This window comes from Rutidosis leptorrhynchoides, chromosome 1 (genome assembly GCF_046630445.1).
Source record: "Rutidosis leptorrhynchoides isolate AG116_Rl617_1_P2 chromosome 1, CSIRO_AGI_Rlap_v1, whole genome shotgun sequence".
Lineage (NCBI taxonomy): Eukaryota > Viridiplantae > Streptophyta > Magnoliopsida > Asterales > Asteraceae > Rutidosis > Rutidosis leptorrhynchoides.
The window spans coordinates 706,212,553-706,284,641 of record NC_092333.1 but is presented as its reverse complement, the minus strand read 5'-3'; the positions used below and the strand labels follow the sequence as shown (position 1 = coordinate 706,284,641).

At 34.4% G+C, this 72,089-nt stretch overlaps 1 protein-coding gene across 1 annotated transcript; it reads right to left on the bottom strand.

Annotated features, from left to right (window-relative positions):
• Positions 1-37,912: 37,912 nt before the first annotated feature.
• On the bottom strand, positions 37,913-40,384 carry LOC139886174 (wax ester synthase/diacylglycerol acyltransferase 4-like). Its single transcript, XM_071869922.1, has 7 exons — positions 40,127-40,384; positions 39,437-39,985; positions 39,112-39,178; positions 38,912-39,003; positions 38,624-38,824; positions 38,328-38,465; positions 37,913-38,235 (listed from the first exon to the last, which is right to left on the bottom strand). Exons 1-7 carry the CDS (start codon positions 40,382-40,384, stop codon positions 38,089-38,091), a joined length of 1,452 nt encoding a protein of 483 aa, XP_071726023.1. The 3' UTR covers positions 37,913-38,088.
• Between the last annotated feature and the right edge of the window lie 31,705 nt (positions 40,385-72,089).

Here is a 72,089-nt window from a genome sequence, read left to right as displayed (position 1 = left end):
ATCTAAATTTGTGAAAATTTTTAGGGGGACTCAGTTCAATTCTCCTCCTGGGGGCAATGAACTTTTTCGGACAATTAATTGCCACACGAACGAGTAGTTTCTACATTATCATCCCTATAGTAAGAATTAAACCCAGGGTTGTATGCAGGTGGGGATCGAGGTCTTTGATGTCTGGGTAGAGACCTACTATGCACAGGTGATCCCTCAGGAGTTCTAACCGGAGACCTTTTAGGTGGTGGAATAGATTTAGGTGCTAAGTTACAAGCTGGTTTCAAGAAATCCTTCTTATCAAAATTAGGACCTTTAACAAATTTAATCAGGGAACGGTTCCTAATTCTGATCGGTCTCTGATTAGCTGGGTTTTTCAAAATTTTGACTGGTTTGGGGTTCAGTTTTTCTACATTTTCAGTCTCATCTACCCCTTCCTTAGGATTCTCAGTTTTTTCTACCCCTTTACCCTTATCCTGTTCAGCTACTATAGGTTGAATCAGAACAAAATCCTCACCAAATTGTTTCTCTGGTGGTGAGAAGCTATAGTCATGCTCAAACAGTGGAGAACACTGTTTATAGTCACTACTAGTTTCTTTGCCTCCTACGTTTTAACAATACTCTAAAACAAAAGCAGACCTCTTATAGATATATGCAGTATCTTTTTCAGTTTCATAACTAATCCTAAAGGATTCTTTAGCTCACTTAAGGTCATCTATCTCAACAATCTACCTCATAATTGTCTGAGTGTTCAGTAGCACATTAGACTTTAAATCAGTCACCTGGTCCTTTTGAGATTTAATGATCTCCCCAAACTCTTTCTCTCTACTCCTATAGAACATATTATCCTCATACTATCTCTTCAGGGTCTTATTTCCTTTCTTAAGCAACTCAATTTCCTGTTCTAAGGCAATACAGTTATTACAGTTTAGGCAAATCTCAGTCAACTTCTTAACCTGTTCTTCTAAAGTAACACATCTAGTTTAGGTCTTTACTGATTCCCTAAGTTCTTTTAGTTTCAAATCTAAGCTAACACAATTTTCACAAATAGTATTAGTTTCATATTGTACCTTAGCTTTGTTATAAGAATCTGTCATAAAAGCATAGAGACGTATGACCTTTTCATCATTACGACCAGATTCTGATTCTGACTCCAATTCGAATTCTGAACTCGAACTATCCTAACTAATGTTCAAACCTCCCATCATTTCCTCATTAACCTCATTAGCTTTAACAGTTGCTGAGTTGCACACGGATGACTGACCCACGTATACACAAGTTTTATTTGAGTCGTCGTCTGAGGATGAAGACTCATTGTTTGTCCATACGTCCCCATCACTGTGAATGGCCCACTTAAACTTCTCTTGCACCCTTTTGTTCACTATCCCTCGACGCAAGTAATTTACCCAGTACCAAGCCCTATCAATTCTTTCTTCCATCTTGCATCCAAGGAATTTACATAACTTGTCGCATCCAACACATCCCATCTTCTCTCTCTCAGCTTTCTCTTTCTCAACCTCTTCTTTAGTCATTTGAACTCTCACAACATTCGCATGATGATCATAAGAGTCACTCACCTCAATAGACCAGTCATATACCTCATCGTCATACGTGGCAGCCAAGGCCTTTGAAGACTCTTCTACAATCAGAATGTTGATCTTAGCTGTAGGTTCCTACTTCTGATTGTGAAATAGATTATGAAAACCTGGTTGCTGAGGCTTACTACAGTTTCTCTTGAAATGACCCAACTCATTACAATTGTGACATCTCACCTTATTCATATTAAAACCAAACTTGGTGTTCTTGTTGACACCCAAATTCTTCTCACCGGTCTTCTGAAGATACCTATTTGCTTTACGAATAACACTACCCATAGCCCAGAGGATGTCCATTTTATCCATCTCATTCTCATCGATCTGATCATAATCCTCTTGTTCCAGATGACTGTTCCTGATGTGTCCATTCAACAGATCATTGTATGAGTTCACAACCATAGCAACCAATGCCATATCCTCCTCCACCCCTTGAATGGTACGCAAGTGAATATTATCTGTTTTCAGGATTTCAGTATTCTCATCCTTGCAGGAAGTGGTCTGATGAGGAACACTCTTTGGAGCTGGAGTAACATAACTAGACGTTAGCTTCTGAGTGTTTAAAGTGAAAGCTGTATGAGGAGGTGCGTGTTTCTTGTTCATAGAACCAATTGCTGGAGCTTTGTATACCACGGGGTTCTACTTCCAATCTTTTCAACCTCTCCTGTAGTTCAAGTTCCTTTGCTTGTAGCTTAGTAACAAAGCTACTAAAAGAATTATCCAATATCACACAAGATTTTTCAATTTCTTGCACAATAGGATCCCACTTGATCGGTAAACCCACACGAAAACACTGCACAATCTTCTTATTCGTGAAAACAATATCAAATCTCTTAAGCTCTGATAACTCCTAAATTATACAGTTTTTTATTAACATTTTGAGGAGTTATCTTAGTATTTTAGAGTCATTTTAACCCCAAAACACACTAAAATGGGTAAAAATGGGAAAAAAGTATTTCTAATGATTTTATCAAAGTTATGTATCAAATAGGATCATAAACATAGGAAATTGTAGAACGGCTGCATGAAGCCGCCGACGTGAGTATAATAAAGCCGCCGGCTTGGAGTCACATATGTTAGAATGTTCCAGAATCTCCGTAAAATTGAAAGAACTTGTTGATCAAGCAAAAGGCAAAGGAAGCCGCAGGCTTCATCCTGAAGCCGCCGGCCTAGTTAACACGGTTTCTCAACTTGTCGACCAAGTTCAAACAAAAATGGAAACAAAATCAAAAAGATTTGGCGGATCTTCGAAGCCGCTGGCTTAGTGATGACGGTTTAAAAGATTATGTTTGCGGATTAAGTCTAACTTGCAAAAGGAGTCACCGACTCAAGGCAAGCCGCCCGCTTCCCACTGAAGCGGCTTGGCCACCATCCCAGAATGTTATAAATACAGGCCTCTGGTCTCAGTTTTAATATGTATTAGTTTTCAGAATTCAATAATTCTAGTTAGGTCATTTTTTTAGGGTTTTCTCTAATCCCTTAGGTTAGATTTATTCATTGTAATCAAGATTCAAGTTTTTAATTTAAGTTATTTTACATCTACCTTCTTTTTAAGATATGATCCTAGCCTTATTTTATTATTTTACTTATTTTATTTACTGTATTCGTTTCTGTTCGTCTTCAGATATGAACTAAACGTTCATAGTGGTTACTTGGACAAAAACTGAACTTCATCAGGGAATCAGATGAAGCCGCCAGCCTCACTCCCAAGCCGCCGGCTTGGTGGGAAGGAAGCCGCCAGCTTCGTGCTCCAGTCTGTACAGTTTCTGGATCTTTTCCAGATCTGTATGTTCATGTTTCTGTGATGATTATTTAAACTGATTATATCTGTCATGATTTAATAACTTGTTTTCCATGCTTAATGATTAAATATTATGAATCTAGGATTAACTAGTAATTGATTCTATGATCTTATATTCGATTCATATCACTTGTTTAGATCTAGTCCATCAAATATAGTGTTTGGCTTGCATGCAAATTAGGTAAACATCTTTGGTAGTTATACAATTAGTTGAACTTGAATCACACTAATATAATAGAATTCATTATTGTTAGGCCTAATCGAAGAACCTTCATTTATGTGTGTTTAATTGTCAATTGTATGAGAACCTGATTAAGATTAACTTTCAGCTAGTAACTTGAGTTGATCTGATTAAGTTTATTAGCTTATATAATTTGTTAGTCTAATTAGATGTTGCCTTGGATCCGCATCAGGTTTAGGTAATATTTATCAGGTGATTATTTGAATGCTATGAATGAAGACATTAGCTATGAACATCACTTTGTTAATTTATGCTTTAGGTCCTACCTTATGAATGATATGCAACATTTAGCTTAACCTTTTAGGGATGATGATTGGTCTATGATTGTTATCTTGCTATTTGTTAATATAGGTTATGAAATAATTAATACAATTCCCTCATGATTCACTTGTCCTCGTAATCACTTTTCCTTTATAATTGTTTATTTTAAATCCTTATTTCTTGCTTTATATTTTGTTATTTTATTGTTATTAAATCATCTCTTTCCTAAGAGATAAGAATCTATTCCATAAAAGACATAAAAATATATCTTTGATTCTTTAATAAGAATTTAATAATAAGGCAACTCTTATCCGCATCTACGCTCTCTTGGGACGATAACCTAAAATACTACCTCTGATCGGGTTTTTTTGCTCGTTAGGGTGCTAAAAGTGTATTAATAAAGGTTTTATAAGTTTAAAAGTTTGAAAGGCAAATTAAGCACTGCACACTTTTGCACATCAACTTTTTGGCGCCGCTACCGGGGAGCGCGGTAAATATGAAAATTGGATATACGTTGGTTATTGATATTTCTTGAAAAAGGGTGATGACTGTCTTCCTTTAGGGGAGGGTTGTTGGGGTTACGATTTAAAGGCTCTTGCTCGAACCTAGACGCTGACGGGTCACTTAAGTATTGAAAGATTCAATAGGCCATGTATGTTTGATTATTCGTTGTTATGCGATAAAAGTTGTTATTTAATATTTATGTTATTAATTATGTCATTAATATTTATTATATTTATTAATTTAAAATTTACTAATATACTAATATATTTCTTAAATATTAAAATAGGAATTAGAATAAACCCAAAACTTATATATATATATATATATATATATATATATATATATATATATATATATATATATATATATATATATATATATATATATGCTTTAAGGTCTAAAAGATTTTTTTCCTAAAACGTTATATATATATATATATATATATATATATATATATATATATATATATATATATATATATGCTTTAAGGTCTAAAAGATTTTTTTCCTAAAACGTTTCTTTTTATGATTTTAGATCACATGAATACTCTGTCCAAGAAACCAGTCTTACAAGATATGTTACCAAATCTTGATATATTATTTAAACCTTCTAAGTATTCGAATATTGTTAAGAAATTAAATTTCAATGAAGGAACTACTTCTAATGATGATTCATTATCTAGTCCACCGTCTAGTCCTGATTCTAATTTAGGATCTATTTTTGGTTCAGAAGTTAATATGACTGATTCAATGGAAGCATTAATGAAAGATGGTAGAGAAGGATTAGGTCATGCTATTACTCAGCCTAAAATAAAAGAAAATTTTGATATTAAAGGTCCTATTTTTCATTTGCTTAAGGATAACCAAATTAGGGGTACGGAAAAGGAAGATGCTAATGCTCACATCCGGAATTTTAAAGATATTTGTAATCTGTTTAACATTAATAATGTGGAAAGTAATGTCATTTATTTTCTTCTCTTCCCATGGTCACTAAAAGATGAAGCTAGGGAATGGTTAAACTCGTTACCAGAAGGAGATATTACTAGTTGGGATACGATGGTTGAAAAATTTCTCACTCGATTCTTTCCTGCGTCTAAAACTGTCACCCTTCAGACTGAAATTGCTAATTTTTGTCAGAAAACTAACGAGTCTATTTATTCTGCTTGGGTACGATTTGGTCAAATGCTTAGAGGTTGTCCACAACATGGTTTGGATAAGTTTAAAAAGGTAACTACTTTCTATAAAGGTTGTGATATTGCTACAAGAAGAGAGATTGATACATCTGCTGGAGGAAACATAATGAGTAAAACTACCGAAGAAGCTGAAACATTGATTAATAAGTTGGCTGCCCATTCCCATGAATGGCACCAAGACTTAAATATTTCTCGTTCGGTAAAATCTGTTAGTTATGATTCTGAAGATGTGGTTAAGGCTATGAATGTGCAATTGGGTAATCTATGAAGACAGATTGAAAAGCTTACTAAAGAAATGCATATGATTAAGGTAGGTTGTGAAAGATGCCAAGGTCCTCATGCTACTAAAGATTGTGTTGCTAGTCTTACTATGGAGCAAGTCGAGAATGTTTCATATGTGACTCAATTCTAAGGAAACCTGAACTACCAAAATAATTATAATACACCTTATCCTGCTAATAATAAAAACCCAACTGGTTTCTTTCCTGTTAGAGTACCCTTCATTCCAAATTCTTCTAATGCTCAAACAGATAAGAAGTATAATCTTGAAGAAAGTATCATAACTTTCATCAAAATTCAAAATAAAGCTAATGATAACATAGAGGCTCAACTTTCCCAAGTACAAAATAATCATCAAGCGTCCATTCAAAACTTAGAGCGCTATGTTACTAAGTTATTCAAACTTGTCGAGGGTGAAGTTTCTGCTGAATTTGAAGTTTCTAAAGAAGTTCATTTTGAAAAGGTGAATGTTATTCGAGAAGTAAATAGGGTTGATGTTCATGAACCTGGTTTGAGGTACTTATGGTAGTTCGAAATGGGAGAAGAAGAGTATGATCAAGAAATAAAGAAGTTGACTGCTAATGAGGAAGATAAATAAAAAGATGCTAAAGTTCAAGGTCTTGATCGTGATGAAGTAATTTTCATGCATGAGTTGTTTGATGAGAAAGAAGAAGTGGTTGATAAAAAGGTTGATGAAAATGATGAAGTTACTAGTGAAGAAACTAGAAAATCAGAGTGTGATGATTGGTTAGCTAATACTATGAAACAGTTGGAAGAAAGGAGAAAAGAAGGTTTTCGTCCACTTTATTCATTCACAATTAATCCTGTAGATCCATATGCGTCACCTGAAATTCCCGTTGTTATGCGTTCTGATCCAGGGGAATTCCAAATCCCTTGCTTAATTCGTGGTCCAATTCCCGTTATTGGATTAGCTGATACTGGTTCTAGCATTAATGTTATGCCATTCTCCGTTTATAATCGTTTAGGATTGCCATCGTTGGAACCAATCAAAGGAAATGTGTGCTTTGCTGATAGTCGTTTACATGAACCGTTGGGGATTGTTAAACAAGTTGAAGTTATTGTTGGTGTAACAACCCAACATCGAATACCGAAACACGACACATTTTTTTTTTATAAAAACGGGCAAGTAAAATGGCCAGGCGCGCACAGACATGCGCGGTGCGCGCAGACATGCGCGGCGCGCAGTTGTACATGGAACCATGTCAGAAATACAACATGTCAGGTTCCCAAATTCTTATTCATTTACGCGGTGCACACATCATTGCGCGGCACGCATTAGTACACAAAAGGGCTGTTCGCCATTTTTCACATAGAAGGCCCAAACGTCAAAACCCAAAATGCACCTATCATCAACTCGATTACGACCAAAAGATAGTTTACATAATTTCAAGATTAGAGTATACAAAAGGGTACGATGACCCGTACAACACCAAAGTATTTTTGGCCCGTAAGTTTAAGTACCAAACAAAAGACGAGCATGGTGTTTGGGATTAAACTACCCAAAACCTAGTTCGAATCACAAAAGCCTCCTCTAACAAAATCCCAAGAGGTGAAATCTCTAATCCAAGCATATACCCTTGCCCCTGTCCACGCCGGAGCCTAAAAAAGGTAAACAACGATAGGGTAAGCAAAACGCTTAGTGAATGCAATAGTTATACGCATACATATATAATATACCTACTTGCAAACACTTACACACATACCACATACATGCTAGCAACACAATTAGCTTATCATCGCAAATACAAAGCTATTAACCACAAGCTAGCATAACAATAGCATATATATATATATATATATATATATATATATATATATATATATATATATATATATATATATATATATATATATATATATATATATATATATATATATATATATATATATATATAACTCGAACAATATAATATGCTTACGCTACAACACAATAACCATGGTTAACCAATCGTACAAGGAATGGTACTCGAATTTCCCATCGGTGTTCATAACAACCATTAGAGTACTTAACACGTCGTACCCTAATCCCACGGGTGGCATCTTAACACGTCGATGCTTCACCCCGAGTGGCTCTTGGAGTGGCATCTTAACACGTCAATACTTCACTCCGAGTGGTGTCTTAACATGTCGACACTTCACTCGTCATCATACTTGGGGTGGCATCTTAACACATCGATACTTCACCCCGAGTGGTGTCTTAACACATCGACACTTCACTCGTCATGTGAACGCGGTGTCTTAACACATCGACACTTCACATCTCACGCTACACAAATAACTTCATTATATACCTACGCATATAATTATTCCACTCACCTTAAAGCCTTTTGTAACACCCTAGGCAAATCCCACATCGCCCACAGACATGAGTGATCATGGGATTATAAGGTAATACTCACGCTTAAATGACACAACGCGTTTTGGGATCACAGGCAGAGCAGATGTGCGAGTACGTTGCAGTTAAGCGTGCTCGGGCGAGAGCACTACCGGGATGGGTGACCTCCTGGGAAAGTGCTTCTCGTGTGTGGTCGCCAAGAAAAAGTCGTGCGCCTGCGGGCAAAGCGGACAATATTGTGGTCATGTTAAGCTGGGGTGTTACAGAATGGTATCAGAGCCACGCATGTGCCGTTGGGGGTGGTGGGGCAAACCTCATCGAGGACGATGAGTCTCTGAGGGGGGGTGAATGTAACACCCTAGGCAAATCCCACATCGCCCACAGACATGAGTGATCATGGGATTATAAGGTAATACTCACGCTTAAATGACACAACGCGTTTTGGGATCACAGGCAGAGCAGATGTGCGAGTACGTTGCAGTTAAGCGTGCTCGGGCGAGAGCACTACCGGGATGGGTGACCTCCTGGGAAAGTGCTTCTCGTGTGTGGTCGCCAAGAAAAAGTCGTGCGCCTGCGGGCAAAGCGGACAATATTGTGGTCATGTTAAGCTGGGGTGTTACACCTTTCGTGAATGATAACCGAGCTTGCACCCTTCAATGTAACGTACCTATTACATTATGCATATAATCAATCACACAATCAAGTTGGTCAACCAACTCACTCACCATCCTAATGTCATTTTAACCCATGGTGCAATTTCGACCCATTTGCACCCTTAACCCTAATATTAGGTCAATTCCGCCAAAACCCTAACACGAGCCAAATATGGTCTTAATACTCTTTTCAACACAAGGTTATTGCATTTCTCACACTCATTAAACAACTTAGGTCATCAAAGACCCATTTGACCCATTTCAAGGTTAACACACTCATTTGGGTCATCAACATACCCAAATAACACTCACTTACTAAATATCAAAGTGTGCTAGTGATTAACTAACTATATAGGACTCATAACACCAATTATCACTTTAAAATCCTTGGTTAGTTCTTCTTGAGTCCCCATGACTCAATCTTAACCAAAAGCCTCCAAAATCACCAACAATGGGTTTTATGATCATCACTAACCCAAAGCCCTATCCCTTAAACAAATTAAAATAAGAAAATCAAGATTAGGCCTTACCACCACACTTCAAACGTAGCTAGGGGCTAGATGAACAACTTTAAAACTAGAGCTTAGGCAAGATTCCTTCTTCTTCTTCCTTAAAGTGAGCTTTCTCTCACTAAGACCTTACTCTCTCTCTCTCTAAATTGAATGTGGAAGTGATAAGGTAGATGAAAATGAAGTTATGGCACCCACCAAACTGATCTTGGGGCCTTAAACTCGTCCAACATATGAAACTACCAAAATGCCCCTTTAAAATATCTAAAAGAAACGAGTGAGCTGTCAGCTCGATACTCGCGCCGCGCTTTAAGGTGAGCACCGCGCACTTCCTGTTTCGCAGATTCCAGCTTCTTTTATTTATATACAAAAGGTACAATTTAGATTCGGGTCTTACAGTTGGTTATGCTTTCTATCGAATTAATTTTGTTGTTATGGACATGAAAGAAGATCTGATAACTCCTTTAATTCTAGGATCTTCGTTTCTAGCTACTGCTCATGCTACCATTAACTATGCTGATAATTCATTAACTATTTGTTATAGTGCCATATTTGAGTCTATTCCATTAGTTCCAAGATCCAAAGTTCCTCGCTCTAATGTGAAGATGGTCAAAGTTGATAAAGAGGATGATGATGACTTTACCGTGGATAGAATAGTAACTGAATTTATAAAAGAGCAATATAAGCTTAGCACCAAAGTGAGAAAACATATCCATGAGTTAACAGTCTCATTTGAAATGTCTTTTCGTAGGGGTCTTGACACCACATTGAATTTCTTGCAACATATTAAGGCATTAAATGAGTATGAAAAGAATAAGTGTGAGGAAAATAAGCCTAAGGAGTAATTCCGTTAGAAGAAAAGACTCGCACAACCGACTCTATAATCAAAACTATCTATCCCTTTATGTTTATTAAGTTTATGTTTTTTTTAAATGTTTTGTTATTTGTTTAATTATTTGATTACCAATGTAAGAGCAATATAGCTCCTAAGTGTTTAAATGTTTAAGTGATGAAAAGTTATGAATAAAATTTTATGTTTGTGTTATACTTTGCATTATTTAATATTCGGTTAAGTTATTTATATTCAATTCAAAAGAAGTCCGCAAAAGTGCTCCGCAATCTTTCTATGATCCTACAATCAAGTATCATCACTCTTTCCGTTATTTTTAATTATGTCTTTCATTTATTACGATTATATTATTATAAATGCAATGAGGACATTGCATAATCTAAGTGTGGGGAGGGAAGTGATTAATCACTTGAAAGATTAAAGATACTATCAATTTTCCCAAAAAAATTTGAAAAAAATGGGTATAATTTTAAATTCTTCAAAAGTATAAATTCTTAGTCAAATTTATGTCTTTTTACTAACTTAAATCTTAATCTTAATAATAGAACTACTCTCAATTTCGAGATCGGATTACTTGTTTAAGATAAGAAGTTAAAAGCCAAAAATTGTAAAACGATTGCAAACTTATAGTCACTACCATATGGCATAATAAGCATGGATCACTGAGGCAGCAAAAGAGTTCCAAATAAGGGCCAATTTAGAAAAAAATGTCAAGTGTAAAGCAAAAGCTAAGCATGAAAGAAAAAGAAATAAAAAGGAAAAAGAGCCCAAGGAAGGCCAATAAAAGAAAAGAGTTCCAATGAGAAACATATACTTATAAAATATACTCTAGAACACAAAAGAGTCCAATGATGACCAATTTGCATAAATCTAGATTAATAAACATTAGGACTACTTGTAATCCTTGGTTTGGTTCAGACTAGTTCTTGCGGATAATAAATACTAACTTCTTATTAAGACATATTTTTTACTTTGTAATTTTACTTTAATTTTAAACCCATGATATAATTTATAAGGTTTACTTGAGGACATGTAAAGGTTTAAGTGTGGGGAATTTGATAACTCCTAAATTATACAGTTTTTAGTAAAATTTTGAGGAGTTATCTTAGTATTTTAGAGTCATTTTAACCTCAAAACACACTAAAATGGGTAAAAATGGGAAAAAAGTATTTCTAATGATTTTATCAAAGTTATGTATCAAACAGGATCAAAAACACAAGAAATTGTAGAACGGCTACATGAAGCCGCCGGCATGGGTATAATGAAGCCGCCGGCTTGGAGTTACATATGTCAGAATGTTCCTGAATTTCCGTAAAATTGAAAGAACTTGTTGATCAAGCAAAAGGCAAAGGAAGCCGCCGACTTCATCCTGAAGCCGCCGGAATAGTTAACACGGTTTCTCAACTTGTCGACCAAGTTCAAACAAAAATGGAAACAAAATCAAAAAGATTTGGTGGATCTTCGAAGCCACCGGCCTTCTCTGAAGCCGCCGGCTTAGTGATGACGGTTTAAAAGATTATGCTTCCGAATTAAGTCTAACTTGCAAAAGGAGTCACTGACTCAAGGCAAGCCGCCGGCTTCCCACTGAAGCCGCCGGCTTGGCCACCGTCCCAGAATGTTATAAATACAAGCCTCTGGTCTCAGTTTTAATATGTATTAGTTTTCAGAATTCAATAATTCTGGTTAGGTCTTTTTTTTAGGGTTTTCTCTAAACCCTTAGGTTAGATTTATTCATTGTAATCAAGATTCAAGTTTTTAATTCAAGTTATTTTACATCTGCCTTCTTTTTAAGGTATGATCCTATCCTTATTTTTATTATTTTACTTATTTTATTTACTGTATTCGTTTCTGTTCATCTTCAGCTATGAACTAAACTTTCATAGTGGTTACTTGAACGAAAACTGAACTTCATCTGGGAATGAGATGAAGCCGCCGGCCTCACTCTCAAGCCGCTGGCTTGGTGGGAAGGAAGCCGCCGGCTTCGTGCTTCAGTCCGTACAGTTTCTGGTTCTTTTCTAGATCTGTATGTTCATGTTTGTGTGATGATTATTTAAATTGTTTATATCTGCCATGATTTAATAACTTGTTTTCCATGCTTAATGATTAAATATTATGAATCTAGGATTAACTAGCAATTGATTATATGATCGTATATTCAATTCATATCACTTGTTTAGATCTAGTCCATCAAATATAGTGTTTGGATTGCATGCAAATTAGGTAAACATCTTTGGTAGTTATACAATTAGTTGAACTTGAATCACACTTATATAATAGAATTCATTATTGTTAGGCTTAATCAAAGAACCTTCGTTTATGTGTGTTTAATTATCAATTGCATGAGAACCTGATTAAGAATAACTTTCAGCTAGTAACTTGAGTTAATCTGATTAAGTTTATTAACTTATATAATTTGTCAGTCTAATTAGATGTTGCCTTGGATCCACATCAGGTTTAGGTAATATTTATCATGTGATTATTTGAATGCTATGAATGAAGACATTAGCTATGAACATCACTTAGTTAATGTATGCTTTATGTCCTACCTCATGAATGATATGCGATATTTAGCTTAACCTTTTAGGGATGATGATTGGTCTATGATTGTTATCTTGCTATTTGTTAATATAGGTTATGAAATAATTAATACAATTCCCTCATGATTCACATGTCCTCGTAATCACTTTTCTTTAATAATTGTTTATTTTAAATCCTTATTTCTTGCTTTATATTTTGTTATTTTATTGATATTAAATCATCTCTTTCCTAAGAGATAAGAATCTATCCCATAAAAGACATAAAAATATATCTTTGATTCTTTAATAAGAATTAAATAATAAGGCAACTCTTATCCGCATCTACACTCTCTTGGGACGATAACCTAAAATATAACCTCTGATCGGGTTTTGTTGCTCGTTAGGGTGTTAAAAGTGTATTAATAAAGGTTTTATAAATTTAAAAGTTTGAAAGGCAAATTAAGCACTGCACACTTTTGCACATCAAGCTCTGTCAACAAGTGACGATACCTAGCAACAGCAGCTTCTAAAGACTCATCAGGATGAACCGCAAAAATTTTCCATTCCTTCTTAAGAACCTTACCATTCGTTTTTCGATATTCAGCACTCCCCTCAACGCCACCCTCAATTGCATTCCACATAGAATATGTGGTCAAATGTGTCTCACACTGATGAAATATCTCCCTAGAAAGAGCCTGAGTAAGATGACTGTATGCTTTGCATTCTAAGTTGTAATCCTCTCTTTCTTGAGCTGAAAGTTCCATAGGAGTCTTTGCTTCATCATGATCCTTTATAGGGAACTTGTATTTGATCTTCAAGCTGTTATACAAGAGAGAATCAATTCTGTTAAGCGAAATTAAGAATCTAGGTTTCCATTCTGCAAAGTCATCGAGAGATTCAAGCCTAGGAACACGATATGGACTTTTTATCTCATTTTCTGTGTTAAGCAATTGATGCAGACCCGAAGAAGAAGCACCAACTAAAGCGGACTGAGATTCTGAAGTTTCAAACTGATCTGACATTGTAACCGTACGGTTGCAATACACGGGAGCAGAAACTAACACGGTTGCACTACACGGGAGCACAATTTAACATGGGTGAAGGTTTCACATGGGTGAAAAAAACACGGTTTCAAATAACACGGTTGCAAAGTGTAACCAGGTAAAGAATACGGTTGCAAATGTAACCGGACGGGCACAGGGTGTATCCGTACGGTTGCAGTGGCACACGGTTGGAGTTTAAACGGTTTGGTTATACACGGATGCAAGTGTGTATCCGATCGGTTGTAGTAACCGGGTGATGTATCCGTACGGTTGCAGGGTGTAACCGTACGGTTGCATTCTTGATCGATTCTGGGCAGAAAACTGCACTAAAATTAGGGTTTTGGGTTTGATTAGTTCTAGCACTCGATCTGTATCAAAAAAATGATTTCTATTACGCCCATCAGTTTATCTTAACAAAAACACAATTAAACACGTGAAAATTCTCAGATTTAGTGATTTTTCAACAAAAACACCAAACCACAAATTTATAATCGATTTTGACATAAAAAAGATCGTGTAATCCCTCACACAAGCTCTGATACAACTTGTGGGATCATGTAAACAGGATTATACGATCTAATCTTCAATATCGAGTGCGGAAAAACTCGCTATTGGGTTTTACTATCAAAACTAACAATTAACCTTTGATCTAAGCAATTAATATGACTTTAGGATGAAATAGATCGACAAAACCGAATGCTAGATGACTAGGGAATCGGATTAGACACTTAGGGATGTTTAGGATTCATAACACTAACAATGAACCCGAAATTCCCACTATATACTTACAGCTCGTGCAACCGTGCGGTTGCATCTTGCAACCGTGCGGTTGCCAGTGTACCCGTACGGATGCATACCTTCATCCGTGCGGTTGCATTCCAATAGTGAAAATTAAACGTTAAAGCATATCAACTTGGTCGTAATGAACTCGGGGACTATAATGCACCAACAATATCTAGAAACAAAAAGACATTAACATGGCAACATTACAAAGTAAAAACATAAATAAGAACATACCATCACCAACCGAAAATGCATCCATACACCAACATATATGCTACATGTGAAATTCAAAATCGACAACACTACAAACATAAGCATCTAATTCAAACAACCAAATTTAAAAGACAACATAAATAAAATAAAAATGTTACTTGAAAATAAAGAAGATAACCAATTATGTTGACGTTCGCAAATGTAGCAGCAAATGCCCGAAGCAAAGTGAAAATCTAACATCAGTTCGAAATTAAGAACAATAATAAACATGATATGCATAAATACAAAGGAAAGATTGAAGGAAAGATAGAATCAAACCCTAGATGAATACTCTCTTTGAAACCTCATAGGCAAAGAACAATCACAGTAAAAAATAAGGTAAAAATATGTTTTCCTGCATTTAAAATATAAAATACATGCATCTCATTCTATTAAGAGTGAATTAGACCATTAAATTTTCTGAAAAGTAAAGTTCAATACTTTAATCAACGGGAACATCAACTAAAAAATATGCAATATATACAAAGAAACGATGTTAGCAGAAAGGAAAACAATTACGTTCATTCAGGCATTTACTAAAACATATGGTGTGCTACATACAATATATATTCATTAAAGAAACTCAACAAATGATGTATGTATTTCCTGGGAGGATAATTACCTGAAAACAGCACAAATGATCTTCCAAAGCAGAATCTGAAATTTTTTTGCAAAAACAATCGTAAACTAAAAGAACAACAATAAAGAAGGGGATGATAAATCGAACGAAATTGAAAAAAAAAGGTAGCACGATCGGTCCTGGCTATTTGATGTGTACTCCACCTCCAGCACCACTTCATACCTACCATTTATTAGCGGTGGAGGTGATGGGTTTAATGGAAGATGATAGCAACCGGATAGAAGGTAGGGTAAAATGTGTCAGATGTAGGGTTTGAAGGTGAATTTAGTTTAGGAGTTAGGGTTAGCAGTTGAGAAATCGCTGGGGAGAATGAAATAGATATTGGCTGAGATTAGAATAGATAACAGTCTGAATATTTAAGAGAGGGGTTGAGAATTATGGCAAGAATGAACTCTGATGGAGATTTAAAAGTTTAAAGTAATTTAGAGGAAACAAGCCCGCCTAAAAAATTTAATAACACGTCTAAATAATTACATAATTAGACGTATTACTATCAATTAGATGTGTTCCTGGTAAACTTATTAGACATATTTTCAATTAGACGTGTTCCATGTACACCTTATTAGACGTGTCATCAATTAGACGTGTTTCTGGTACAACTTATTAGACGTGTTCCTGGTAAAATTTATTAGACATGGTCATCAATTAGAGGTGTTATACTCATTTAGACGTGTTGCATGTTTCTAAATACACGTGTTCCTTTTATTAAATCTAGTTACAAGTTTGAATATAATTATCATTACTATCAATATTATTATCAATAGTAATATTAATATTAAAACTAGTATTATTAATATTGTTATTTTCAATATACAGCATATGAATATGAAATTGATATATATAAATTATCATAGTATTATTATTAATATTATTATTATTATAATTAATATTATTATTATTAATTTTATTATTATTAATAATATTATTGTAATAAATTTTATAGTTATATTTATCATTATCATTAATTATTATTACTATTATATTAATAAAAAAATTTATTATTATTATAATATTAAGAGTATTATTATTATAGTTATATTTATTAATTAATGAGATGAATTATAATATGTAAATAAAAATATATACTGACATATAAAAATAGATTTATATATATACTGATATATACAGATACAATATATGAATCAGTATTATTCATTAATATAAATTACACATAAAACTACATACATAGATAAAAATACAGTTATATATATAAATACATATACAGCTATATAAATAAATACAATTATATACATATATATATATATAGAAAAATTTCGTATTTTGTGTAATATCACAATCAAATCGTACTGAAATTTGTTTCTATCTTTAATTCAGTTTCCAATAGCGATCAATTTTTCAATTCCTTTTCTTTTACTTCTATCTTCTCCTTCCTGAATGATTCTTCATGTCTCTGAATCTGGTCACGGGTAGAAAAATCAATAAGAACAAAATTTGTTAGAATCAAAATGAGATATTATAATTCAGTAGGATACAAAGATTGCTAGATATTTATCAGATATAAAACAAATTTGAATAGAAATCAGTAACAGAAAAATATACGAATTTATTACCTGTCATAATCTGATTTATTATTCTTGTTTTCTTCTTCTTGTTTAAAGAACCCTGTCTGTGATTGATACATGTCGACTGTCCTTCCTTCACCTGTTTAAGATTCTTGAACGACTTCAATTAAACACTACAAAATAATTTCAGTCGAATTTGTTAGCTGTCAATAACAGTTAAAGCGTACGAATCTGTTACACTTCACTTTCTACTTTATATATTTTTGTTTGTTCTTCCTGGCTCGAATATATCTGTCGAACCCTTCACTGCTATAAAAGAATCCAACCACTCCGCTCTTCTGAAAAATCACCAACGAGAAACACAAACCAACTTCACACCAGGAAATCATTTTTCTCTGTATATATAAATATATACACATACATACTAGATATATACATTTACATACCTTCTGTTTACCACCGACTACAACCACCGTCGCCCATCACCATCTTCAACAGACCCATTTCATTTTCGTGTTCTTGCTCGATGAAACAAACCCACCATCAACCACCTTCTTCGTGTTCATTCGAACCATCGTCAAACCACCTTACTCTCTCTCTCTCTTTTTGTCTACAGCCGAAACCACCATAGAACCACCACCACCCATCGAAGCCAAATTCAACTACAAATATTTCTATTTTAATTCGTTTCAAACCGCCACCTTCTACTTCTGGTTTCTTTCTGTTTTTCTAGTCACATCGGACACCATACTACCACCTTTGCACTATAATCACGTCTCCTACTGAGCTATAACGTTACTGTTTTGTACTGCTAACCCAACAAAGAAATCCAACGAGTAACAACCTGCAAATGTTGCTCGAATTCTGTTGTTGCTGTTGCAGTACGTACTAATTTCGATTATTGTTAAACGTAGAGGGTATAAATGAAGCCACGATAATTATGTGTAATGATCATATAATATAGTAATCATGAATGGAGGATGAGCTGTAAAAGAGATCACGTTCATAAAGTATCCAATTTAAATTAGACACCATACCTTGGATTCTAAAATTCCAACCAAAGACTCCTATTTGAAAACAGTCGATGCATATAATTGATGGACCCCCATGTACCCGTTTCTTTTAAGCTGTGGAGCGTATGGGCCATGATTTGCTAAAGCCTCGATCTTTTCTTTGGTTCCTACTCGGCTAACAACTATTTCACCCATCTTTTAATTATTAATGACATTATTGTTATGATGACGACAAGATAATTATAATTAAGGTGATAACAGATGTAAGATGATGATTACGAATAAGAGATTGATAATGAATTAAAGCTGGTAGTGCGTATTCTGTATTCCTCTTCTTAGCCGACACCTTTAACCTTCGAATCCTCCATTTTCTTTTTGCTGCTATCGAATCCCTTTAAAAACCACGACCTGCAAGTTGGCTGTAATTACTAGATGAGCTTGTGAAGCCCTAGCTTGGGCTGTAACAAATTTATTTGTTGTGCTACTAGGCTATGTGGACTCATTTGATCTATTGGGCTTGTGAGGAATATTGGACCATAAATTTTCTGTTGGGCTTTTGTTTGGACCGTAATAGACTAGAAATACAAAAGATAGTAGGGTGATTAGGAATGAATGGTGATCGTAAATATTGATGATGATTTTGATGATGATGTTGTAATCATAAGATATAGATGAAATGATGATACGGATAATGATACATGATGATGAGTAATATGATGAAGCTATGGTGGTGGTATTGATAATGATGATGTTATTTTGATAATGTTTAGAAGATGATACATAAATGATTAAGTTAATGAATAAGAAGAAACAGATAGATACGTTGGTTACATACTTTATTCGGTGAGTTAAAACGGAAAGAAACAGATGGTTAAATGGTTAAGGATATTATCGGGACGTCGCGGGTTCAAACCCGGACTTGGGCATTATTTTTAGGGCTACTTCCTTGAGGTAGTTATTTATCTATTTTTTATTATTATTATTATTATTATTATTATTATTATTATTATTATTATTATTATTATTATTATTATTATTATTATTATTATATTATTGTTATTATTATTATTATTATTAGTATTATTAAAATTATTATTAATAATATAATTAATATTATTATTAGTATCATTTTTATTAAAAACTATCATTTATATTAAAAGTATCATTTTTACTATTATTATTATTATTATCATTATCATTATTAGAGAAATTATTTTTTTATCAAAATTATTATTATTACTATCATTATTATTATTTTGACATTAATATTATTATTTTTATATTATCAATATTATTATCATAATAACTATTATTATTATTGTAAAATAAGACAACTTTTATTTATTATTATTATCAATATTATTTTATCAAATAACTATTAGTTATATAAAACTATATTTACTACACATAACATAACTATATTAATACTTTTATAATAAATATTAATAAATCTAATTAATAAGGTTATTAATGAAAAACCTAATTAAAATAACAATTAAATCTCTAATAATATATAAATTTGTTCGATTACCATTTTATGTGTTAATATATATATATATATATATATATATATATATATATATATATATATATATATATATATATATATATATATATATATATATATATATATATATATATATATATATATATATATATATAGGTTCATGAATCCGAGGCCAACCCTGCATTGTTCAGTTCCGTCGTATGCATATTTTTACTACAAAATATCGTATTGTGAGTTTCATTACTCCCTTTTTATATATATTTTTGGGACTGAGAATACATGCGCTGCTTTTATAACTGTTTTACGAAATAGACACAAGTACTTAAAACTACATTCTATAGTTGAATTATTATACTGGATATCACCTTTTTAGCTTGGTAGCCTAAGAATTTGGGAACAGACCCCCAAATTGACGCGAATCCTGAAGATAGATCTATGGACTTTGACACGTCCCATCCGGGTTACGGATGCTTTAGTACTTCGATTTTATATACAGATGAGTGTACATGTATATTGGGGATATTCTAGATGCATTTGTTAATTTCGGTTACCAGGTGTTCACCATATGAATGATTTTTAATTCGCAGGTTATGCGTACTATTTTGTACTCGGGTTACGTGTACAATTATATATCTGAAATCTTGTGGTCTATTAAAATGATGAAAATGAATTATTATGATAAACTAATGAACTCATCAACCTTTTGGTTGACACTTTTAAGCATGTTTATTCTCAGGTATGAAAGAAATCTTTCGTTGTACAATTGCTCATATTACATGGAGTCGTTCATGGCATATTTAAGTCAGTACCTCGCAATGGGACCAAATGTTGAAGACTTCATCTAGATGGATTAGGACGGGTCTCTACATGTGGTATCAGAGCGGTGGTCTTAGTGAATCAGGTCTTGTATTAGTGTGTCTAACGGATAGTTATTAAGATGCATTAGTGAGTCTGGACTTCGACCTTAGCTGCATGTCAAAAAGATTTGCTTATCATTTCTTGTCAGAAATTACATGCTTATCAATCTTAGTCTAGACACATCTTACTGCATTGATTGCATGAATAGTGTATAGACAAAATTCATATCTTAGCATATCTGCTAATTCACATCTTAGTATATCTGTTACTATAAACTTTGCCTGGAATATTCCGTAAATTTCTCCGTAATCTATGGAATCTTTTGAACTATATATAGGTATTCTATGTAATTAGAATATCATCCGAATCTAAAAATAATTTCATATCGAAAATCCTTTAGCTGATCGTGTCAGATGGATCCTGTACCAAATTCGAATTCATATGATTCTGAAAACGATTCTGAAGACTCCGAAGGTAGTGTGACCGAAGTTCCCCAACTGGTTGACTACACTTCTTTCTGGATGAGATGGAGATGGGTTCGAGACATACTCACTCACTGGAGAAATGAAGAGGGAGAACCCTACCGCGAACCAAATTTACCTCCCGACATCGGAGAACTTGACGCACTCACCGGTCAACCAATTCGAAATACCGTTTTCACACTCTTTTCCCGAATATTCCGCCTCAAAGAAGGCATTCATAGAGTTATATTGGAGATTCAGCCTCTACTCCTGACTACTAATCAAGTAGGATTAGTGGGAGAAGTTAGAGAGCTTCGTGCTAGGTTTGAAGAAAGAATGGAGTTTCTGGAAGGAGCAGTACGCAATTTGGAAGATAGACTTACATCTACAGCAGCAACATCGTCATCAACAGTATCACCATCATCAACACCAACAGTACTATTACCACCACCAACAACAACCTCCGCATTCAACACCTCAGCATCACAACCTGTATCTTGAACATCAACATCATACACACTGTAGGTACCAACGAATACCAACAACAACAAACGATGAAGTATTGATTTATAACTTCATCGGAGAAACATTCTACGGCGATTATATAATTTCTAAAGTTTAGAGATTATTTATTCTACCCTTAAACATAAATCAGATGAGTGGATAGAAGATAGATTAGAAATCCCGACCAGAATAGTGGGTGATTTACAAGCGAGACTTACACAAGCATCACCAGCACCGTTAGTACCGTCAGCATCGTCAGCACCAGCAACATCTACCTCATCACAAGCTCCGCCAGATCCATAGTCACCATGAACATCATCACTGATCAACAACGATTACATTTTATCAACGAGTTATGAAGTATTAACTAATTCCCTCTGAAGAATTTATATGTATATCTTATATATATAAAAATTTCGAAAACATAATAAATCTTTTTGTACTAAGCTATTACGTGTGAATCTTAACTACTCGGTTAACTCATATTACTAATATGCTATGACGTACATCCTTCGTCAGCTACTTAACCATCGTTAACTACAATCTCTGTTTCAACTCAATGAATTCTATTTCATAATAAACCAAGTGTATTATTCAAATAAATGTTTGATTGTACACTTTCATTTTCGATATATTTGAATAATTCTGGAAAAAATCATTCGTATCTTGCGAAGTTCACAAGAATTCCACGAACACCAATATCATTCATCGACAAATAACGAAGTATTGATTCCTAATTTCATTTACGTTGAAGAAATAATCCACAAAGATTACGTAATTTCTAAAGTTTTAGGGATTACTCACTCTAGCTCCAACCATAAATCAAATGAGTTTAATAGTATATTAACTCATTAAATCTGTATTACATCTGGAAAAAAATATATATACATATATTTTCATAAAGACTGTAATAAAATTCATTTGTACGAAATATTACTTGTGAATTTTTTTTTAACGGGTAGGTAATACCCGAGATATATATATAAATTCACAATTAATATGTTACATTCTTCAATTCCGATTCACAAATCATCAACTATACGCATTACTTTCACAACGATATACAATCTTACATAGAAATCAGAACAACCATTCTCATTCAGATTCAGTTACATATTCTGACTTTAACAGATCAGAATTCAAATCAAGATATAACCGATATCATCACTCTTAAATTCCTACATTTTTCAAAGCCATACTTTGACTTCAAAATTGTGCTAGAACATTACTACTATTCATTAAACTCATAAAACAATTTATGTATCATTCAAAATCCATTAAAATTTACATTCAAACCCTTTATGATTTTTGAAAACACCTCAATTAAAAAACAATTGGGATGATGATCCAACCACATGTTCTCCACAATCATGCATCTGGAAAACTCAACCTAAGTAAAAGTTTAACACGTACTCGCGTCAGATTCTTTGGCAATTATAAGCAAAAATAACCTTGCGATTCCTTTTCAAAGTAGTAAATTCTGTCACAGCTCCACCAAGTGAACTTCGATTTTTCATCCGGAGTAGCCTTATTATAACCCTGATATATACGATTACCCTTTTATTACCGGAGAACCTTTTACATTCCACCACATTATCAGCAGATGTAGCAGCAACTTCATTACCCTTTGACTTTAGCCTCTCCGAAAAGTCATTATAGTTATTCATTGAAACCCTATCATGTACACATCTGCATCCTGTAACAATAATTGCCATACTAACTATCGGGAATCATCAATCTCGAATCTCGCAGCATTTTCACTTCAACAGTTATATATATACATATAAAACGTCTATCTCCTAAACTTATATACTTCGAATGTGAAGTTTCTGAAAAACACCCCAGCTTACGAATCAGTACTATGAAGTTTTGAAAAAGGCTGATAAAGTGACAAGGACTGTAGATAGCAATTACGGTCAGAAGTTTGATAATAAAGAATAGTAGATTGGAAAAGCTCAAACGAAAAAAAATTGGTGCTGAAAAATGGATTGAGCAAAGTATGAAGGAGGCTGTAGACAAATCACAAAGACTAAATCTGCCTTCAAAGAATCCAAATGATTCAGTGTCTGCTGAAGTCCTTAGCGAATACCTTGCTCCTTACTCTAAACCCCTGTGGACAATATTCTTCATCATCCTCTGATCTTAGACATTCTAAGATATCATCATGTCTTTCATTATAAATATCTTCGATGTTTCTGAAGATATCTTCATAACTATTGTTATCCGAAATCATTTACCTCTTCGCGCTATCTGTGTTACATCATAAAAGAAACTATTTTAGTTTCTAAATTTTAAAACCTTTGAGTATAAAATATGAATGTTTGAAGTAGTGCTGGGAACTGAAGCATGAGTTAGTATAATATAATGACACTTGATCAATGTGATTATATTACAGTAAGTCGTGCTGAGTTTCTAATGGAATATGATGATTCACATATCATAACGTCACCATGTGCCATATTACACGACTCTTACATTCTATCTAATATATAAACATATCAAGAACATAATTTCTTGATAATTCTATCTTTTATCTTGAATTTTGGTACTATTACAATTTCTTTCTTAGAACATTAGTCATGTTCATTCGAAACTCCACACCTACAAATTCTGGACCATTACTTGCGGTATTTAATGGCAAGAAGAGAAAACAAAAGAATGAAGCTCTGAAGTAGAAATGGGAGTATAAATCGCAGCAAATAGGAGAGAGCATTAACTATAGATGACAATGATTGTAGAAGAAGCAGGGACTCTAAAATACAAGGGAAAATATAAACCCCAATAATAACCCAGAAACTACAAACCGTGTATATCGATGCGTATAGCAAAATAAAGACACGGGAGAATTAAAAACACTATAAAAACCAAGAGTGTAGTAGAAGTGAATAGATTCTTCCGGCGGCAGATGAAAAAGAAAAATTACAGATATGAAAGTTAGGAGTATATCAAGAATCAGAACTGGATGGAGCATATTGACGAATGTTTTAGAAATATGAATTAGGAAAGAAAGTATAGAAAATGGGAGTTTAAAAACAAGGAAATGAAAAGGGTGAATTTATAGTGAAATATCAGACAGAGCAATCAGGACAGATCATCGCATTTAACCAAAGAAGATTCTAATTTCCTTAATTACCGAAGAACTGAATCTTATTACAAAGATTTCCTCTAAAAACCCTTAAAATCCGGAAAATCAACCGTGACTACGTCAAAAGATATGACGAAACTTTATTTTCTCATTTCCCTCTTTTACGATAGCTTCACTCGTACTCTTCGAGTAATCGAATTATCTTATCCATATTACTCAACAGTAATAAAACTCTATTTATCAGCTCATATTCGTCATGAAAACATTCTTATTGTTATCCATGACCACCTCGATCAAATTTCGGGACGAAATTTCTTTAACGGGTAGGTACTGTGACGATCCGGAAATTTTCAACCAAATTTAAACTTAATCTTTATAAGATTTTGACACGATAAGCAAAGTCTGTAATGTTAAGTCTCAAAATTTTTGAACTGTTTTCATGAAATCATTTGACCTTCGATTACTCTCGACGATTCACGAACAAATAAATTGTAAATAGATAAGTGTGTATATATATATACATGGTAATTGAAATTATAATTTGTAATATTATATGTCGAAATATATATATATATATATATATATATATATATATATATATATATATATATATATATATATATATATATATATATATATATATATATATATATATATATATATATGTGTGTGTGTGTGTGTGTGTGTGTGTGTGTGTGTGTGTGTGTGTGTATGTGTGTGTGTGTGTGTAATAAATATTAAAGATTCAATATATTATATAATTGGTAAATAGTAATAAATTGTAATATATTAAATCTAGTTACAAGTTTGAATATAATTATCATTACTATCAATATTATTATCAATAGTAATATTAATATTAAAACCAGTATTATTAATATTGTTATTTTCAATATACAGCATATGAATATGATATTGATATATATAAATTGTCATAGTATTATTATTAATATTAGTATTATTATAATTAATATTATTATTACTAATATTATTATTATTAATAATATTATTGTAATAAATTTTATAGTTATATTTATCATTATCATTAATTATTATTACTATTATATTATTAAAAAATTTTATTATTATTATTATAATATTAAGAGTATTATTATTATAGTTATATTTATTAATTAATGAGATTAATTTTAATATGTAAATAAAAGTATATACTGACATATAAAAATAGATTTATATATATATATATACACTCATATATATACAGATACAATATATGAATCAGTATTATTCATTAATATAAATTATACATAAAACTACATACATATATAAAAATACAGTTATATATATAAATACATATATAGATATATAAATAAATACAATTATATACATATATATATACAGAAAAATTTCGTATTTTGTGTAATATCACAATCAAATCGTACTGAAATTTATTTCTGTCTTTAATTCAGTTTCCATTCGCGATCAGTTTTTCAATTCCTTTTCTTTTACTTCTATCTCCTCCTTCCTGAATGATTCTTCATGTCTCTGAATCTGGTCACGGGTAGAAAAATCAATAAGAACAAAATTTGTTAGAATCAAAATGAGATATTATAATTCAGTAAGATACAAATATTGCTAGATATTTATTAGATATAAAACAAATTTGAATAGAAATCAGTAACAGAAAAATATACGAATTTGTTACCTGTCATAATCTGATTTATTATTCTCGTTTTCTTCTTCTTGTTTGAAGAACCCTGTCTGCGTTTGATACATGTCGACTGTCCTTCCCTCCCATGTTTAAGATTCTTGGACGACTTCAATTAAACACTATAAAACAATTTCAATCGAATTTGTTAGCTGTCAATAACAGTTAAAGCGTACGAATCTGTTACACTTCACTTTCTACTTTATATATTTTTGTTTATTCTTCCTGGCTCGAATATATCTGTCGAACCCTTCACTGCTATAAAAGAATCCAACCACTCTGCTCTTCTGAAAAATCAACAACGAGAAACACAAACCACCTTCACACCAGGAAATCATTTTTCTCTGTATATATATAAATACATACACATACATACTAGATATATACATTTACATACCTTCTGTTTACCACCGACTACAACCACCGTCACCCATCACCATCTTCAACAGACCCATTTCATTTTCGTGTTCTTGCTCGATGAAACAAACCCACCATCAATCACCTTCTTCGTGTTCATTCGAACCATCGTCAAACCACCTCACTCTCTCTCTCTCTTTTTGTCTGCAGCCGAAACCACCATAGAACCACCACCACCCATCGAAGCCAAATTGAACTGCAAATAACGTTCCTGTTTTGTGCTGCTATCCCAAGAAAGAAATCCAACGAGTAACAACCTGCAAATGTTGCTCGAATTCTGCTGTTGCTGTTGCAGTACGTACTAATTTCAATTATTGTTAAACGTAGAGGGTATAAATGAAGCCACGATAATTATGTGTAATGATCATATAATATAGTAATCATGAATGGAGGATGAGCTGTAAAAGAGATCATGTTCATAAAGTATCCAATTTAAGTTAGACACCATACCTTGGATTCTAAAATTCCACTCAAAGACTCTTATTTGAAAACAGTCGATGCATATAATTGATGGACCCCCATGTACCCGTTTCTTTTAAGCTGTGGAGCATATGGGCCACGATTTGCTAAAGCCTCGATCTTTTCTTTGGTTCCTACTCGGCTAACAACTATTTCACCCATCTTTTAATTATTAATGACATTATTGTTATGATGAAGACACGATAATTATAATTAAGATTATAACAGATGTACGATGATGATTACAAATAAGTGATTGATAATGAATTAAAGCTGGTAGTGCGTATTCTTTATTCCTCTTCTTAGCCGACACCTTTAACCTTCGAATCCTCCATTTTCTTTTTGCTGCTATCGAATCCCTTTAAAAACCACGACCTGCAAGTGGGCTGTAATTACTAGATGAGCTTGTGAAGCCCTAGCTTGGGTTGTAACAAATTTATTTGTTGTGCTACTAGGCTATGTGGACTCATTAGATCTATTGGGCTTGTGAGGAATATTGGGCCATAAATTTTCGGTTGGGCTTTTGTTTGGACCGTAATAGACTAGAAATACAAAAGATACTAGGGTGATTAGGAATGAATGGTGATCGTAAATATTGATGATGATTTTGATGATGATGTTGTAATCATAAGATATAGATGAAATGATGATACAGATAATGATACATGATGATGAGTAATATGATGAAGCTATGGTGGTGGTATTGATAATGATGATGTTATGTTGATAATGTTTAGAAGATGATACATAAATGATTAAGTTAATGAAGAAGAAGAAACAGATAGATACTTTGGTTACATACTTTATTCTGTGAGTTAAAACGGAAAGAAACTGATGGTTAAATGGTTAAGGATATTATCGGGACGTCGCGGGTTCAAACCCGGACTTGGGCATTATTTTTAGGGCTACTTCCTTGAGGTAGTTATTTATCTATTTATTATTATTATTATTATTTATATTTATATTATTATTATTATTATTATTATTATTATTATTATTATTATTATTATTATTATTATTATTGTTATTATTATTGTTTTTATTAGTATTATTAAAATTATTATTAATAATATAATTAATATTATTATTAGTATCATTTTTATTAAAAACTATCATTTATATTAAAAGTATCATTTTTACTATTATTATTATCATTATTAGAGAAATTATTTTTTTATCAAAATTATTATTATTACTTTCATTATATTATTTTGACATTAATATTATTATTTTTATATTATCAATATTATTATCATAATAACTATTATTATTATTATTGTAAAATAAAACAACTTTTATTTATTATTATTATCAATATTATTTTATCAAATAACTATTAGTTATATAAAACTATATTTACTACACATAACATAACTATATTAATACTTTTATAATAAATATTAATAAATATAATTAATAAGGTTATTAATGAAAAACCTAATTAAAATAACAATTAAATCTCTAATAATATATAAATTTGTCCGAGGCCAACCCTGCATTGTTCAGTTCCGTCGTATGCATATTGTTGCTACAAAATATCGTATTGTGAGTTTCATTACTCCCTTTTTATATATATTTTTGGGACTGAGAATACATGCGCTGCTTTTATAACTGTTTTACGAAATAGACACAAGTACTTGAAACTACATTCTATGGTTGCATTATTATACTGGATATCACCCTTTTAGCTTGGTAGCCTAAGAATTTGGGAACAGACCCCCAAATTGACGCGAATCCTGAAGATAGATCTATGGACTTTGACACGTCCCATCCGGGTTACGGATGCTTTAGTACTTCGATTTTATATACAGATAAGTGTACATGTATATTGGGGATATTCTTGATGCATTTGTTAATGTCGGTTACCAGGTGTTCACCATATGAATGATTTTTAATTCGCAGGTTATGCGTACTATTTTGTACTCAGGTTACGTGTACAATTATATATCTGAAATCTTGTGGTCTATTAAAATGATGAAAATGAATTATTATGATAAACTAATGAACTCACCAACCTTTTGGTTGACACTTTTAAGCATGTTTATTCTCAGGTATGAAAGAAATCTTCCGCTGTACAATTGCTCATATTACATGGAGTCGTTCATGGCATATTTAAGTCAGTACCTCGCAATGGGACCAAATGTTGAAGACTTCGTCCAGATGGATTAGGACGGGTCTCTACAGTATGTATATATATATATATATATATATATATATATATATATATATATATATATATATATATATATATATATATATATATATATATATATATATATATTAATATTTTCGCCGTAAAAAAAACATATGGAAGCCTATAGACCATGCATACATACACAGTACAACCTTCATCTGGACTTATTTTTGGGTTTTTGTTAAAGATCTCTAAATCAAATGAGATCTGAATTTCTGAACAAACAGGAAGGCACCAAACTACCGCCGCCGGAATCATCCACAGCCGCCGCATCCCACCGTCGTAAAACTCGGATCTGTAGGTCTGTGTATGTGTAAATTTAGGGATTTTATTATTATTATTATTATTATTATATATATATATATATATATATATATATATATATATATATATATATATATATATATATATATATATATATATATATATATATATATATTAACATATATACTTACGGAGTACTAACATAAAGCTTCTCATGAACGGCAAGAGGTTTTTGATTAAAGAGTTACCATGCATAGTGAATTCAAGCCAATTAGGCATTTTTAACATTTGGATATCATGGACTAAAATTTACTCAACATATATGAGAGAAACAAAAACCAATTCAAATTGGACACCATTCAAATTTTGGGTGCCGAGCTTATAGCTGAAGCTGGAACTTATGGCTGGAGCTTGTAGCTGGAGCTTATTTTAGAAGCTGGAAGTTAGAGGTTATTTTTTAATAAGTGTTTGGTGAAAATTAGCTAGAGCTGAAGCTTATTGTTGTAAATTGACTAAAAAGGACAACAAAATATATGATAAATAATTATATAAGGGTCAAATATGTAATATTAACTTTATAAGCCTAGGAGCTTATTTTTAGAAGCTAGTTCAACTAGCTTATTTTTCCAGAGCTTATTTTTTTCATAAGCTCTGGAAATTATGTCAGCCAAACGATGCTACTAGTTTAAGCTTATGAAAAAAAATAAGCTTAAGCTCTCATAAGCTCCAATAAGCTACTCGGTCAAACACACCCTTGAATTGAACTTTTTACAGAGTTATGAACTGATGCTACATATAAATAGTATTCCGTAAATGTTAAGGAGTATATTATAACAAATGGTGCTAAGATACGTGTGCGAGATTTTATCCGTTCAGTAAAATAATCAACATTTACATTCTAAATATTGTAATTGTTTATATTATATTATAAAATTTGCTAACACCACGGACTCTTAAACTCAAAAGAACGTTTAAAATTCGTAAATACCACAGGCTCTTAAACTTAAATTTTTTTAAAAAAATTTGTCAACCCCACGGGCTCTTAAACTCAAAAGAATTTTTAAAATTTGGTAACAATACGGGCTCTTAAATAATTTTTATATTACATTTTTTACACACCCGTGCAACGCACGGGCTCAAAAACCTAGTATATATATATATATATATATATATATATATATATATATATATATATATATATATATATATATATATATATATATATATATACAAAGAGGATTAAATTACTATTACTATTTTTATTCTAAATAATTCGAAGACATGTTAGGTATATTTAGAAAGTTTTGAATATATTTAAGTTATTAAAAATAAATTATTCATGATATATTAAATCACATCGTGTCCTAGCTAGCTAGGATTTTTCGTTTGACCAGATCACTTTTCTTTAATTTCGAAAACTCTATGTTCATTTTCATGACAAAAATTATACCAGTAATAATAATTATTATTATTAACTAATTAATAATTATTTTAATCTTATACACTAAATCACCAACTAAGTTTTGGTCGTATGATTATGCCCAAACGACAATACATCTCCCAAAATTAACATTTTAACCTCTCTAATTTAATTAACTTTTCAATTCCTTAGAGTTATAAATTGTAACATTAATAATCTATTAAAAAAACATAAACTAACACCACCCAAATTTTTACCGGGCCTTATATTTCTTTCTCGGCGCGAGTCAAATTTTTCCGCCATCACCGTTCAACTAGAAATAATTTTTCGAACACAACGCAACTTCCTATACGCGAAACAGACGCTTTTTAAAAAACGCTAAATATTCCGTGCTATTTTTTCATACATAACAAACCCGCATCAACGCATTTTTGATTCTGTAAATATATGACGCTGCATTAAATATGAGTATGTAGCTCGAAAGATCCCGCCACATCGCGCGGGCCGATCTGTATCTTGCTAGCATCAAATTAAACAATATATTATTAATATTGCGAGTATTATTTAAAATAAATTAAGATAAAAGAACTTTTAATCGTTAACATACAGTATAATATGCAACTAAAGTTTTACTATTATTATTTAAAATAACAATGCGTTTTTTATCCAATTATATTTGAAACACATTTTATTCCGAAGGTAAACTCCTACTTTTTGAGATTAAACGTTAGTATTTAAATGTAAAACCTTTACGAATAAAACAAGATGACAATACATGACAAACAAGTTGGACATGTTGGGTCATGGATTGAAATAGATTTGGGACAAAATAGATTTGCATTTTTTTTTTTCATTTTTCGTGTGCCTTTTATGTTTATTCGCCTACATTTTATATCTGCGTTTTTACGTTTTACGTATATGTTTTACGTTTTCGTATAGCTTTTGCATTTATGGTTTACGTTGATAATTCTGTTTTATGGTTTATGTTACATATACGTTTACATATACGTTTTACATTTTACGATTACATTTTATAATTATATTTTACGTGTACGTAACCATCACTAGATAGCCCGGTGGTTGGGGTCATGAGTTCCTTGCAAGAGGTCTTCGGTACGAATCCCGTCTAGGACGAATATTTAGTGATGTCTAGGGATAGGTTAGAAACATCCAGGGAGTAACCTGCTAGGCCGCGTACATTAGAGTATGAGGTAGGATTACTCGATCTCACGGGTAGTCCGAACAGGAAAAACCTTCTTCCTTTCATTTTACGTTTACGTATACATTTCACAGTTAATCTTTCAATTAAATTTTCAAATAACCGTGCATCGCACGGACTTAAAACCTAGTGTTATATATATATATATATATATATATATATATATATATATATATATATATATATATATATATATATATATATATATATATATATATATATATATATCATGAAGAAAACTGAACAAGAAGAAGCTTTACAATGAGAACAAGCAGAAGCCCAACAATGCTATGCAGGCTCAAATATGACCAGTACACGACATATTACACAATCGGAGATGCAGAGTTCGCAGCTTAACCCATTATCCTAAATAAAAATATATATCATATTTATAAGCCACACTTGCCAATCTAGACTTCTACCGTTAATTCTTCATGAGATCCATTCAAAAGACTCTATTTGAATTTCGTTCAAAGCAACCAGAGCATTACAAACTGAATTTTGAAAGATCTCCATGTTCCTGTGCTTTACCACGAAGAATTTCATTAATACTAAGGTTCGAAAGGTTTCTAAGATTCCACCACTTAAAGACATGCGACCATACATCGAATGAATTGGATTTTTTTTTTATAAATATACTTTTTTGAAGATATAAAAAATGTGCATAGTAAAACCTAAACTCTAAACGGGCTATATTTAAAAATCCAAATACTTTACACAAGATGAAAACAAAACGATGCAAATAAACTCTAATTAAAACATTACTCATTATGAATGTTATCATTTGTTTCTTCGAGCAATTTCCCGCCAAAATAATAACATTCGTCACAAAGTATCTTTTTTTAAATGTTCATATTTTCATGTGATTTTAATGTTTGAAAAAAAATTCAAAAAAAAATTACTTCCCCCCACTTTCTCCAAAAAAGTGTTTCCATCTTGATTGACTATATATATATATATATATATATATATATATATATATATATATATATATATATATATATATATATATAGACGGAATCAATGACGAAGTATCCAATTGAGGGAAAGCGGGGAGAAACGATCTTAACCACTCATCTTAAAAGTGAAATACTAGTCCATCATATTACTATTTTTCACGATTTATATTGTTATAATTTGATAAGAATATTCTTGTCATTTTACCTTTTAATACACATTACATATTACATATATTAATTTACATGCAAAATTACTAAACACCACCACCCACCACCACCAACTACCACCACCTAGCACCACTACCACTCACCACCACCAACAACCACCACCACCAACCACTACCCACCCCCACCCACCCACCACCACCACCACCACCACCTACAACCACCAATACCACCACTAATCACCATCACCAACCACCACTAACCACCACTAAGCACCATCACCAACCACCACCAACCAACCAACCACCAACTACTTACCACCACCGCCACCGCCCGCCACCACCGCCGCCCAACGCCCACCACCACCGCCGCTCAACACCCTCCCACCAGCACCGTTAACAACCACGAACCACCACGAACTACCACCACCACCACCAACCACCACCACCAACCACTACCAGCAACCACCAACACCTTCAACAATCACCATCAGTATCACTACCACCACCCACCACCAACCACCACCCATCACTACCTATCACTACTCATCACCACCCACCACCAACCACCACCACCACCACCAACCAACCAGCTACCACCACCTACAACCATCTGCCACCACCGCCCATCACAACCACCGCCCACCACTTATTACTACCACCACCCACATGACACCACCACCAACAACCACCCACCACTACTACCAACCATCACCACCAACCACCACCACCAACAACCACCATCACCAACCACTACCACCAACCACCACCACCAACCATCAACAACCGCCACCACCACTACCACCAACCATCACCATCAACCACCACTAACAACTACTACCAACAACAACCACCATCACCAACCACTACTACCAACCATCACCACCACCAACTACAAATAACCACCACAACCATAACCACCACCTACCACCACCACCACCACTACCACCACTTACCTCCACCTATCACCACCACCCACCACCACCTTCCACCATCCACACCACCACCACCAATAAGCACCAATTAGCACCCACCACCAACCATGGGATTAGTTTCAATAACAATAACATAATCAAATACACTGAATCTTCAAACTCAGTTTAGCGCAAACTCAAAATCTTAATTTGGAACTAGAAGCTTTCTGATGATGAATTCTGAACAAAAATTCTTGAAAATCAATAGTAAAACACTCGTCAATCAAGTATTTAACCAAAAAAATCCACTAAATCGTTCTAATTTCAAAAAATAAATTTTTGGACTCAAAACTTTGATCTGAAAAGTCTCAAATCTAATGTTAGGTCTAAGAATAGATGAGATTTATTGTTGTTATGAGCTAGTATAAATAGCATTTATCTAGCTTAAACACTAAGCTCTTCCCTCACAATTACACCATCACTTACACCTAGTTAACCTAATCCTCTCAACCTATTGTATCCTAATCTTGGCGCAATGTATTAATTGAAACAGTTTCAGATTCATCTTGTGTTCATCATCATCTTTCTTACAAATACATACAGTATATACATATATCGATATATACTTCCTGTGTTCATCAATTTCATATACATGAACACGAATTGATCGAAATCTAAACTCTACATGTGGTATCAGAGCGTAAGTAGCTAGTCTACATCAATCCGAGCTCATCAATTCGTATTAATTCAACTGAATTCAAGCAGAAAATCAAAATTTGTTCGGTTTGACCAAAAGTCAACTGTTTTGGTCATTCGAAAATCGAGAGAGAATTAGAGAAAACCAGAAACGCAGAAACATTTGAAATCATCTAGTGAATGTTCGTGCTAAATTTTAGAGCTTAACTCTCGATATTGATCGAGTTACGAATTTTTTTTTTTTTGAAAAGTTCATCCAAAAATCGATTACAATCTCAATTTTGGGAGTTAGTTTGACAAATCTAAGATTATAGAAGTGTTAATCGAGTCTCATTGTTACATTCTGCAAAATTTGATGCATTTTGGTTGAGTTTCGAGCTAAATACCATAATCGTCGCCAACAACCACCACATCTCCGCCGTAGGTTGCCGCCCTTGCCGGATTCTGGAAAACAACGAAGAACAGCTTCTCCATACGTTTTGAGATGTCACACCTACGATTCAACTTTAGTATATACATGTGGACATTTGATTTTGTACGCTTGATTTGTAAAATATCGAATTCTTAGTGTGGCTTTTTGCTATCTCGTACGTCTGAGGGAGGAACAAGAAGCAGGTCATAAGCAACAAATATTGTAAACTTTGTTTTTTGTGGGCTCCACATGTCTCATCCTTGAACCCCTTTAACCAAATTGAACCCCTTAACCAACTTGAACTCCCTTAACTAACTTGAACCCCTTTTACCAAATTAAACTTCATTTAGCCTCCTAAATTTTTAAAAAAGTTACGAATCAGCCCTCAAACTTTCTGATTTTTACAAGGACTAGCGGAGTTAACTATTCAGTTTATTTTTTTAACAGAGGATTAACGGTGCAAAGAAAATTAACGAATTTCGTCAAAATTTGTTACGAAATTTTCAGAAGTTCGGTTTCTCATAACGACAACTTAAATGACGAGTATTTCTTTCGTTACACCTCCAAAACCAGATTTTGTTGAACGATTCAACCATCGAGAAAAACGATGTTCTTGTTGTTACAATTCTCCGACACCGTGTGCACTTATCATTTATGAGCAAGCAACACAAGCTACAATTCTTGAGTCCATAGCTTTATTAATGACTCTAGAGGAACCGTCTCCTTCAGATGCAACTGCTCATTATCAGTATAATTGCTCGTGCCATAACAGGGCTAAACGTTCGAATTGTATTTTCGTAAAAAATAACCTTCATCAAAAGCTTCAAACACAGCTTCAACTGATGAGAGAACAAGCTTCTAATTTAACGAAAGCATCAAAGGATTTAGAACTGAAAGAGCAAATATGTAAACTAGAAGATGAATTGAGAGTTCAAAAGACATCTTCGGCAGAAATTCACAAGTTGCAAGCTCAAATCAAAGAATTGGATTCACTTCTTTCATACAACAAATCAGAGAACGAAAAGCTTCAAATAAAATTGGCTACTCTTCAAACTGATTTACAGCTTCAAACAAAGACTTACAACGAAAAAGTTGAGACTTCCACCCACATCATTTAGGATCTTCATTCGCAGATTGCTGAAAAACAAAATCTTTCAAGGGAAAATGGTCATCTCAAGTCCGAACGTGAGCTTGATTCTAAGACCATTCTACAACTTCAAACTGATGTTGATCATGCTCATACTATTAATCGAAAATTAACTCAAGACTTCAACAAGCGAATTTCGGATTTACAATATGAGTTAGATGTTAAATCGACATCAACTCCAAAACCAACAATGGTGTCGATGGGTATACAAGTTCAAATCCCAGAATACAACGAGCCAAAGGTTTTTGAACCAAGATGTTTTTCTCCTACACTCGAGAAAAAGGCTTCTTCACCAGAGATCCCCATGGGTTCTAAATCTCACAAAGTTGTTTATCACGGACAACGAGTGTATTCAAATTACCAAACCAAAACCAATCGACCGTTTTTGGAACCTACTTATGGACAAAATGGAGAACTCACCGGATTTCATGATCAATACGGATGGTTTCCTCATAAACCGAAGCAATCAAGTTCAGAAAAAGCATCCATCAACTCGAACAAAACACCGTTTGTTAAAACATCTTCAAAACCAATCAAGTACTCATTCAAAGAGTTACTTTCCCTTAAGCCACGACCCGTGATTCAGGCTAAACCAAAACCTTTTCAAACCAAGATCCAACCTCGATGGAATGCAAGATCAATTAACCACATCGACCAAACCTACAAATTGTTCACCAAAAACAATGACAAAACAAACCGAGAAACCCACTACTCAAACTTCCGCATCAAATCTCCGACACAAACTCTTCACAACAATACTTCAAACTCTCCATGTCCAATTGAGGGGGAGCAATATGATTCATCATTGACGGGGGAGTTAAAGAAAATTGTCAATCTAGTTCCTTCCTTCTCTCTTCTGAATTCGATAAAGACATATTTGAACAACGCACACCAGGGGGAGAAACAAAGCCAGAATCAAAAGGTGGTGTGCATTATGATCATTCTTCTCCGAGAATGAAGAATCTTCCGAAAGAAGAAGATTCTCCATTTCAAGACAACAACTATGCCTATTAACTCAACAACTACGCTTATTCCAAGGGGGAGAGTTCAAGACATTGAAGATATCTCCGAGACACCTAACAGTACAAGATTACGAAGATGATCAACAACAAATCACATCTAAGGGGGAGATTGTTAGGTGTAAGAATAGATGAGATTTATTGTTGTTATGAGCTAGATAAAATTTAAGTCTTGATATTCAAAGTACGCTAAAAAATTTATCTATAAATCTCTAATATATCTCGAAGTACTAAAGGAATTTGCCAATAAATTTCTAATATATCAGCGAAATGTACGTAACTTTGTTTTTTATTGACGTATTTAATAATACTTTGTCAATTAAATATTTACAACTATATATTTTGGTATCAGAGTATGTGGTTGATATATATTAACTCTTTTGGGTCACGTGAACATGAAAAAATCTTAGAATTTTAACTTTTAAATTTTGGTATTATTTTGTGACACCAATAACTTAGAATTTTGACTTTGCCACTTGACACGAGCATAAATATCATAAATCCACTTGCACGCACAATTAGCATTAGTATTAGGTATAACCATACGAATTACAAGCACATCTGATATGCCAACGCTTATTTCAAATATGTTATAAACACAAAACAATTTCAATACTATATAGTATAGACGTATCATCCCTATACGAATTTCGTGATCGAGTCCAATCTGATGCACCATTCGTAAAATAACATAACTTATTACTTATTTGTTCAACACCGATTTCTATACAGCTTGTGCAGCGGCCTTGATAGCTCGGAGTGATTCTTCAAGATCATCACATAACTTGTGAGGGTCTGGTATGGTTTCATCATCTGCTGATATCACAAACGTTACCTTATCCAAGTAACTCACCACATGAATCATGAGCGCCTATATAAATACAGTAAAATTTAATTCAAAAAAATATTATTAGTATTTGTCTTTTTTTTTCCAAGATAAGTAAATAAGAGTCAACGTCTTACATTTGGCTGACCATAACAACTAGGAGCAAGGTATGCTACTTTATGTCCAAAAAATGTTATTTCTTCTTGTGGTCCCGGCACATTAGAGAACCAAAGTGTCGTGTTATAAAAGACTTTGTGATTCAGTTTCCCTGCAATCTGTATTATCACACGTACGTTAATCTTGTACGTAGTTAACAACAAATTTCTATGTTTGTACATTTAGCATCACAATTATATCAAACATTAACCATATTATACAAAAATATGATAAGTCAATATATAGTTAATTTATAAATCATGATGCATGTATGTACCTTGATGCCAAATAACTTTAGGACTATCTTAGCAAGGAAATAAGTGAACAACGGCTCCAAAGAAGCCTTCTTGCATTTCATGGTGGCCGTTGCATCTCTTACGTAATCTAAAGGATCTTTTTTGAATCCGATGTTGAATGGAAGTAACGCATATCCTATCTTGTTTCCCCATGTTCCGTCTGTATCCGTATCAGTAAAATCCTACACACACATATATACATACTGAATTAGAATTAGGGATCAAAACTTTAAACTGAAAATGAAGATGCTAGAATTTCTCCTACTCACATTAATCTTCGTAGTGGCTCGGAGGTTGAAGAAAAAGGTTGCACGAAAGCGAATGTTACTAGGCATACCAACAAGCTTGTTATTCATATCACCTGTGATACAAGGTTCATGAATACAATCTAAAAAGTAAGGGGTGCATGCATATATGATAAAGATTTCATATTTAATTTCTATAATAACGTATACTCCATAATACTTACTATATCTCCCATGTAGGTACCGATAGAATCCGGCTTGTGTGACTCCAAGTACTACGTCGTTCATAGTCTATAGAAGATACAAGACAATTGAAAGTAAGAAAACAGTATATAAATTTACGAAGGTTGTTATTAGTAAATGTAAAGATATTAGTATAGGCAGAGTCCAATTGAATATATGGGAATGACCAGCCACTCCAATTGTATATATGGGCTCGGTCCTATAGTAGTATCTTTATATATTCTAATAGTCGTAAAGGTTTTGTATAAAAGTTATATATATGTTGTTGATTCGTGATTTAGTAGTAAAGATCGAAAATACACTTACGACGTTCAAAGCTTGTTTAACCAACTTAATGTCATCACGGCTTACACTTCTAATAACAAATCTTCTAGGCCTATGTTCAACACCAATTGAGCCTTTCATTGGTGTTTTTGTGTCTTGTAGGAACAATGCAGTAAACACAAACATCAAAAGAGCCACAAATGAGTTCCAAAGAACAATAAGTCTTGACCAAATGCTAGGAACGACGACGTGTGACTTGTTATTTCCCGGAAGAGTTGGGAGGGCTTGAGGATCTGATACTTTTCGTGTACAAGCGAGTAGAAGATTCATTAAAGACATGCCATCACCAAGCGAGTGATGGAAACGGAAGACACACGTGCCTTCTGTTTCTAATGTCTTTATATTGAGGATGTGAAGATCCCACAATGGCTTTGTATTTTCAATTGGCGATTTGCTAAGGTTGAAGATGTAATCTTCAATGAATTTTTCAGATGATTTTATGTCATCGTCAATTTTTGCTATTATAACATGATCATCTATGTTTACTTGTGTTGGAATCCATTTCATACTCCCATTTTCCCTGTTCTTTACCTACATTTTGTTGATATAGGAGGTAATATATTAGTTTGTTATATCATCTTATTTTTTTTTTTTTTTGCAAAGCCAGATCATCTTATACAACATAACTTATGAATTATACAAGCTATATATATGAAGACAGAATATATCCACCTGCAAGCTAGAAAATCGACGATTTTTAAGAAAGGTATGGACCAAATTTTCTTTGAAAACATCGGGACAGATTTTTGTTTTTGAACCCATAATTCCGATGATGTAGACATTAGAACCAGGTTCGTGAAACAACCGAGCCATAGGACTCAATGGTTGCTCGTGGTGGTTGTTGTCTCCCTTCTTCAAGCCGTTACATGTTTCTTCATTTGTGGAAATTCGAATACTTCTAAGTGTGTGCAAGTTTGGTATGTTCTCCATCACCTTTTTAGCTAAAAATATGTTGTATGTTAGTATGATCATATGCAACCCTATAAATAGTTAAGCATAAACTTAAATTACTGTTGTGAAGCTAAACATGTGGTAGTGATTCATCCACACATAAATGACGTCATCTTTAAATTGAAAAAAATAAAATAAAAATAAAAACGAGAAAGTGTGTCGCGATTTATATTTTCATGTTTCAGGGTGTGTTTAGTAGTCTCAAATTCAACATTGTATATTTGTTTATAATATTTGAATGAGAAATGATACTAAATTCATATGTTAGAACTATTTAGGGGTGAAATATTCACTTAATCATTGACACATATTTTTAATATTCTTTTTAAATTGTATCAATACTACTTATCAAAAATACATAAATTATTTATTTCTTTATAAGGTTAATTAATGTACTTATTTTATATCATTCATATATTACGTTTAGAATGAGTATTAAAAGCATATAGTATCAACAAAACTTATAAAAAATATTATTTATTTATCAAAAATATATTAATTATTTATTTATAAGGTTAATTAATGTATTGGTTTTACATCATTCATACAATACATATAGAAAGAGTATTAAAAGCTTATTGTCATTCAAATTTTTTTTTATCAAACTCTTGCGACCCAATCCGTTATCCAACCGAAATACGCAGCACATTTTTTTTTTTTAAAACAGAAGGGTGCGCGGCACGCGACCCTTCTTGTGCGCGGCACGCACAGAACCCAACAGCTTCTGTCCGGATTTTCTATTTTTCGCTTAAAGATCTTCCACTTCCCGACACATTTAGACGAAACGGTTTTCACAACACATTATAATAAGTAAAACTCACACGTTTTCATAATAAAACAAGTTTTACGACACCGGGCCCACATCGGCCCGTTTTACGAATTAAGTATGAAATACAATTTTCGACCACATGTTTTTAACACAAAATTAAGACCGAGCATGGCGATTGGGGATACGCTACCCAATCCTAATCAAATCCAAAAGCACATCTTCTAAAGCACCTATGCGAGTCCACTAGTTCCCATGCTTACCCGAGCCACCGCCTCCATGCGAATCTATAAAAAAAGTAAACAACGAGAGGGTAAGCTAAAGCTTAGTGAGTGTAATAGTTACACACATACATATATAATTTACCTACTTGCACTTCCTTACCCAAACCACGAGATAAACCCACATGCCAATGTCTAAGTGACTAGCATCATTAATCTTACCGCAATACTCTCGTTTATCAAAGCATAAAAGCTAGTAACGTCAATCGTACCGCGATTACCACATATATCAATTCGCACAGCTAGTATCATCAAAACCGAACAACTAGCAACATCATTAGCATAATAATCATAAATAATAATTAAATGCTAACATCAACAATTATAAACCATGGTTAACCAATCGTACAAGGGAATGGTACTTGAATTTCCCATCGTTGTTCATAACAACCGTTAGTGTACAACGAAATATATCACTAACCCCTGGGTGGTTTGGACAACACATATCCATTCATAGCAACCGTTAGTGTACAACGAAATATATCACTAACTCTTGGGTAGTTTGAACAACGCATATCCATTCATAGTATCCGCTAGTGTACAACGAAATATATCACTAACTCTTGGGTAGTTTGGACAACGCATATCCATTCATAGCAACCGTTAGCACCCAAAACGGCTATGGTATGCTAACCCCCGAGGTGTTCCAAAACGGCTATGGCATCACCCTCAAGTGTTCCAAAACGGCTATGGCATCACTTGATCATCGTATGAGTATAGATAAGCTAATACTCACACCATGTGCACAAAACGGCTATGTGCACAATTATTAGATGTGGACAAAACGACTATGCCTCACATCTATAGTCACGAAACGGCTATGTGACTCATGGTCAAATAATAGCATTATAATAAATATATCGGGTCCACAAACCTTATGTCGCATGTAGTGCACAAAATCCAGCTATTGTGTCACTATTCCCAAAGGTGTCCAAACGGCTATCGTCGCATCGATGTGCATCAAAACCCGGCTATTGTGCACATCGCGCACAAGCAAATAAGTTATATAATACATGTATAATTATTCCACTCACCTTGAAATCTCGATGAAAGCAAGCCAAATCCGTTGCTCTGCCAATAAAACGTACCTATTCCATTATCATCATAACAAACATCACAATTAGGGTGGATTACAAACTAACCCATATTGACACCTAGTGCAAATCTTGACCCAAAAATACTTCCAAGCCCAACCAAAGTCCAAACTCACCAATAATCACTAACTAGAGTGATAATGGTTCTAATAATTCCAATCAAACCTAATTATAAGTGTTAAACACCTATCTTGCCTAAGATGACATCTAAACCCTAATTTTGACCCAATTCAAAATCAAGCTTCCAATAACATCCCTTTGGGTTCTTTCAACAACAAAATCACTAATCATAGTGATTACATCCAAATTAAAGCCCTAATCATGGCTAAGTCATCAACCAACCCAAAACCCGCCAACAACAACAATAAACCCGATTACAAGCATCAATGGACTCACTTCAAGAGCTTAAATGGGTTTCTCTACAATTCAAGTTCAAACCCTAACTTTGAATATCAAATCAAACATTGAAATTCAGAGTTAGAACTTACCACAACAACCAAAACGTATCTTGGAACGAGGTGAACAACTTTAACACTCGAGCTTTTGATGGATCCAAGCTTCTTCTTCTCCAAAACCCTAAATCTCTCTCTAAAAATCTCTTTCTCTCTCTAAGATAGATGAGAGTGTTTGTGGATATGAAAATGATCCAAAGTTGGATCCAAATCAGCTGATATGGCTTCAGATCCATCCCCAAGTGAAATGACCAAAAAGCCACTCATTTAACTTAAATCAGAAAAAAGCAGGAAACTATCGCCAGGCAGTGTGCGCGGCGCGCACCCTCCATCCTGTGCGGCGCGCACGAGGCTCAAAACAGTCTGTCAGCTTTTAAATTTATACTACGCTTCACCCACTATACGTACATCATTTAAACTCTATGTACCATAAATATTAAGGTCTTACAACTCTCCCCCACTTAGAATCGATCACGTCCTCGTGATCCTCATCACTTAACCGATCGGACCCACACTCTACGGTTCTCAAACATACGTTCTAAACGACTTCTACCACATTTATCATTAACTCGAAGATTATCCCCTCTAACCATTACACACTTGCATGCATTCTGGAACATGCAATGCATACAATATCCGAATCTACTACAATCGCTTAGCATACATGGAATCATCACGCGTTTTCTCCAACTCCCCTAGGCAATTCTTCCCAATGAATTACCTTTATCACTCAATCGTCACCCGCGATTTTATCAAATTCCCGAATCCAAGCACTAAAACTCGCTCAATCCCTCACGTCGGGAAAACCCAACCAAACTCGTTCTGAGACATCATCTCTATCGTATACCCTTAACAAGCATAATGCTATAGTAACCACGTCCCCAGCATGAAGTCAACAAACCAACCGATGAAGACCGACAAAAAGTGAATCCTTACGGGTAACACTTACCACCTAACATTCCCCGTAGCACGCAGACACGGCTAATACGCAACTACCGCAATTTTGTGAGCAAGCACGGCTATTGCAACACTAATCACGTAACATGGTCCTTATGACCGAACCACCGGCGTATAAAACAAGCAATAGTTCTCAATACTAACACATGGAGGTTATTTCAACACAAAACTAAAGGTGTACAAAAACGGCTATTGTCACACCCTCATGTACACGAAAAACAGCTATCGTGATATATCCTTAGTGTGCAAAAATGGCTATTGCAACACTACCAAAGAGATGTGAGCGAAACACAGCTATCGCATCACTATTACCAACGTGTGAGTAAAAATCGGCTATTACTCACAACCATGTGCACAAAACGGCTATGTGCACAATTCATACAGGCAATTAAAATCATAAACATACAAGTAACGGTTCTTTCCGGAAACCGCTTACCATCAATCACAACCAAGGGTGGTTAACGAAGAGCTAATCCTTCCGGATATCGCTCATCACCTATCACAAGTCAAATGTGGTCAACAGAGAGATAACCCCAAATAAACACATACACGTAATTACATCGTAGTCCACAAAATGGCTATCGTGTAACTACTATCCAATGTATACGACAATGAGGCATCATATTCTTTATCGATGTCTCATCACACTACCTAGGTAGGAATATAAATATCCTTAATGAAGTCGACACAAATTCCTTGATATAACATTACCAACTTCCTCGTGTGGTAGTACAAACTCCCCCACTTAGAACTTCGTTCCTCAATCAAATAGCCAAAATTACAAAGTCAAGCGATTTCACCATTTACCAACGTACACGACCATACTTGGCGTCGGTCCCTCTTCCCGAATTCTCAAGAACTCAATTCAATAATAAGAACTAACGTCTACCGTCACCCATTTACGCCACTTAAGCGATGACACAATGTCAACATAACATTTATCTTTTTAGAACGAAATTACCGCTACCCGCAAGCTATACTTTTCCAACTGTCAAATTCTTTCTACCCGTCACCACTACAAAATTATCCGGCCGATGATACACACACGCTCACCCTCCTGGAGAAGAGTGACTGTTGCTCCAACAACGAATGCTTACCATCTTGCATCCCATAACACATACGTCATCAACCTTGCTTTAACACTTAGCATACAAAAGAATTTCGGATCATCCTTCGGCACTTCATACCAATCATTCATTAATACGAACACAAGCATCACTCTTGCAGCCGTCCGATTTCTATAGCTCGTAAAATTTCCACTTAGTCACTCATGTACATAAGGGTTTTAGTAAGGTACCCTAAGTACACTGTAACCATAACCATCGAAGTCGCACATCACGCCCGCAGGTATGCGAAGGCAACTGACATCGCGTTACGTAGACTCCATTACCAACATACATCGAGGTCAAATAACTTGATCTCTAGGATTTCATTCGGCCGATGAACCTCATGGTTCACCATCTTCACTTCAAAAGCGAACATACGCTAACAGCCTAACACCGAAGCCTGTTATCATGGCTTGGTAGAATCATTTACTCAATCACTAAGGAATGCTTGGTTGCACCAAGTCTTACGCCATTCGTCCGTGAATTCAAATGTCGCCATAGGGTGATTCCATTAGGAATGTCCTTCTAACAATAATACGCACGACAAAATCAGAACCTTAAGGGTCTCACTCGAACGAGCTTAACGACCTGATACCAACCAAACGCCTAAGCATCCAAAGACTCATACAACAGAGTCAATGCACAACACACTACTCATACACTCTAATGAGTGCAGCCCGGAACCATAAACGTAAACTGTCCGCTCGCTACGGATTACCCCCAGCGGAAAATAAAGTTTAGCTAAGACTCACGTACACCCCGCATGTTATTACTAACGAACAACATATAATATCACACTAAAAGTACCTGAAGCAACATCGTTGGACCCTTGTGCTTCACTAATCATCAGATAGTCGTGCTATAACCTCTTAACCCGATCTTCAAATGATTCGGGACATTCCGACTTTCGGTATCCCTCCTTTCGGCAGATAAAGCACTTGATCGCGCTCGACGGTACACCCATGCAATCCTTTGCCAAATGTCCTTGTTCACCACACGTAAAACACGTATGCACGGAACCTCCCAACTTGTTCCTCTGATTTCTAACCAACTCGGGACACTCTGGCCTTCGGTGTCCTTCTTTACGACAATTGTAGCACATCACTTCATCACTTCTCGGTATCGTACACTCCCAAATCTTGTGGCCCCTCACCCCACAATTGTAACATCTAGGCATACTAGTGACCGACACTATCTTCGTCTTGCTTCAGACACCTTCGGTTGCATTACTTGCTTTCATACTAGGGCCACTTCTTGATTCGAACTTTCTTTTACCCAATGGGTGATCAATAAATTTTGGAGCATGAATTTTTAATCCCCATAATCGCTCCCTCGTCATCGTTATCTTGAGGTTTAGTAACCTCTTTTCGAACTCTTCCCTTACGACTTTAACCACTTGGTCTCGGACCATTCCCGTTATTCGTCCTTCAATCAACTCCTTGGTTACTTCTCTAACTTTGTCAGTGATAACCGAGACATATTGCTCAAACACTGCCTCAATCCTTAACGTTAAGTCATCCTTCCCCTCATGACTAGGCTCACTCGTTCCGCATCCATCTTCCGTCTTCATTCTAAAGAATGCAATCGATTAAGCAACGAACGAGTACAATCATAAGTACAATCCCGACCTATCTTGCTCGGCAATCGTCTTACATCACTTGTCAAATATGATTTGCACCCGTAAAAATGGTAGCTAATCATTATTACGCGTACACGCCGTATCCACTTGTTAGTACCACGACCGCTTTGCTCGATGATATAACCCAACACAAACACAAAATATATTAATAATGTCCGCATATTAATATAAACGTTAGTCCACCCATAAACTAGGACACTAACCAAATTCCCATTCCGACCCGTAATCCTACAAGTCCCGCAACAATTAAGCACACACAAAAGTCTAAGTCTAGGTACCTATCTCAAGTCACCTAAATCCCTTAGACCATGCTTTGATACCACTTGTAACGACCCAACCCGTTATCCAACCGAAATACGCAGTAAATTATTTTTTTTTTTAAAAACAGAAGGGTGCGCGGCGCGCGACCCTTTTTGTGCGCGGCGCGCACAGACCCCAACAGCTTCTGTCCGGATTTTCCATTTTTCGTTTAAAGATCTTCCACTTCCCGACACATTTAGACGAAACGGTTTTCACAACACATTATAATAAGTAAAACTCACACGTTTTCATAATAAAACAAGTTTTACGACCACTTGCCCACATCGGCCCGTTTTACGAATTAAGTACGAAATACAATTTTCGGCCACATGTTTTTAACACAAAATTAAGACCGAGCATGGCGATTGGGGATACGCTACCCAGTCCTAATCAAATCCAAAAGCACGTCTTCTAAAGCACCTATGCGAGTCCACTAGTTCCCATGCGTACCCGAGCCACCACCTCCGTGCGAATCTATAAAAAAAGTAAACAATGAGAGGATAAGTGATATTGCTCAAATACATCATATATATATTTCACAATATCGTGTGAAATACTCTCGAATCAAGGATAGTTAAGGCGGTTTCTATAAGTAATACACAAAGGTATGTAAAGTGTATCGGAAAGTGGTTTATAAAGAGTTTTGGTGAATTATGACTGTTCAATAAGTTTTGATTTCATCATAGTTGATTCCGATACAAGTTATGGTCAAATTAGCACTCTAAAATGATAAAACAAGGCTTCAGATATGTTGGCCGCCATCCAAAATGATTGGGACTTCGTCCAAATGAAGGGAGATTATGAAAAAACGAGACAGTGAACTTCAGCACAACTAGATGCCGTCCAACCCTTCATAACTGGACGCCGTCCAGAATTCTGGACGCCGTCCAGCCCTTTACAACTGGACGGTGTCCAGTATCTTGGACGCCGTTCAGTAGTAGGTTTCAGCCTACTTTTGCTTTTTGACCAACTTTAACTACTTTAAAAAGTGAATGATTGAAGAGATACGATCAGATACGAACCAGAGGCGTTAGATGACAATTTTAGGAGCATTTTTAGAGAACTCCAAGCTCTTTCAAGTGGTCTAACATCCAAGAATCAAGAAACCAATCATTCTCCATCCAAGATTCATTCTCCTAATAGGTTGTTTTCTTGTTCTCAAACAATGAATTCTACTTATCATTTGATTGTTATTTTGCTTGTTATCATGATTGTTGGCTAAACTCTATAATGTTTGTCTAGATTAATAACCAAAGTATTGGATGTAAACTTATTGATTGAATGTATTATGTGTGATAGATTAAAGCTTGAATTAAAGAACCATGCTTATTGATGTTAAATCATTTGTATCTAGTTAATTGATATGTTGTTGATAAAGAGAACTCTTGTTGATGTATCGTATTGATTTACAATCAACTTGTCTTAGATTGATTGTTTACTAAACCGGACCAAGGGGGTAATTCAGATCAAAACGATTAGACGATATAGGGATGAATTGTGTAGAGCGAACGCAAAAGACAATTGGTATTCAAGTCTTTGATCTTGCTAATCAACTAGTCACAAAAGAAAAGGTCTAGGAGATAAGGAACCCTCCACTTAGTAATTCTAGTTTGAGTACTTGCTAAAGAGAACTCTTGGCAAGTCGATTTGGGTGATTAGCATATATATCATAGTTATTTGGTTACAAACACGAGAACTATAGAGAAAAGGGAACCCTTGATCTTGTAATCGAGTTTACGTGTTTACTAAAGAGAACTCTTGGTAAATCTATTAGGTAACTTACACACATATTCATTCAATCGGGTCTTAACAATATAACTTACATCCAATACCGAGGGTAAAATATCTAGATGAATATTTTGTCTCTTTGATCTAAATCAAACTATCTTATTTGCTTTCTTTGCACTTGTTTTCATTATATAAACTTAAAAGACCAAAAATATTGTTTTTACTTTTAATCTTCTCTGATTTGGCTAAATCGTTAAATAGCCACAAAAACATAATATCGTGTACCTTTAAGTTTCATTTACTTAGTTAATCATAATATAGTTTCTAATTCTAGTTTGACTAATACAACTGTCCTCGGAACGATACACGGAACTAAACCATTATTTATACTACTACACGATCGGGTACACTGCCCGTTAGTGTGTAACAATCTTTAATCGGTATTTTTCCATACTATTTCATACAACAATTCATATACCACGATTCACACATCAAGTTTTTGGCACCGCTGTCGGGGACAGTTTTGTGTCAAAATAGAATTGTTAACTAATTTGTGATTAAGTAGTTTCTTAATTATTTTAAATTATTAATAGTCTTTGATTTTAATTTTGTAGAATCGGTGCATTTAATAGTTTTGTTAGTAGTGTGATTGACAGATTTTAGGTTGCATATGCCACATACCCGAAGTTCAGATTCTCCATTACTTACACCGCTTACAGAACCTGATAGAAAGCTTGGTAGGATCCCAAAAGAAGTATTTGAACTTTTTGAATCTTCATCAAAGTAAGAAACCTTTGATTCAGAATCAAGTACAACCAAGCCAAGATACTCTGAATTTGGTGAACCCGTTCATCCTCCAAATTTTGAAATGGAAGGAGAGGCAAGGCAGGTGGTACCAAGACAATCAATGGCGGCCAAGATGAAAGTAACCCGAACCGGACAAGGTAGTGCCATTACTCCGCCCACAGGTGAAGAAAAATTTGAAATAAAAGGACCTATTCTCCAAATGATTAACAACAGATGTCAATTTGGTGGTGGTCCGAATGAATATGCAAACGAACATATTCGTCTTTTTCAAGAGATATGTCTTCTATTCAAACTTAAACTAGACACTAATCAGACCATATTTTTAAGACTTTTCCCATGGACACTCCACGGGGAAGCACGAAGTTGGTTAGATTCATTGACCGAGGCTACGATAGAAACTTGGGATGGTATGATGGAAAAATTTCTTAAGAAATATTTTCCAGCCTCTAAGTCCGCGAGACTCCAACAAGAAATTACCCAATTCTGTCAAAAGCCGATGGAAACCTTATATGAAGCATGGAATCGGTTTTCCAAAATGCTAAGAGGTTGTCCAAACCATGGTCTGGATACCTTCCAACAAGTTCAAATTTTTTACAAGGGTTGTGATGTTGCAACCCGAATTTCCATTGATCAAGCGGCCGGAGGTTCACTCATGGACAAAATCGAGCAAGAGGCTTATGAGATAATCGAGAAGCAAGTCGATTATTCTCATGAGTGGCATCAAGAACGACCAATTACCCGTAATGCTCAAGTCCAAAGCGCCGGTGCTTATGATGACCTTAGTTCCCTAAGTGTGAAAATAAACGGTGTTGCTCGAAACAAGGACAAAATTACCAAGGAAATTCATAGTATGAAGGTAGGTTGTGAATATTGTGGTGGTCTCCATTTAGGAAAAGATTGTGATGCCGATTTAACAATGGCTCAAAAAGAAGAAGTGGCTTTCATAAGCTAAAGAAATAATAATCAATTTCAAGGAAGAGACCAATTTAACAGAAACTTCAACAACCCCTACAACCCTCAAGGTCAAAATTCCAATTACCAACAAGGTTCAAGTAGTGGGTTCCAACAACAAACTCCGGGTTTTTATCAAAAACCCCAACAAGAAGAGAAAAAGTCAAATATGGAGAGTTTGTTGGAGAAGTTAATTGCATCTCAGACCCAGCTTGTCACCAATATAAGCCAAACAAACGAGAAGAACGAACACCAATTTAAAAACTAACAAGCTGCAATTCAGAATCTGGAGAAGCAAATGAGTGGTTTAGCTAGTTTACTTAGTGAAAGAAAACCAGGGAGTTTACCAGGCGATACTAATAAGAACCCCCGAAATGAACACGCCAATGTTATCACCACACGGAGTGGTCTAGCATACGAAGCTCCAAAAATGCCCGAATATTCTGATTTCAGTGTTCTGTTGAACAAAAATAATGAACCGGTTAAGGAGCTGGAATAAGTGGTTGAGAAGGAAGAACGGGAGAAACCCGTAGTGAAGCCATATCAACCACCGCTCCCATACCCAAGAAAGCAACAACAAGAAAGGCTCGAAGCCGAAAGGTTAAAAATTCTAGATATGTTTAAACAAATTAACATAAATATGCCTTTTATTGATGTGATTTCTGGTATGTCCAAGTATGCTAAGTTCTTAAAAGACTTACTTACTAACCGCAAGAAGATGGAAAGCATTTCATCAGTCACTTTAAATGCTAGATGTTCAGCGCTGGTGTCCAACACACTTCCTGAAAAGCTTCGGGATCCAGGTTGTTTTACTATTCCATGTCTAATGGGTGACCTCGACTGTATGAGGGCATTGGCCGATTTGGGGGCTAGTATCAATTTAATGCTCTATTCGATTTACCTTAAATTAGCCACTAGGGAACTCAAGACCACACGAATGGCTATTCAACTAGCTGATCGCTCTATAAAATTCCCTCGAGGAATAATAGAGAATTTGTTAGTTAAGAACGGGAATCTGATTTTTCTGGCAGACTTTATAGTTTTAGACATGGAAGTTGATGAAAGAATACCAATTATTTTGGGTCGACCATTTTTTAATACTGCTAGATGTCTTAGAATTGGTGAAGCTAGTGCGACTTTTGCAATTGACAAGTCATTAAAATATCCTGAATCTTCAGATGATACTTGTTATTTTATGCAAAGCATAGATTCGCATTATGAGTTCTTGCAGGAATTTCCCGAATCGGATGAAACAGGTGTATACGATTTGGCGAGTGGAGATGAAGAATTTTCCGTTGAAGAAATGGATGTGATGGCCACTTTGATGGCAAATGGGTATGAACCAACTGAGGAGGAGATAGAACAACTGAACAAGGATAGCGAGTACCGGAGTAAACCCTCAGTTGAGGAACCTCCAATTTTGGAGCTTAAGCCGCTCCCTGATCATCTTGAGTACGCTTTCCTTCAGGAAGATTCGAAGCTTCCGGTAATTATTTCCTCACTTCTTTCTAAACATGAAAAAGAACGTCTTGTTTCCTTGTTACAGGCCCACAAACCGGCCATTGCATGGAAAATCCATGATATAAAAGGAATTAGTCCTTCTTATTGCACGCACAAGATCTTGATGGAAGAAAATTCCAAACCAGTGGTGCAACGTCAAAGGAGACTAAATCCTCATATGCAAGATGTTGTCAAGAAGGAAATCATTAAATTGCTAGAAGCATGTCTAATCTACCCAATCTCAGACAATCCGTGGATAAGCCCGGTCCATTGTGTTCCTAAAAAGGGTGATATAACTGTTATCACCAATGATAAAGACGAGCTTATCACAACACGAACTATCACGGGGTGGCGAGTTTGTATAGATTATCGTAAGCTAAGCGATGCCACGAGAAAAGACCATTTTTCGCTACCATTCATTAATCAAATGTTAGAGAGACTAGCAGGAAATAGCTTTTATTGTTTCCTAGATGGTTTTTCGGGGTACTTTCAAATTCCCATCTCCCCCGAGGATCAAGAAAAGACTACCTTCACGTGTCCCTATGGCACCTTTTCATACCATCGAATGCCCTTTGGTCTATGTAATGCTCCCGCAACATTCCAAAGGTGCATGATGGCCATTTTCCACGATATGATTGAAGAATACATGGAAGTGTTCATGGATGACTTTTCAGTCTTCGGTGACATGTTCGATTCATGCCTTCTAAATTTGGAGAAAATGCTAATTAGGTGTGAAAAATCAAACTTAGTGCTAAATTAGGAGAAATGCCACTTTATGGTTAAAGAAGGCATTGTCTTGGGGTACAAAATTTCAAGTGTTAGTATTCAGGTGGACCCAGCAAAGGTTGACGTCATTGCCAACCTTCCACCTCCTTCAAATGTGAAGGGTGTGAGAAGTTTTCTTGGGCATGCCAGGTTTTACCGGTGATTTATTAAAGATTTTTCAAAAATTGCAACGCCATTGAATAAACTTCTCAAAAAAGATGCACCCTTTGTTTTCACAAGTGAATGCACTAAGGCATTCAATGTTTTAAAATAAAAACTTGTCAACGCACCAATAATCATAGCTCCAAATTGGTCACTACCATTCAAGCTAATGTGCGATGCATCGGATTTTGCAGTTGGTTCAGTTTTAGGCCAACGGGTTGAGAAACGTTTTCAACCCATTTATTATGCAAGTAAGACTTTACAAGGAGCTCAATTGAACTACACAACCACAGAAAAAGAGCTCCTTGATATCGTTTTTTCTTTTGACAAATTTCGATCATATCTTGTCCTATCAAAGACAATTGACTTCACCGATCATTCGGCATTGAAATACCTTTTCTCTAAGTCTGATGCAAAACCTCGATTGCTATGATGGGTCTTGCTTTTGCAAGAATTTGATATCGAGATTAAGGACAAGAAAGGTGCGGAAAATCTCGCTGCTGACCATCTTTCTAGACTTGAAAATCCCAATCTTGAAGTACTCCATGAATCGAGTATTAAAGATGATTTTCCCGGTGATATCTCATGTGAGTAGAGAAGGTGGAAGACCCGTGGTATGTTGACTTTGCTAATTACATTGTTGGGGGGTACCTAGAAACCGGTTGGTCACATCAGAAAAGAAAGAAATTCTTTAGTGACCAAAAATACTATTTTTGGGAAGACCCTTATCTATTTAGGCGATGTGCGGATGGAGTTATTCGCATGTGTGTTTTGGGGAAGGAATACACCGAAATTCTGCTTGATTGTCACCTTGGTCCAACAGGTGGGCACTTTGGTCCCCAAATTACGGGGAGGAAAGTTTACGAGGCCGATTTCTATTGGCCTACAATATTCAAAGATGCCTACACTGTTTGTAAGGCTTGTGACGCGTGCCAACGGGCCGGTCAAATCACTAAACGGGATGAAATGCCTCAACAAAGAATCCAAGTATGCGAGATGTTCGATATTTGGGGAATTGACTTTATGGGGCCCTTTCCAAAGTCTCATTCTTACCTCTACATACTTGTTGCCATAGACTATGTTTCCAAATGGGCGGAGGCAAAACCTCTACCAATAAATGATGGCCGAGTTGTAGTAACCTTTTTGATGGAACTTTTCTCAAGGTTTGGCACACCAAAAGCCCTTATCAGTGACCGGGGCACCCACTTTTGCAATAAGCAATTAGAAAAGGTGTTGAAAAGATATGGAGTGATCCATATAATTTCAACATCCTATCATCCCCAAACAAGTGGGCAAGTGGAGAATACCAATCGATCGTTAAAACTCATACTTGAAAAGACCGTTGGTGCGAATCCAAAAGAGTGGTCAGTTAAGTTAAACGATGCATTATGGGCCTTTCACACGGCCTACAAAACACCTATTGGAACCACTCCTTTCTGTATGGTATATGGAAAAGCATACCATCTCCCTTTGGAGATTGAACACAAAGCACATTGGGCGCTAAGGGCATGTAATTTGGATTACCAAGAGGCGGATCGGTTACGTTTGACCCAGTTAAATGAATTAGACGAGTTGAGGCTTGAAGCCTATGACAACTCTCTAATCTATAAAGAAAAGACCAAACAATGGCACAACAAGAGATTGAAAAGCCCAAAAGAATTCATGGAAGGAGATCGTGTCCTTGTTTACAATGCCCATTTTAAGTTATCGCCAGGAAAACTCAAGTCCCGATGGTCGGGACCATTTATTATTAGAAGAGTGTACCCTTATGGTACAATTGAAGTGGTGAACTGGAAGGGCGACATTTTTAAAGTGAATGGCCACCGGGTCAAGCACTATGTTGATGGTCCCCTGGAAATTCAAGACGAGGTTAGCCTCAACTTCGAGAACAAAGCCTAAATCAAAATGAGGACGAGTTGGGTGAACGACTCGTTAAAGAAAGTTTGCTTGTGTAAATAGTGTGAATTGAGTATTTTATAATTGGTTTGATTGTTTTTAATGTACAAAATGATCTATGATGATGATATGAGCTTTTGTGTGTTGAAAATGGAAATTTTTATGAGTTTTATGCAAATTTTGAGCCACCAGACCAGTGGGACGCCGTCCAAAATCCCTTGGACGCCGTCCAATTTTAAAGGGTTTTCTCAAATAATGGTCAGTACGTTTTAGTGAAACTGGACGCCGTCCAAACCTTCTGGACGCCGTCCCACTCTTAACAACTGGACGCCGTCCAGATTTCTGGACGCCGTCCAGATTTTCGGACCAGGAAAAAAATAAAACGCGTTTTAAAGGTTTATCCAACCCATTTTTCAACCACACACACACTCTTAACTCAGCTTTTCTCTCCCAAACACGAACCAACACTCACAAAACCCTAAAATCTACTTCAAATTCGCGATTTCTTCCTTCAAATCCAAGCTTGAATCATGTTTTCTAGGGTATTGCTACTCCCTTTTCACATTTTTCTTTCTTAATTACTTGATTTGTATGTTTATATGTATAATTTGGTGAAAGATAAGTGTGGGGTGTTTGATTTGCATGATTCTTGTTAAGATTAACATGCCTTAGTTGTTTAATTACCCATTATGTCTTGATTTTGCAATAATTACATGTTTAAGGGGTATGCTCATGATTCTAGGGTTTGTGATGATTAAATCCGAAGTTAGGGTAGTTAATTCAAGATATTGAGTTTGTTTGTGATGTTTATGAAGCTTGTGAAATGTTTAATTGTTGTTGATGATGTAGATGTTAATTTGGCCGGGTCATAAATTGAATGTTCTTGTATTTTTAGCATGCTTTGAATTGTAATGATCTTATGAAAGATGTATGCTTGATTTTCATTTGTTTAAGCCTATTGAAGTGGATTGATGGTATGGAATGCTATAATGTAGTGGCGTTATAATGGTCATTTTGAACTAAATTGTGATAATTTGTCCTATGATTGTAATGAATATCATTAGAATGCAAGTTTAAAGGTCATGACCTATGAACGCAACATGCTTGAGTCCTAAGTTGACGTCTACTTGTGAATTTTGTGATCCACATTTGTGAAAGTGTATTTGCAAGTTTATGTTAACTTTGGTTGATTGTGATCAAATATTCTGAACATACGCCTTTGCTTATATGAATCACAATGCTTATGAACTTTGAATGGAATGATTAAATTCTCTTGCTACTAGGTTATGTTTTTAGCTAACATTAACACAAGGGGTTCTATGTTCTTTTGGTTTGGTGTTATTATGTTTTGCAGGGACAATCTAGCCGAGGAGGACAACCAAAGAGAGGCAGGACCTCAAGAAATGTTCCACCACCACCACCACCGGTTTAATAATGACATTCATCATCATCATCCGGCGAAGAAGAAGAGGATCAAAATAATCCAATAGTATGGTTAGAACATCTTTGGGACAATGATGATTAACGGGAAAGTTTTGCTCGAATTACCCGTAGACCAATTAATGCTACATGGTATTTCTACTGGGCTCCTTTGATTGAGGTTGGTATGCACACCCATGTCACTCGTTTGTTAGCTATACCATATAATAACATAGTGACCTATGCATGGGAACACATTTTCAGTCTACACGATCAAGTGTTTCCCGTGCTATGTAAAGAATTCTACTGAACTTTCCGATTCAATAATGTTCGTGATCCACTATCGGATGCTTTCTTTAGATTTCGACTAGGGGGTGAGGAAAGAAGTTTGAGTAGTTTTGGGTTATGTAGAGTTTTGGGTATTTTTAACGAGCTTACTGACGCACAATTAAGGACATATTTGGTAAGCTCAGAGTATCATGGAAGAGTGGGTTTCAATGAACAATCCTTTTGGAGAAGGATTAGAGGTCCGAATGTATCTAGCCCGTTCAAATCTAGCAGGCACAGGTATACCGAAATAGAAACCCCGGATGATAAGCTTCTCCATTGACTTATCGCATGTACTTTTAATGCGAGAGTCGAAGGACATGAAAAAGTAAAATATCTGGATCTATGGATAATGGATCAAATAAAACGGGGTTGTCAAACGGATATACCGAGGTTAATTGGGAACTTTTTGCTTAACATCGCCACGGATGTGCGAGGAGACAACCCGCTTCTAGGGGGCCACTACATTTCGCGGATTGCTCGTCACTTTAATATTGATCTTAATCGCTTAATTGAATGTGACCATGCAATGAAAGCCTTGAAAAAGGTTTCTTATGTTAACGCTGGGATTTTGATGTACGACGAAAATAGGCGTTTGGTACCTTTTGTGGCAGGTGGCGCGAGTGGTAGTGGAGTAAACGTTCAACAAGAACAACAAGAGGAAGAAGAAGCAGAAATGGAAGCTCAGACAAATGTTCATGATCAAGGTCCTTGGAATCCGTCCCAATCTAGTTGGGATAATTTGGTTAATAGTGTCAATAATATGAGGTTGAGTCCGAATGAGCAGAGAACACATAACGACCGTATGTGGGATAGTCAGCAAAGAATGGAGCAACACCAGATTGCTCAAGTACATGATCAGGGATGGAACAATTATGGTATTGACTGGAATAACCATAAGACAGAGTTATTTTATTCCAACCCCGATCAGTACTATGGGACAACACGTCTGACACCCACATACTACACTGATCCTCAAAACCCACCACCTCGTTACCCAATTTATGATACTAACGCTGCGATGCAGGATGCCAGGAACCGATTTGAGCAGGAATACCCGCAGGGATGCCAAAGCAGAGATGGCTAAAGAAATTACTTTTGGCCGTACGATAACTGAAGGCCTGCATGCCTATTATCATTTTGTTACATTACTTTGAGACTATTTATTTATTTCTTGTGGTGTGTTTTTAAACAATGTTTGGTTTGTAATATTAACTAATTTGAAAATGGTTGTGGTTGTAGAAACACCATTATTTTTAGTATTATTTATTTGGTTTGTTATTTTGTGCAGCGTGATTGAACTTCAAAGACTGGCATTAAGTTCAGCAACATTTGATATTATGATGTATGTTTGATGCTAATCGCGGAGTGGACGATGCTCTTATGCTGGCAGTAAGTTCAGCGGCATCCGTCTACATGTTCTACGATTTACAGGTTAAAAATTTTAAGATTTCTACAATCACCCTATCACTTTGCCCTCTAAATTTAATTCTTTTTCTGATTTCATGCAATGAGGGCCTTGTATGATCTCAAGTGTGGGGTGGGAGATAGAAATTTATCGGGAATTCGTTTTACAAAAATTAAGGCGTTTATGATTAAATTTTTCAAATTTTCAGGTAGCCTAAGAACGAAAATTGTCAAAAAACCATGTTACATACATTGTGTTCTAAAAAACTAGAAAAGAAATGTTGAGTTATGTTTTAAATTATTAATAGTCTTTGAAGTTGTACTATCATTCAATTATTTGGATGAAAATTCTACTAGTTTAGTAAAGCTAACTTGTAGGTCACTTGTACCAAAACGAGTATAAACCATGAGAGAGCGGTGATTACATAGCTTGGTCGGAAACCGGACCTCGTGCCAGATCAAAAAACCTAAGGGCGGTCTTCATTGTTCAGAACCAGGGCAATGCATGCGTTCGACCACTTTGTATAACCCATAGGAGTAAAGTCTCCCAATCGACACACTTGTTGATTTATTTCAGAAGTTGTAGTCCAGACCAGTTGTAGGGTGAAGAAAAATCTTGAAAATTCATTGCTAACATCGACTGGAAATCTACCAGGCCTCAACATCAAACAGGGAAACTGGTAGTCAGACTTATCTCGATGAGGGAGATCTGTCTTGTCAAATGGGGAGCGCACTATGTTACACAAAATATCTGTGATTGATCAGATCCTCAGTGGATAACCTCCGAAAAGGTAAAATATCAGCTTTTAAGACTGATGAACCTCAATCTTCATGATTAATTTAACGGATTAGATGATTACCTCATGATTATCAATGATATCCGGACGTAATGTGTATCCTCCTAAACGCATTATTTTCTTACCAACATCTAGCGATGTTAGGTACTGTGGGAGAGATTGGCTTGACCAATAGCGGAAAACCCGCACTCATTTTCCAAATTTCAGAAAATCCGACAAAAATCAAAAAATGTGCCTAATGTAAAAACTAGCACAACATTTTCAAAAACATAAAATGTTTTCATAAGATCCTGATTTTCGTAGGATCAAATTTTTTGGATACTTGGCTCTAATCTCCCAAAAATGTGTGCGTGTGTTCTCATTGTGTATATAGCGTAAGTGTGATTCCAATATAGGTGTAGTGTTGATAGTGCTCCAAATGAACATATATTTAGTAGCAATATCCTCCCAATATGTAAATTATTTAGTTATAATTGTCCTATTTTAAGTTGTAATCGTTTATATTAAATAAGTGCGAAGACAAAAGGCGAAAACGACGATTTGAAGACGCAAATGACCAAAAAGATCAAATGTACAAGATACAATCCAAGTGGTTCAATTTATTGATGAGAAACGTCTAAAAATGACAAAAGTACAAGTTGCGGAACGCAAAGTACAAGATATTAAATTATACGAAAGGACGTCCCAAAATCCGGAACCGGGACCTGAGCCAACTATCAACGCCCGACGCAATGGGCCAAAAATTATGAGTCTACTATCCACAAGAATATAATATAATATTTAAATAATTATATAAATTATTTATTTATTATATATTATATTATTAAATAAAAACGTCGGCAAGCTAGAAAACAAGGCAACTTGGCTGGATCCAGGTGGTCATGCGATCGCATGGCCTGGTAGTTATAATCTCATGTGATCGCATGAGCCGAAAAGTCAGGCCACATTCCTATAAATTGCAAGTTTGGGCGACGAGTTTTACATATAATAATAATACTCCTCTGTAATAATAAATAAATAAATAAATAATATATATATATATATATATATATATATATATATATATATATATATATATATATAGTGTAGTTTTATATTAGATTAGTTTTGGGTTATGCAAAGGTTATTTTACGGGTTTTAAAGTCGGAGCTCTGTCCGTGTAACACTACGCGATAAATAATCAATGTAAGCTATGTTCTTCTTTTTAAATTAATGTCTCGTACTTAAGTTATTATTATGCTTATTTAAGACGAAGTAATCATGATGTTGGACTAAAAATAATTACTAAAAATGGGTAATTGGGCTTTGTACCATAATTGGGGTTTGGATAAAAGAACGACACTTGTGAAAATTAGACTATGGGCTATTAATGGGCTTTATATTTGTTTAACTAAATGATAGTTTGTTAATTTTAATATAAAGATTTACAATTGGACGTACCTATAAATAACCATATACACTCGATCGGACACGAGGGGCGGGATATTTATATGTACGAATAATCGTTCATTTAACCGGACACGGGAATGGATTAATAGTCTATGGAATTATTAAAACAGGGGTGAAATTATGTACAAGGACACTTGGCATAATTGATAACAAAGTATTAAAACCTTGGGTTACACGCAGTCGATATCCTGGTGTAATTATTAAACATAGTATTAAGACCTTGTTACAGTTTAAGTCCCCAATTAGTTGGAATATTTGACTTTGGATATAAGGATAATTTGACGAGGATACTCGCACTTTAAATTTATGACCGATGGACTGTTATGGACAAAAACCAGACGGACATATTAAATAATCCAGGACAAAGGACAATTAACCCATGGGAATAAACTAAAATCAACACGTCAAACATCATGATTACGGAAGTTTAAATAAGCATAATTTCTTTATTTTCATATTTAATTACATTTCTAATTATCGCACTTTTATTTATTGTCATTGTATTTAATTGCACTTTTAATTATCGTACTTTTTAATTATCACACTTTTATTTATCGCAATTTCATTATCGTTATTTACTTTACGCTTTAAATTAAGTCTTTTATTTATTTAATATTTTACATTAAATTTTAACTACAACTAAAGTTTTTAAAATCGACAAACCGGTCATTAAACGGTAAACCCCCTTTTATATATTATTAATATATATAATATATTTTGTATAAATATAATTGTTTAAAAATATAGTGTAAAATAAGTCGTCTCCCTGTGGAACGAACCGGACTTACTAAAAACTATACTACTCTACGATTAGGTGCACTGCCTATAGTGTTGCAGCAAGGTTTAGGTATATCCCATCTGTAAATAAATAAATATCTTGTGTAAAATTGTATCGTATTTAATAGTTTTTCCTAGTAAAATATACACTATTTCCTAGTACGCCTCGCATAACATTAAGTTTTTGGCGCCGCTGCCGGGGAACCGGCGAAACGCTATATTTTTAAAATATATTTGTATAAATATATTTGTATATTATTTTTTAGAAAAACAATATAAAATTCTTTAAAAAAAAAAAAAAAAAAACTGGAACCCAGGCCCATGCGATCGCATGAGCCGGGTGTTGTAAAACCATGCGATCGCATGGCCTGACCTGACACGCCCTACTGAACCTGCCGACAGCATTAATTACGGATTATTATTAATTATTATTAATATTAAACCCTAATTAGGGTTAGTTATTATATTAATTAATTTTAGATATTAATTAATTTGTATATTTAGTTTATTTAGTTTTAATAAATTATAAAATTAATACTTTTATAAAATAAATAATATAAAAATACTATTTTTATAAAAATTGTACTTTTTACAACTTTAAGATTATTTTTATATTTTGTAACTTTTTATTTGTTTTAGCGTAATATTTGTATTTTATCGCTCGTACTTAGTTTTAAACTTAGTTTTTGCCATAGTTATTTTTATTTCTAGATTTTTAGGCTTTGCCGTAAAATCCCTTAAGTGCTTTTTCTTTATACTAAGATTTAGGTGCTTTAGAGTTTTGCGACGCCGTTTTTAGTACCTTTTTAAATTATTGCCATTTTGGGATATAGTATTTCTTTTAAGCTTTTATATTTTTTGACGCAACTTTTAATTCTTAGTTTTTAGTTCCTTTTAAGTTTCGACGCGTTACTTTCTTATTTTTGTTTTCTGCCATTTATTTTTCGACGTTTTCCGACGCACTTCTTTTTCTTTCTTATTTCTCGACGATCTAGTTTTTAGGACATAGAATTTTCTATTTCTTCTCTAAAATTTCAAAAATGAAAAATTATTTTAAGCGGTTAAATTGATAGACATCCAAATTTTCTGCTTCGTAGTAATAGTTGGATTTGTTATTGGCTGAGTTGTGAGCTTCCGATTTAAAGGGTTCTGGTTCCCTGCTGCATCTATTGGCTATTCGAAACGTGGGCAAAAGCAGAAAAGTTTATTAATTTGATAACTTATATAATTTTTATTTTTATAACCAGTAGGATAATTATGTAAATGCACCACATTGTAGCTAAAATTTGGTAATAAGCGCATTATGGAAAATCTCGAGAATATTTTGAAAACTCTTTATGACATCCGAAATCAATTTAATCAATACTCTCAAACGGATGTTGATGACAATTCGTTCGGTCAATCTTGGATCACGAATGACGAAACAATAACTGGTTGTGAAATCTGTGGAGATTATCACTCAACATGGGAATGTTATTATTACGTTCCTATGGAAAATTACGCACCCACGGAACCTGAATGGAACGATTATGAAGAATACAATTCAAATTGGGATTATTTCCAAGAATATATCCAAACTCAACAACCAGAAGGCGAAGAAAATTATGTGCCTGAAAATTCTTTAGATTATATGAAAATCAAACTCGAAGAACTTGATGCTCAAAATGAACAAATGAGAGAGTTTGTAAATCGGCAAGCTGAAACTCTATCAGATTACGCACCTGTTGATCTGAGGAGTCATGTACAAGAAAATCTCATATCATCAAATTTTGATAAATTCGAGAGCTCCGAAATCACCAATTATCCCGATGATACTTTTTATTCAGTTTTACCAATTTCACAACATATCGACACATTAGCCTCTACCGACAAAATCATCGATCCATCAATGAATGAAGAAGAAGTAAGGGTGACAAATTGGTACTCTTGGGAAAACGATAACGTTGAAAATTTTACCCCCGAGACCAAAATGGTGAGACCAATAAGTACCATTAATGAAGAAGAATTTGCTTCGATCCCGAAATTCACCATTCCACAACCTTCCAACCCAATATTCTCAATAGACGAGTCATCTACCAAAGATGAACTACAAGCTGTAATAGATATTGACACCTTGAATTTCACCCAATTGGGTAATAGAGGTGAAAACTTTAATCCCGAGAATAAACGAAAGGAAATGTTAGGAATTGTCCACCCTGTAGAAATATGTATGTCGGTGTATATCGATCCATTTGACCAAGAACCAGAAAAGAGACGTATCCATTTACTAAAAGCTACACTTAAAAAAGAATTAAGTAGTGACGATCGGGTGGTTCTAAACTTTAAACCCATTGATATATTATACACCACCCGAGATGTAAATAACTGGCTCACTATTCTAATTCGTGAAACTTATTCTACCGACTTCACATATCGTCAGCTAAGTGTGGGGAAGTCTAACCCCACTTAACGTTAAATTAGGGGTTCGGGTTAGTGCATAACTCGTTAATAAACATGCATAATAAGTAAGGGTAAAAGACGCATTTTCAAATATTAACAAACAGCTCAGAAAATCAGCCGTTTTTGAAAAAAAAACATGTGTGATAAAACAAGAAGGGATGAACGATGAGGCACGCCATCTATCATTCGACGAGCTTTGTAATTACAAACTGGGTATTTTCAATCACTTTTCTACACTAATCACCCTCATGAATTTATAATTAGATTCTGATTTCATGCAAATGAGGGCATTGCATGATCTCAAGTGTGGGGAAGAGTTATAAATTCTCTCGGGTTTATACTTGGTTTATTTTCTAAATTTTATGAAAATTTTAAAAAAAAATTTCAACTAAATGAATTCAAAATCATGTTTATACATATTTATGAACGATGAAAACTAGGTGTTAATACCGAAATTATCGTTACCTCGAAAAGAACATAAATTGAGAAACAACTAAAACGCTTGAATTTATTTATTAAGATATAAAAAGACGCATGAAAAAAGTCAAGTGTGGGGAGAATGTACCAAGTTATTCAATTAAAAACTATCAATCACATGTTTCTGTAAAGTTTAATGCAGGTGCTTTTGTTTTGGACTAAATTGACTGTTTTACCCGCAATATTATAATAAAAATAAAAGAAAAGATGGATCTACACGATGAATCAATTCCATCATTAAAAGGAAGTAAAGTCTTCCAAAAAAGACACGCGATTCTTGATTTAGGTCAAGAAGTTGTCGTCCAGACCAGCTGTAGGTTGACGAAAAATCTAGAAAAGTCATCTCTAAAATCAGCAGGAAATCCACGGACCTCAGCATCAAACAGGGTCGCCAAGTGGTCAGACTTATCCTAACCATGAGAGGATCTGTCTCGTAAAATGGGGAGGGCGCCGTGCAAATTAGCTTGATAAGACTAATGAATCAGATCCCCAGAAAGGATAATCTCCTTAAGATTAAAAATCAGCTTTTAAGACTGATATTACTCAATCCTGGAGATTGACCTTAAAGATTGAGAATTACAAACTCATGGAATTCGATGATATCTAAACTCGAGCTTGAACGAGAAAATACTTTGATCAAATTAAAACCGATTTGTTTTCTGAAAACCCATTTTTAATGCGTTCATTACCATTGAACGCAAAATCCTAGGAATTCACCTAGAATTCATTAGGTCACCTGAACCAAATCGGGTGTCAACCGTAAGAACGGTGGTTGCATAGCATAGTCAAAGACAGGACCTTGTGCCAGACCGAAAAACTATAGGGTGAGCTTTACTATTGCTCCTACCAAGGATAGTAATTGCATCCGACACGTTATAGACCATAATTAAAAGCATGTCATGGGACATTGCCTTAACAATTGTTTGTTCAACGCTTTCCTTTACAACCGGACGGTAGTTTACCGAAAGGTAATATTCGGAGCAAGTATACTGGACGTGTTGCTTTCCCAATACAAGGTTAGCAAGTGGGTGACACAAAACCGCAAGTTTTGAGCTAAAATTTTCAAATCTGAAACCCACCAAACCCACAAAAATGTTTCAAGTTATGTATTACAAACACCGATGAAGGGTTATTCCGGAAAACTTATCTAGGGTAAAAGCTAGATTGAATTTTCAAAAGATCAAATGTTTTCATAAAGATCCAATTTCCTTAAAGGATCTAAATTTTCATAGTCATGTGGGACTGTAAACCACGTCGTTACTATCATTTTTATACCACTGTATCAAAATCACTGATGTATAAAGTGTGAGAATAAAAAAAGTGATTCGAGTGAAGTGTGATTTTATTTCAAGTTATGTATTGCTTGAGGACAAGCAACGTTCAAGTGTGGGATATTTTATAGTGCTCCAAATGAACATATATTTAGTAGCAATATCCTCCCAATATGTAAATTATTTAGTTATAATTGTCCTATTTTAAGTTGTAATCGTTTATATTAAATAAGTGCGAAGACAAAAGGCGAAAACGACGATTTGAAGACGCAAATGACTAAAAAGATCAAATGTACAAGATACAATCCAAGTGGTTCAATTTATTGATGAGAAACGTCTAAAAATGACAAAAGTACACGTTGCGGAACACAAAGTACAAGATATTAAATTATACGAAAGGACGTTCGAAAATCCGAAACCGGGACCTGAGCCAACTATCAACGCCCGACGCAACGGACCAAAAGTTATGAGTCTACTATGCACAAGAATATAATATAATATTTAAATAATTATATAAATTATTTATTTATTATATATTATATTATTAAATAAAAACGTCGGCAAGCTAGAAAACAAGGCAACTTGGCTGGATCCAGGTGGCCATGCTATCGCATGGCCTGGTAGTTATAATCTCATGCGATCGCATGAGCCGAAAAGTCAGGCCACATTCCTATAAATTGCAAGTTTGGGCGACGAGTTTTACATATAATAATAATACTCCTCTGTAATATATATATATATATATATATATATATATATATATATATATATATATATATATATATATATATATATATATATATATATATATATATAGTATAGTGTAGTTTTATATTAGATTAGTTTTGGGTTATGCAAAGGTTATTTTACGGGTTTTAAAGTCGGAGCTCTGTCCGTGTAACACTACGCGATAAATAATCAATGTAAGCTATGTTATTCTTTTTAAATTAATGTCTCGTACTTAAGTTATTATTATGCTTATTTAAGACGAAGTAATCATGATGTTGGACTAAAAATAATTACTAAAAATGGGTAATTGGGCTTTGTACCATAATTGGGGTTTGGACAAAAGAACGACACTTGTGGAAATTAGACTATGGGCTATTAATGGGCTTTATATTTGTTTAACTAAATGATAGTTTGTTAATTTTAATATAAAGATTTACAATTGGACGTACCTATAAATAACCATATACACTCGATCGGACACGAGGGGCGGGATATTTATATGTATGAATAATCGTTCATTTAACCGGACACGGGAATGGATTAATAGTCTATGGAATTATTAAAACAGGGGTGAAATTATGTACAAGGACACTTGGCATAATTGATAACAAAGTATTAAAACCTTGGGTTACACGCAGTCGATATCCTGGTGTAATTATTAAACATAGTATTAAGACCTTGTTACAGTTTAAGTCCCCAATTAGTTGGAATATTTGACTTCGGATATAAGGATAATTTGACGAGGATACTCGCACTTTAAATTTATGACCGATGGACTGTTATGGACAAAAACCAGACGGACATATTAAATAATCCAGGACAAAGGACAATTAACCCATGGGAATAAACTAAAATCAACACGTCAAACATCATGATTACGGAAGTTTAAATAAGCATAATTTCTTTATTTTCATATTTAATTACATTTCTAATTATCGCACTTTTATTTATTGTCACTGTATTTAATTGCACTTTTAATTATCGTACTTTTTAATTATCACACTTTTATTTATCGCAATTTCATTATCGTTATTTACTTTACGCTTTAAATTAAGTCTTTTATTTATTTAATATTTTACATTAAATTTTAACTACAACTAAAGTTTTTAAAATCGACAAACCGGTCATTAAACGGTAAACCCCCTTTTATATATTATTAATATATATAATATATTTTGTATAAATATAATTGTTTAAAAATATAGTGTAAAATAAGTCGTCTCCCTGTGGAACGAACCGGACTTACTAAAAACTATACTACTCTACGATTAGGTACACTGCCTTTAGTGTTGTAGCAAGGTTTAGGTATATCCCATCTGTAAATAAATAAATATCTTGTGTAAAATTGTATCGTATTTAATAGGTTTTCCTAGTAAAATATACACTATTTCCTAGTACGCCTCGCATAACATCAAGTTTTTGGCGCCGCTGCCGGGGAACCAGCGAAACGCTATATTTTTAAAATATATTTGTATAAATATATTTGTATATTATTTTTTAGAAAAACAATATAAAATTCTTTAAAAAAAAAAAACTGGAACCCAGGCCCATGCGATCGCATGAGCCGGGTGTTGTAAAACCATGCAATCGCATGGCCTGACCTGACACGCCCTACTGAACCTGCCGACAGCATTAATTACGGATTATTATTAATTATTATTAATATTAAACCCTAATTAGGGTTAGTTATTATATTAATTAATTTTAGATATTAATTAATTTGTATATTTAGTTTATTTAGTTTTAATAAATTATAAAATTAATACTTTTATAAAATAAATAATATAAAAATACTATTTTTATAAAAATTGTACTTTTTACAACTTTAAGATTATTTTTATATTTTGTAACTTTTTATTTGTTTTAGCGTAATATTTGTATTTTATCGCTCGTACTTAGTTTTAAACTTAGTTTTTGCCATAGTTATTTTTATTTCTAGATTTTTAGGCTTTGCCGTAAAATCCCTTAAGTGCTTTTTCTTTATACTAAGATTTAGGTGCTTTAGAGTTTTGCGACGCCGTTTTTAGTACCTTTTTAAATTATTGCCATTTTGGGATATAGTATTTCTTTTAAGCTTTTATATTTTTTGACGCAACTTTTAATTCTTAGTTTTTAGTTCCTTTTAAGTTTCGACGCGTTACTTTCTTATTTTTGTTTTCCGCCATTTATTTTTCGACGTTTTCCGACGCACTTCTTTTTCTTTCTTATTTCTCGACGATCTAGTTTTTAGGACATAGAATTTTCTATTTCTTCTCTAAAATTTCAAAAATGAAAAATTATTTTAAGCGGTTAAATTGATAGACATCCAAATTTTCTGCTTCGTAGTAATAGTTGGATTTGTTAGTGGCTGAGTTGTGAGCTTCCGATTTAAAGGGTTCTGGTTCCCTGCTGCATCTATTGGCTATTCGAAACGTGGGCAAAAGCAGAAAAGTTTATTAATTTGATAACTTATATAATTTTTATTTTTATAACTAGTAGGATAATTAAGTAAATGCACCACATTGTAGCTAAAATTTGGTAATAAGCGCATTATGGAAAATCTCGAGAATATTTTGGAAACTCTTTATGACATCCGAAATCAATTTAATCAATACTATCAAACGGATGTTGATGACAATTCGTTCGGTCAATCTTGGATCACGAATGACGAAACAATAACTGGTTGTGAAATCTGTGGAGATTATCACTCAACATGGGAATGTTATTATTACGTTCCTATGGAAAATTACGCACCCACGGAACCTGAATGGAACGATTATGAAGAATACAATTCAAATTGGGATTATTCCCAAGAATATATCCAAACTCAACAACCAGAAGGCGAAGAAAATTATGTGCCTGAAAATTCTTTAGATTATATGAAAATCAAACTCGAAGAACTTGATGCTCAAAATGAACAAATGAGAGAGTTTGTAAATCGGCAAGCTGAAACTCTATCAGATTACGCACCTATTGATCTGAGGAGTCATGTACAAGAAAATCTCATATCATCAAATTTTGATGAATTCGAGAGCTCCGAAATCACCAATTATCCCGATGATACTTTTTATTCAGTTTTACCAATTTCACAACATATCGACACATTAGCCTCTACCGACAAAATCATCGATCCATCAATGAATGAAGAAGAAGTAAGGGTGACAAATTGGTATTCTTGGGAAAATGATAACGTTGAAAATTTTACCCCCGAGACCAAAATGGTGAGACCAATAAGTACCATTAATGAAGAAGAATTTGCTTCGATCCCGAAATTCACCATTCCACAACCTTCCAACCCAATATTCTCAATAGACGAGTCATCTACCAAAGATGAACTACAAGCTGTAATAGATATTGACACCTTGAATTTCACCCAATTGGGTAATAGAGGTGAAAACTTTAATCCCGAGAATAAACGAAAGGAAATGTTAGGAATTGTCCACCCTATAGAAATATGTATGTCGGTGTATATCGATCCATTTTACCAAGAACCAGAAAAGAGACGTATCCATTTACTAAAAGCTACACTTAAAAAAGAATTAAGTAGTGACGATCGGGTGGTTCTAAACTTTAAACCCATTGATATATTATACACCACCCGAGATGTAAATAACTGGCTCACTATTCTAATTCGTGAAACTTATTCTATCGACTTCACATATCGTCAGCTAAGTGTGGGGAAGCCTAACCCCACTTAACGTTAAATTAGGGGTTCGGGTTAGTGCATAACTCGTTAATAAACATGCATAATAAGTAAGGGTAAAAGATGCATTTTCAAATATTAACAAACAGCTCAGAAAATCAGCCGTTTTTGAAGAAAAAAAACATGTGTGATAAAACAAGAAGGGATGAACGATGAGGCACGCCATCTATCATTCGACGAGCTTTGTAATTACAAACTGGGTATTTTCAATCACTTTTCTACACTAATCACCCTCATGAATTTATAATTAGAGTCTGATTTCATGCAAATGAGGGCATTGCATGATCTCAAGTGTGGGGAAGAGTTATAAATTCTCTCGGGTTTATACTTGGTTTATTTTATAAATTTTGTGAAAATTTTAAAAAAAAAATTTCAACTAAATGAATTCAAAATCATGTTTATACATATTTATGAACGATGAAAACTAGGTGTTAATACCGAAATTATCATTACCTCGAAAAGAACATAAATTGAGAAACAACTAAAACGCTTGAATTTATTTATTAAGATATAAAAAGACGCATGAAAAAATCCAAGTGTGAGGAGAATGTACCAAGTTATTCAATTAAAAACTATCAATCACATGTTTCTGTAAAGTTTAATGCAGGTGCTTTTGTTTTGGACTAAATTGACTGTTTTACCTGCAATATTATAATAAAAATAAAAGAAAATATGGATCTACACGATGAATTAATTCCATCATTAAAAGGAAGTAAAGTCTTCCGAAAAAGACACGCGCTTCTTGATTTAGGTCAAGAAGTTGTCGTCGAGACCAGCTGTAGGTTGACGAAAAATCTAGAAAAGTCATCTCTAAAATCAGCAGGAAATCCACGGACCTCAGCATCAAACAGGGTCGCCAAGTGGTCAGACTTATCCTAACCATGAGAGGATCTGTCTCGTAAAATAGGGAGGGCGCCGTGCAAATTAGCTTGATAAGACTAATGAATCAGATCCCCAGAAAGGATAATCTCCTTAAGATTAAAAATCAGCTTTTAAGACTGATATTACTCAATCCTGGAGATTGACCTTAAAGATTGAGAATTACAAACTCATGGAATTCGATGATATCTAAACTCGAGCTTGAACGAGAAAATACTTTGATCAAATTAAAACCGATTTGTTTTCTGAAAACCCATTTTTAATGCGTTCATTACCATTGAACCTAAAATCCTAGGAATTCACCTAGAATTCATTAGGTCACCTGAACCAAATCGGGTGTCAACCGTAAGAACAGTGGTTGCATAGCATGGTCAAAGACAGGACCTTGTGCCAGACCGAAAAACTATAGGGTGAGCTTTACTATTGCTCCTACCAAGGATAGTAATTGCATCCGACACGTTATAGACCATAATTAAAAGCATATCATGGGACATTGCCTTAACAATTGCTTGTTTACCGAAAGGTAATATTCGGAGCAAGTATACTGGACGTGTTGCTTTCCCAATACAAGGTTAGCAAGTGGGTGACACAAAACCGCAAGTTTTGAGCTAAAATTTTCAAATCTGAAACCCACCAAACCCACAAAAATGTTTCAAGTTATGTATTACAAACACCGGTGAAGGGTTATTCCGAAAAACTTATCTAGGGTAAAAGCTAGATTGAATTTTCAAAAGATCAAATGTTTTCATAAAGATCCAATTTCCTTAAAGGATCTAAATTTTCATAGTCATGTGGGACTGTAAACCACGTCGTTACTATCATTTTTATACCACTGTATCAAAATCACTGATGTATAAAGTGTGAGAATAAAAAAAGTGATTCGAGTGAAGTGTGATTTTATTTCAAGTTATGTATTGCTTGAGGACAAGCAACGTTCAAGTGTGGGATATTTTATAGTGCTCCAAATGAACATATATTTAGTAGCAATATCCTCCCAATATGTAAATTATTTAGTTATAATTGTCCTATTTTAAGTTGTAATCGTTTATATTAAATAAGTGCGAAGACAAAAGGCGAAAACGACGATTTGAAGACGCAAATGACCAAAAAGATCAAATGTACAAGATACAATCCAAGTGGTTCAATTTATTGATGAGAAACGTCTAAAAATGACAAAAGTACACGTTGCGGAACGCAAAGTACAAGATATTAAATTATACGAAAGGATGTTCGAAAATCCGGAACCGGGACCTGAGCCAACTATCAACGCCCGATGCAACGGACCAAAAATTATGAGTCTACTTTGCACAAGAATATAATATAATATTTAAATAATTATATAAATTATTTATTTATTATATATTATATTATTAAATAAAAACGTCGGCAAGCTAGAAAACAAGGCAACTTGGCTGGATCCAGGTGGCCATGCTATCGCATGGCCTGGTAGTTATAATCTCATGCGATCGCATGAGCCGAAAAGTCAGGCCACATTCCTATAAATTGCAAGTTTGGGCGACGAGTTTTACATATAATAATAATACTCCTCTGTAATATATATATATATATATATATATATATATATATATATATATATATATATATATATATATATATATATATATAT

What these genes read in the sequence shown, in the direction of transcription:
- LOC139886174 (XM_071869922.1), bottom strand. Translation starts at nt 40,384, where the DNA reads ATGGAGAACATACCAAACTTGCACACACTTAGAAGTATTCGAATTTCC. An exon ending in TTAAACAAGCTTTGAACGTC is followed by an intron (nt 39,179 to 39,436) that starts GTAAGTGTATTT and finishes TATCTTCTATAG; the next exon opens with ACTATGAACGACGTAGTACT. An exon ending in GTTGTTATGGTCAGCCAAAT is followed by an intron (nt 38,236 to 38,327) that starts GTAAGACGTTGA and finishes GTATTTATATAG; the next exon opens with GCGCTCATGATTCATGTGGT.